The 72,089-nt window shown below is 41.6% G+C and overlaps 3 protein-coding genes across 6 annotated transcripts in view; 2 read left to right on the top strand and 1 right to left on the bottom strand.

The window, feature by feature from the left end:
* The first annotated feature begins 18,774 nt into the window (after window positions 1-18,774).
* LOC117417155 (bcl-2-related ovarian killer protein homolog A-like) lies at window positions 18,775-44,423 on the top strand. The gene is made up of 5 exons (XM_034029048.3): window positions 18,775-19,391; window positions 27,125-27,561; window positions 29,718-29,846; window positions 40,116-40,279; window positions 42,604-44,423. The coding sequence occupies exons 2-5, from the start codon at window positions 27,339-27,341 to the stop codon at window positions 42,727-42,729; spliced, it is 642 nt and encodes a 213-aa protein (XP_033884939.1). The 5' UTR covers window positions 18,775-19,391; window positions 27,125-27,338; the 3' UTR covers window positions 42,730-44,423.
* thap4 (THAP domain containing 4) lies at window positions 43,908-67,270 on the bottom strand. Of its 4 annotated transcripts, none has more exons than XM_034029049.3 (6): window positions 67,057-67,270; window positions 64,362-65,239; window positions 59,093-59,252; window positions 57,804-57,913; window positions 55,518-55,621; window positions 43,908-46,304 (listed from the first exon to the last, which is right to left on the bottom strand). In XM_034029049.3, exons 1-6 carry the CDS (start codon window positions 67,131-67,133, stop codon window positions 46,185-46,187), a joined length of 1,449 nt encoding a protein of 482 aa, XP_033884940.2. In that variant the 5' UTR covers window positions 67,134-67,270; the 3' UTR covers window positions 43,908-46,184. The 4 variants fall into 4 exon arrangements, with proteins under 4 accessions (XP_033884940.2, XP_033884941.2, XP_033884942.1 ...); XM_034029050.3 differs by having other exon boundaries at window positions 59,093-59,249; XM_034029051.3 differs by lacking the exons at window positions 64,362-65,239; window positions 67,057-67,270 and adding an exon at window positions 60,192-60,350.
* An 829-nt stretch (window positions 67,271-68,099) lies between these two features.
* LOC117417157 (cysteine protease ATG4B-like) overlaps window positions 68,100-72,089 on the top strand; it is a 16,617-nt gene continuing 12,627 nt past the window's right edge. Inside the window, exons 1-2 of the mRNA XM_034029053.3 lie at window positions 68,100-68,255; window positions 69,304-69,405. Coding sequence (XP_033884944.1) covers window positions 68,246-68,255; window positions 69,304-69,405 — 112 coding nt within the window. The 5' untranslated portion in view covers window positions 68,100-68,245. The remainder of the gene's footprint in view (window positions 68,256-69,303; window positions 69,406-72,089) is intronic.

The following is a 72,089-nucleotide window of genomic DNA, read 5'->3' as shown; positions in this document are numbered from 1 at the left end:
TGAAGAGCTGGTCAGACTGACGCAACGCTCTCGTTCTATCCACATAACATCTCAATGCCCAAACTGGGCAGAGTGAATTTTATCTCTGTGGCAAAGTGGTGAGTGGATACAGGTGAGTGCAGTGCAGGTACAAATCAAATGGACAATTACTAACAGGTGCAAGGGTGTTTATTGATAAATTACTACAATGTCCAGAGCCTTATGGCAAACACCTGTAAATAATAATGCTGGGAGTGATTACAGCAGAGTGTGGAAAGTGAAGTGCTGGTGTCCGGGTTTAATGCTGGCCTGCGGCTGCAGCTCCGGATCGTGTTAGTAATCTTTTAGACAAACGAAACAAACAAACAACGTTTACATTCACAAAAGGAACAGATCACGTACGCTATGTCCCCTATTTATATCCTCGCTCATGACCCCTAGGTTAACGAGTGCATCCGCTCCTCCAGTTCTCGGATGCCACGCCGTTTACCGAGTGCAGTGCAGGTACAAATCACATGGACAATTACTAACAGGTGCAAGGGTGTTTATTGATAAATTACTACAATGTCCAGAGCCTTATGGCAAACACCTATAAATAATAATGCTGGAAGTGATTACAGTGGTGTGTATCACTTCGGTTTCATAAAATCCTACAGGTTTGACCCGCAACCAAAAAGTCCAGTTTTATCACCCACACAAAACACAAAGACACTGACACAGTTCCTACGGTGCGTGATTTAAGTGCTTGTGGTGAAGACAGTTCTCAGTGGAAAGTGAAGTGCTGGTGTCCGGGTTTAATGCTGGCCTGTGGCTACAGCTCCGGATCGTGTTAGTAATCTTTTAGACAAACGAAACAAACAAACAACGTTTACATTCACAAAAGGAACAGATCACGTACGCTATGTCCCCTATTTATATCCTCACTCATGACCCCTAGGTTAACGAGTGCATCCGCTCCTCCAGTCCTCGGATGCCACGCCGTTTACCGTCGGGGTCATTGAATTCGGATACCGTAGCTCCGCCCCTTTCCTAAATGACTGACTTCCACCTACCTTACGGAATAAACTGTCGTGCCATTTAGGAAGGGTACTCTGTTCCTCTTACACAGTGCCCTCACAGGTCGAGAGGGAATCATTCGATCTCTGTCACAATCTCCTATCTGTCTCCTCCACAAAGGGAGGTGGATGGAAAGCCTCTAGGAAGGAGGCAGCAGCCTCGTAGATCCACCTGTCAGTCATGGCAGTGACACAGAGAGGTGAGGAAGAGGGTGTGTCTGAGTCTAAACTTCTGGCAAAGTGGCAAGGAATTTATGAGGTTACATGCCGGGTTGGGAGGGTGGATTATGAGATCTGCCAGCCGGAGCAAAGGAGAGAAAAGCACATTTATCATGTAAACCTTCAAGACCCTGGTTGCAACAGGAGGCTTTGTTAGTGGCACAAACAGATGACATCACAGACCTGGGACCTGATCTTTCCGTGTTGATGAAAAAGGGGTCGGTACAGATTGGAGATAATCTGACACCAACACAGAAATGTCAGGCTCGGGCGCTCGTGGCGGAGTTTTCTGATGTGTTTTCTCCCGTCCCGGGGTAGACTCGAGTAGCCCACCATCACATTGAAGTTAAGCCGGGGGCACCAGTTCGCCAGAGGCCGTACCGCATACCTGAGCGCAAAAGGCAGGTAATAAAGGCGGAGATTGACGAGATGCTTAGACTGGGTGTAATAGAGGAGTCCCAAAGTGACTGGAACAGTCCGATTGTTTTAGTGGATAAGCCGGATGGGTCAACTCGATTTTGCATTGACTTCAGGTGAGTTAATAAAAAATCAAAGTTTGACACTTATCCCATGCCCCGGGTAGATGAGTTGCTGGAGTGTCTAGGCACGGTTCATTTTATGACGACACTGGTTTTAACAAAGGGGTACTGGCAGATACCTCTGACCCTGGAATCCAGAGAGAGGACGGCGTTTTTGACTCCCTTTGGGTTGTACCAATTCAGGACCATGCCTTTTGGGTTGCATGGAGCTCCAGCTACTTTCCAACAGATGATGGATCGCATTTTGCAGCCCCATCAGCAGTAAGCGGCTGCTTACATAGATGACGTGGTTATCCACAGTGAGGACTGGCCGAGTCATCTGTGTAAGATAGCGGCGGTGCTGCAATCCTTGCGGGAGGCTGGGCTAACTGCTAACCCAAAGAAATGTGCCATTGGGAAGAGTGAGTATTTGGGGTATTGAGTAGGGAGCTGCCAGATCAGACCCTGATTGCTAAGGTGAAAGCCTTGGCTGACTGGCCGGTCCCTACGACCAAAACCCATGTGCGCTCTTTCTTGGGACTAGCGGGCTATTACAGGAAGTTCATCCCGAGCTTTGCCGCGCTTGCTACTCCCTTGACAGACCTCACCCGGAAGGCTGCCCCAAATACGGTTCAGTGGACGGAGCTGTGCTGTCCAGTGGTTAAAGAAATGGGCTTGTAACCAAGCGGTCCCCGGTTCAAATCCCACCTCAGCCACTGACTCATTGTGTGACCCTGAGCAAGTCACTTAACCTCCTTGTGCTCCGTCTTTCGGGTGAGACGTAGTTGTAAGTCTCTGTAAGTCGCATTGTATAAAGGCGTCTGCTAAATAAACAAATAACATTAATATTAATTTAGTGTGGTGGTAGTAAAACAGTAAAGGGAAGCAAATGAATATGCAAAGAGAGGCCCCCAAAACGATAACAACCCCGGGCCCCCATTAAACTAGACAAGAGCTCTGCGTCACGGGACATGGACCCCACCTGGTAGGATAGCCACACACTCTACTAGAGGGTTGGCTACATCTTGGGCCCTCTTGATGTCCGATATTTGTACTGCTCTTGTACACATTCCGGCGCCTCCTTAAGACTCACCTCTTCAGACAGCACCTGTATAACTCCTCTGTTTTTCCCCTGGGACACTTATCACCCTTCTTTGTGCTTTATTTGCTCTTATCTGCCCCCTATTTTACTGCATTTAATCCTGTACTTCAGAGTACTGTAATCTGCCAAGTGTTTAATCTGTAGTATTTTGTATTTAATCATATCCTGATGTAACTATCACTGACACTGTTATCTGTTGTATTATTGAATTGTATTTTGTCACACTTGTACTTGCTTGAACCAAAGTCATTGTATTTATCTTGCTCTTAATTGTATTATTACTTGTACTGTGATACTTGAAATGTATTTGCTTATGATTGTAAGTCACCCTGGATAAGGGCGTCTGCTAAGAAATAAATAATAATAATAAGAAGAAGAAGAATACTGCGGCTAGCTGGGCTACGCATCATACTTCATTAGGCACAAGGGTCCTTGAGGGTGTAAGCTCACACCGCTAATCCTGGGGTTATACAGTTCTGAAGCATCCCTCATATGCTGCCGTTCCTTCTCCCTCACGACGGCTCTGGTATACATTATCCCATACATAATGTCGTTGGTGGTCGTCTTCAAATTGAAAGGGAACGTTAGGTTACCAACCGCGATGTCGCATCGGTCGCCCTACGCCTCCAACGCACAAGCACGTCCAGTATATATAACCTTGGTGCCGCTGCGACGGGAGCCCATAAAGTACGACAATGTAAATAAATGTGCAACTTAAAGTATTGTAGTGAGAGCTGAGAATGGAGTGTTTTCATTACTAAAGTCAGACAGAGCTGAGAATGGAGTGTTTTCATTACTAAAGTCAGGCTGAGAGCTGAGAATGGAGTGTTTTCAGTCAGGCTGAGAGCTGAGAATGGAGTGTTTTCATTACTAAAGTCAGGCTGAGAGCTGAGAATGGAGTGTTTTCAGTCAGGCTGAGAGCTGAGAATGGAGTGTTTTCATTAATAAAGTTTTCATTGGGGGTTCAGTGTTCTTCATTCGGGCTGCAGGACGAGAGCAGCACAATAAAAAAACAGAAAAATGCAGCAAAAATGCCTAATTGCTTCCTTCGTTTAACCTCTTTCACAATACAAAAGCCTCTCCTAAAACTAAACAGTTGATTGCTGTAGCATACTGTCTCCCCAGTTGGCAGTTTCCCTAACAACTCTCTGTTTACAGTCTCTTATGAAAGCTCAAATTGATGAACTGCATGTGAGCGAGGCTTAAAAAATGCTATTACCCGCTGGTATGTTTTTCCTTGTCCTTTTAAAGAACACAGTGGCAGTTTATATTCTCAGAGTGCCTGTGGTCATTTGCGCCTCAGATTAATGTGCTGCAGTTTTATGGGTGAGATGTGCTTTACTGCCCCTTACAATCCAGCCCTGGTCGGTGCCAGCACTAGGGTTTACTGGGCCCTGTGAAGTAGACCACCCTTTTGAAAAATAAATACATCAGCAGCAAAATATAAGCTAACGTTATTTTAAGATGACTGTGAACAAGACAGTAATCAATCAAGTAACAGTATATAGAAACATTTTACTAAATTAATTATGTAATCAATTTGATTAATTATACCTGTAGAGGTTCTGCTGCCACCACCTTTTTATACCGGAGGGTCCGGTTGGAGAATGTGAACAAACTTGACAAGACAACCCTGTATCACAAAAGAGTATTTTTTTTTTATTTTAAACAATTATCTAAAACCATCCAGCAGGCTATTCTAATAGTTCAGCTCACAGGGCAGGAATCTGAGGATACATCTCAATGATCACATGCACATACACACAACTATCCTACCAAAGTATTTGTCCAGAAAATTCACACAACACACACTGCAAATTCATAATTCGAATAAAATATCACACAAGGAATAATTAAATACAGCAATACAATATGTGCAAATTACACGCCAAACAATAAATATATAGAGATCGATTTTAGTGCAAAGCAAGAGTATCGTGAACCCCCCACCCCGGATCCGATACAGTTCATGATTATAAAACAGCGTGGTAGGAAAGCAAGAAATGTTTAGAAACTACAAGATTTCTTAAGCAAACCCCCCGCCACACCACGACAGTTATTCGAAGGGGGAAAAGTAAACAATAGTCCGAGACTCCACTTAACTTATGTACAGACTGCAGTCCTGTAGTAAAGTTTGTGTGCTTTCTTTCTTCTCATGCGTTGTCTCATGTTCTCCAGTCAACACCAGTCGTCAAAAAACTCCCGATCCCGATCCCGATCCCGATCTCTTTCTCTGTATGTCTCGCTCCCCTCCGCAATCAGTCTCTCTCCTTTTTTATCGGTATCTCATTATAATGTCCCGCACCTGAGGTTATTCACCCCCTGTCCAATGGACACTACAGACACTACAGTATTGGTGGGGTTCCTACAATAGTACAGCATTTCATGTTGGATTTCGAAATGTCATATTTTTAAATTGTTGTCAGTTTTTCATTAAGTATGGAAAACTACAAAGCAGTATGTAATTGAATATATTAACGTAGCATTATTCAGCAGGCTTCATTCGACTCTATGAAGCAAAACTATTTAATTATATAGGGAGATGCTGTATTCTATAGGTAAATTACAATTGTACATGCAATTACTGGCAAAATACAATAAAAGTAGCTTAGATTTACGATGGTCTGTACTGTATAACGATATATATATATATATATATATATATATATATATATATATATATATATAACAATTACATGTGTTTTGGAATATTACTTTGTTAAGTGTGTTAATAGAATTATGTTTGTGTTTATGAGTTGTAACAAATGCATTTGTACTGTGGCCTAAGTTTTAAGATGCAGACGTGGTTTTTTATAGAAACGTTTTCACACAAACTTTTGTTCTTGATAATATTAATTAAAAAATCCAAATGATGCCTATGATTAATCAAATTGATTACATAATTAATTTAGTAAAATGTTTCTATATACTGTTACTTGATTGATTACTGTCTTGTTCACAGTCATCTTAAAATAACGTTAGCTTATGTTTTGCTGCTGATGTATTTTTTTTTCAAAAGGGTGGTCTACTTCACAGGGCCCAGTAAACCCTAGTGCTGGCACTGACCAGGGCTGGATTGTAAGGGGCAGTAAAGCACATCTCACCCATAAAACTGCAGCACATTAATCTGAGGCGCTAATGACCACAGGCACTCTGAGAATATAAACTGCCACTGTGTTCTTTAAAAGGACAAGGAAAAACATACCAGCGGGTAATAGCATTTTTTAAGCCTCGCTCACATGCAGTTCATCAATTTGAGCTTTCATAAGAGACTGTAAACAGAGAGTTGTTAGGGAAACTGCCAACTGGGGAGACAGTACGCTACAGCAATCAACTGTTTAGTTTTAGGAGAGGCTTTTGTATTGTGCAAGAGGTTAAACGAAGGAAGCAATTAGGCATTTTTGCTGCATTTTTCTGTTTCTCTGGAACAGTCTCGCCTTATCTGACGTGAGTATTGTGCTGCTCTCGTCCTGCAGCCCGAATGAAGAACACTGAACCCCCAATGAAAACTTTAGTAATGAAAACACTCCATTCTCAGCTCTCAGCCTGACTGAAAACACTCCATTCTCAGCTCTCAGCCTGACTGAAAACACTCCATTCTCAGCTCTCAGCCTGACTTTAGTAATGAAAACACTCCATTCTCAGCTCTCAGTCTGACTTTAGTAATGAAAAAACTAAATTCTCAGCTCTCAGCCTGACTTTAGTAATGAAAACACTCCATTCTCAGCTCTCAGCCTGACTTTAGGTGATGAAAACACTCCATTCTCAGCTCTCAGCCTGACTTTAGTGATGAAAACACTCCATTCTCAGCTCTCAGCCTGACTGAAAACACTTCATTCTCAGCTCTCAGCCTGACTTTAGTAATGAAAACACTCCATTCTCAGCTATCAGCCTGACTTTAGGTGATGAAATCACTCCATTCTCAGCTCTCAGCCTGACTTCAGTGATGAAAACACTCCATTCTCAGCTCTCAGCCTGACTTTAGTAATGAAAACACTCCATTCTCAGCTCTCAACCTGAAGTTTACCAAAGTACTTTGGCAGTTTGCCCATGCTTTTCTTATGGTTGTACTTAAAATTTACCATAGTTTACCATTATTTACCATGTGTTTTAAAATGCCTTAGTATGCCATTCTGTGCTTTTCAATGCTTGCCCATGTTTTAGCATGCTTTCACTATGCAGTATTACACTTTGCTGTACTCTGACTATGGAAAACTTTTATAAGGGCAACTATAGGCTCTGTTTTCAGCTCAGGCACTTTTTCTGAGGGAAAAAAACTTATTGTAACGACATCAAGAAATAACAGTAACCGCTCTTTATTGCAACTGTGAGTTTCTTGCTTGTTAAAATGATTATCCTTTGCAGTAGAATGTGCCTTTGCCTTTTTCATTTCTTGTTTTGCAGTCTGTTATTGTAGGAGGAGTGATGCAAGCTGTTCTGATAATGTTTAGTTCTAATATAACTTTTTGAGTAGTTACAGTCTGTTTTGGGAAGTAACACATTTTTTAGTAACTTGTAATTTATAAGGGTTCCTTTTTCAGACTGAAATGAGGTCACGGATTACATTTCATGTGAGAAAATGAGGTAGTTGCTTTTTGTTTCATTTAATAAAAGGACCACAAGTAATGCATAACACGGAAACCCTAAACCGCTTCAGCAGTGCAAGTCAAACTTACTGTGCTTCATGAACATGCTTTTGATATAATTTTGCCAGAAAATGGAGTCAGTGGAGGGAAGAGGGTTCGATAATATTTCGAGCTGCAGCCTGACCAAACCGAAAAAAAAAAAAAACTCTATGTAAAATGTAAATTGTGGCTAAGTAGTAACATTTTATAACTGCAACTGTGTCTAGTTACATTTTTTCAAAGTAATAAGTTACTGTAACTTCTAAATGTAACAGATAACTTTTTAAAAGTAACTTCTCCAACACTGATTACAATTCAAACCCACCAGAGCAACAGCTGTACATTGTTCACCATTTACAGCAAGTCAGAATGCAGGATTTCTCCCCACTGAGATTGAATATGCTGTCTGTACCAGCAAGGTTAGTCAAAGAGATAGAGGAGGCAGGGATGTAGCAAAGCGTGGGAGGAAAGCTGAACACCATGCATTCCTTCAGCAAGCCCAGGCAAAGCGCTCTCCCCAGGCAAAGACATCTGTCTCAGTGGTGAGAGTTCCAAGGAAGCTGGGTGGACATGGAGGATCTGCTACACTAAAATAACAATGAGAGTGGCTCCAGGCAGCAAAACTGTAGCCTCTCCCAAGACAAGCCTGCACATAGCACTGCTGAGACAAAAACAACCAAGCCTGACTGCACTGATAAAACTTTGAAGTCATATTAAAGTGAAAACTCAGGAAAAGCAAAATAATAACAAGTATGTTAGCAACATCCCCCGCCATGACAGTAAGTTCAAACTTAGAGCTATCGATATGATGAAAAAGTTGTGACATTTTACAGTGTAAAATTAAGTCTATAATAGAGGAATTGCATAAAAGCAATGACTGTGTTGGGGTGATGCTACCACAAAGGAAGGACTGGGGACTGATAGATTGAAGTGCTGCCAGGGTGATGTGAAACATCAAGAATATAAAAGAGGAAAGCTGAAGTACAGGTTTCAGAAGATTGTATTTTGCATTTTGGAACTTGTTTTGTAAATTTTGTAAATTATTTTACACTGCGGCCTATGTAAGCTTAAGAGCAATGCAAATTACTCAACACACACAAATAATGAGCCGTAATCCTGAAAATGAGGGTATATATGAGCGCCGCCTGTGCATCGGCTATTTAGTGTCCGCCCTTACAGCCCACAGGTGAACTGAGTTAGGAGTACAGAGAGCAGTAGGCGTCGTATGAGATTTGTGGAGCACGAAAATCAAACCCCAAAAAATAAAATATGTCAGAGGAAGGGCAGCAAAGTCCTCTTGGCACAAAAGAAAAGTTTTCTGAGGAGGAGCTGAGTGTCCTTACGGCTGAGGTGACTCAGCATGAAATTTAGTTATTTGGAAAAGCCTCAGCCAACATCAGTTATGCTACCAAAGAGGCCATATGGTCCTCTATAGTGGAGAAAGTCTATGCTGTCGGTGTTACCAGGAGGACAGTCAACCAGGTGATGAAAAGGTGGCAGGACCTGTGGCGGCAAAACAAAAAGCGAAATTCGCAGCGCAGCACAGGCATGCAGCAGGAACAGCAGGAGGGCCGTCATCCGCATCACAGCTGACACTGCTGGAGAGGCAAGCGGAGAGGACAATCCATCCCAAACAAAGTGACCCTGGGTTTGAATATGTGGGGTCTTCTCCGTCTCGCCCTCCTCCAAAGGTTTTCCTGCCTGTCCTCAACAAAAGCCAAGTGTCACCACAGCAGCCATCCTGATGCCAATGACAGGTCTCTGAAGGTCTGTGGTTTTATACAGCTCTTACTTACTCACTTCTATAAGGGTTTGCACCTTGTCAGAGGAGGTGTAAAGTTTTTGGAGGGTCAGCAATTGCCCAAGTGCAAGGCAAAATCCTTACATCTCATTATAATGTTTGCGCCTGATTAGTATTCCAGATCCCTGCCCAATTCCATGCTCTTTTCTTCATTTGAATACATTTCAATATCATTTAAATGGATTAATGATGGCAAAGTGCAAATTTGATAGTGGGTCCAGAACGGCAGGTGAAAACCATTCTTTACATATCCCACTTTACGGCAACTAAATATATATTTTTGGCAGCAATATGGGTGTTTTGCAGCTGCAAATCACTTTGCATGTATCCTTACATCGGCCCCTCTGTGTCTGGATTCACTCAGTGTCTAAACAAACTCACAACAATGTGCTATTTAGCTACAGCACAGGAAGTGATTTCGTACCAGGAAGTAGCAGCAACTTGGACTTCTATACCATTACAGTGTCTTTGAAAAATATGCATAGTCCAAACTGAATTATAAAAACAAGAACCATAAACGAATGAGTGAGCAGTGATGCCGCTTATGCTAATAAGAGGTAATCATTCCTTGAATTTATTTAAATCTGGAGAACTAACAAGTTTACCCCGTGTGTTAAAGTACAGTGGTATGGCAATACTTAAGCAAACAAGGTAAATCTTAGCCCAAGCTAAAGCATGTTATACCCATGGGAAAGCAGGAAAATTACTGTGCAAAGGATGAATTGCATTAAGCTATGGAGGTTGGCTCCAAAAAGAATCTCTAGAAATGCATGCTAACTAAAAGTGAATGTGTCATTCACATGGCACCAAGTTTTCAACAATTTTTAAGCAGTGGATTAACAATACAACAATGTACCTTTGGTACCCTCAGGTACCCATTTTATATCAGCCTAGTTCAGTCCATTTACATTTCTGTATGAATAAAATAGTGTGAGCAGACAAGCAAATGGTTTCAGTAACATGCAATGAAACTTTGAATAAATGCATGTTTGTATGGATTAGCTCTCAATTATATTTAAGCACCACTGTAAGGAAAAATGTAATGTGCTGTTGGCCTTCACCACATTTTGCAATGATGTGAATTTAAGCTTCGCTCATGAAGAAACCAAACGCTCTGCTTTGTTGTCGACAGCAAGTCAACATTCATACAATGCTTATAGGAATGTTAAAAACAGAGTTGCTCATGCTCGCTATCTCAATGCTTGTTGCATCAACACCATGCACACTGAAATTGGAGTCATATGAGTCAAATCAGTGTAGGCATTGTCATTTCTTACAGAGCTTAATGCCTGTGCTCCTTTACTGTGGTGACATTCTATGGGGGTTAAATAACAACATAAGGCTGGTTTAGTCTGTATACATGTTTCAAACGGGACGCTTTCTTTGCTGCCCCACAGCAAGAAGAAACATGGAACTGGAAGCTTACAAATGCAGCCGGTGTGGTTTCATTGCAGCTACAGGCTGTGTGAATTCTGTACAATCCACAGCGTTTTAAGGATAAAAGCATTTAATGTTTACTTACAGATCAACTTTGCACAACTGACATTGTAAGTCATTACATTTTCATTGTACAGTACATGACAACATACAAAATGAACAAGAGGAGGCCATTTGGCTCAATCTTCTGCCTTTCCAATACAGTAAAATCTCTATAGAGATGCGACGGGGTACACCCCGCTCCTGTATTATTATTATTATTATTATTATTATTATTATTATTGTATTTGTATGCAGGCGGACGAAGCCGTCCGTCCTAATCATTATTGTGTTTATGTGCGGGCGGTCAAGCTGTTTTGCTGTTTGAGACCGGCCAGAGAGCCGGTCTTGTAATGTGTAGTAGGTGGGTATGGGGTTAAAAACCCTTTCCTAGAACTCTCGTGGGAATGTGGCTGGAGCCTTAATAAGGTCATTTATTAATAAGTAATTAAGGCTCCAGCCACGAAGATAAAAGACCCACTCTCGGCTCAGAGGAGTTTTGGATGTTCAGAGGAGGAACAAGAGCGAGAGCGAGAGCGAGAGGAGCGAGAGAGAAAATTAAAAAAACAAAACAAAACATATACAGGATCAGTGAAGGCATTTGCCCAGCCTGACCTGTATTGGCTGTTCATTTTGTGTTTGTGATTTGTTTTATTTAAAATATTTATTTTGCTCTGTGAGCAGTGTTTTTTGTTTGAACTTTTTATTTTATTTTTTGTATTTAATTAAACGGCGCACAGCGTCTTTTTGCCCTGCAGTACTGCCCGTGTTTTCTTTCCTGTTTCTGGCCTGACGTCACCACACACCAGCCTGTCACAAGAGACCACCTCAGAATTAAGGCCACTTTTTTACAGTCCATTAATGCTCCTATTGACTGCAATGTAAAGTTACTGTCAATATTAGGACCACCCATGTATTCAGTATTAAAGCCAATTCAGAAAATAATCCCATAAGCATACCTGCTGTGCTCTTCCATTCATTATATGGGTCTCAAATGTGCAGCTTTGAAAGAAACACATGTTACAATAAACATTTTTATTGAAAAGAAAATATGGCACTACACTTAAACAAATCAGTTAGTGCTTCACTTGCTTTGTCACCTGAATGGTGAACTTATCCACCCATCCAATGGTTTCTTTCCTGTCAGTAACCAATCAGCTGCTTCCCCAATTGACTGTCATGTTTTCAGCCAGTAACATGCTTTGACCCAGCATGACCCAGTAATTAAAGCACTATCATACCTTCTTAAAGGTAAGGAAAGCTAAGTGAGAACTTAGTGTAGCACCAGAAATCTGTTTTAAAATTAAAATAAGTTTGTTACAACTTTCTTTAAAAACTGTGTTTTATAAAATAATTGTAACTTTTATTAGCTGCAATTAATTGAAAAAAACACTTATAGAAATGATGGCACTCCTATTCACTAAATAGATGTCGGTTCTGAAAGAAACATGATATCACAAACATATTTATATATATACAGTGCTCCCTCACTATAACACTATAACTGTTCTCGGGGGACACACAATATTGTGTTATAACCGAAGAGTGTTATAAACGGGGGAGGGGGTGGGGGGGTACCGCAAGACACATAAGACACATCTGACTAAAATACAAAATAAAATAACTCCCTCTCTATAATGCCCATATAGTGAAGCAAAAATGTAACTTTCTGTGAATTAACCATGCATAAAGCACCATGTAATCAACGCTATATTTTTTCCAAAAGAAGAATCAATTAACAGTTTTTAAACTATAAATAGCCTGTTTAAACGACGGTTGGGAGTTCAGTTCAAAGCAACAGACAAGCAAATCAAGTGTAAAAAGGAGAGTGGCTTGGGTGACGGGAAGACGGAATGTGCTCGCCCCTGGTTCGGCTGCCGGAGTGGGGCTGAAGCAAAGCTGAAGCGTCTCGTCTCCTGGAGAAAGCTGCAGCTCCTCTCACAGCAAAAAATAAATACATTAGGAAAGATAACCACGTAATAGGCCTAATATTTATTTAGTTATAAAACAACTGCTGAATAAAATGTCTGTGTTATAAAGTGTCAGTGCTTTTCTTCAGTTCAGATACTGTATCAAAAGGTAGAGACAGAAACGGAAGGTAGACTGAGAAATTGTTTACAGTTTGAACAGCACCGGTACTGTATTTACTGTAGAAGTATTGTATGAATCACTGGTATAGGGAACTGGGGGACATGCTGTAGGAACACCGACTCTATCACAGTATATACAGACGTGCTCAAATTTGTTGGTACCCTTACAGCTCATTGAAATAATGCTTCATTCCTCCTGAAAAGTGATGAAATTAAAAGCTATTTTATCATGTATACTTGCATGCCTTTGGTGTGTCATAGAATAAAGCAAAGAAGCTGTGAAAAGAGATGAATTATTGCTTATTCTACAAAGATATTCTAAAATGGCCTGGACACATTTGTTGGTACCCCTTAGAAAAGATAATAAATAATTGGATTATAGTGATATTTCAAACTAATTAGTTTCTTTAATTAGTATCACACATGTCTCCAATCTTGTAATCAGTCATTCAGCCTATTTAAATGGAGAAAAGTAGTCACTGTGCTGTTTGGTATCATTGTGTGCACCACACTGAACATGGACCAGAGAAAGCAAAGGAGAGAGTTGTCTGAGGAGATCAGAAAGAAAATAATAGACAAACATGGGACAACAGTTGCAAATATTATTAAGAAGTTTTAGGTCCATGGAACTGTAGCCAACCTCCCTGGGCGCGGCCGCAAGAGGAAAATCCACCCCAGATTGAACAGAAGGATAGTGCGAATGGTAGAAAAAGAACCAAGGATAACTGCCAAAGATATACAAGCTGAACTCCAAGGTGAAGGTACGTCAGTTTCTGATCGCACCATCTGTCGCTTTTTGAGCAAAAGTGGGCTTCATGGAAGAAGACCCAGGAGGACTCCACTTTTGAAAAAAAAAACATAAAAAAGCCAGACTGGAATTTGCTAAAATGCATATTGACAAGCCACAATCCTTCTGGGAGAATGTCCTTTGGACAGATGAGTCAAAACTGGAGCTTTTTGGCAAGTCACATCAGCTCTATGTTCACAGACGAAAAAATGAAGCTTTTCAAAGAAAAGAACACCATACCTACAGTGAAACATGGAGGAGGCTCGGTTATGTTTTTGGGCTGCTTTGCTGCGCCTGGCACAGGGTGCCTTGAATCTGTGCAGGGCACAATGAAATCTCAAGACTATCAAGGCATTCTGGAGCGAAACGTACTGCCCAGTGTCAGAAAGCTCTGTCTCAGTCGCAGGTCATGGGTCCTCCAACAGGATAATGACCCAAAACACACAGCTAAAAGCACCCAAGAATGGATAAGAACAAAACATTGGACTATTCTGAAATGGCCTTCTATGAGTCCTGATCTGAATCCTATCGAACATCTAGGAAAGAGCTGAAACTTGCAGTCTGGAGAAGGCACCCATCAAACCTGAGACAGCTGGAGCAGTTTGCTCATGAAGAGTGGGCCAAACTACCTGTTAACAGGTGCAGAAGTCTCATTGAGAGCTACAGAAAATGTTTGATTGCAGTGATCGCCTCTAAAGGTTGTGCAACAAAATATTAGGTTAACGGTCCCATCATTTTTGTCCATGCCATTTTCATTTGTTTTATTATTTACAATATTATGTTGAATAAAAAATCAAAAGCAAAGTCTGATTTCTACTAAATATGGAATAAACAATGGTGGATGCCAATTACTTTTGTCAGTTTCAAGTTATTTCAGAGAAAATTGTACATTCTTCGTTTTTTGTGGAGGGGTACCAACAAATTTGAGCACGTCTGTATATATATAGAGTAGGTGTTCCCAACCTTAAATTGGAGGCTTTAGGACCCTGGGGGTTTAAGGAACATTTACTCCGTCTTGGTGAGGGTGGCTGCAAGAGGCAGTCATCTCAATAATATTTATGCAAATGGTTTAATTTAATTGTATGATGTGTTAATTGTTTTGGCAGCTGGCATGATAATTAGTCAGCTGCCCACACTTGTTACTGTGGGGCATATAAGCCTCACAGTTTGTTAATTCAGGGCTGCCGAGTTGGAGGAAGCTCTGTGTGCTCTGCTTCCAAGCAGTCCTGTAAAGTAAGTACTGTGTGTACTGTGTTTCCATGTAACAACTGTGTGTTGCAGTTTTGTATCGGTAAGATGCCCGATGGTCAGTCAGGAACTGTACTCTGTTTAGTTAGTACACCTTTGAGGAGTTAGGCTTTTGTTTGTTTTTTTATGAATAAATATACAGGCCCTGTCCTGTTTAATTTCATCTGTGGTTCAGTAAATGTTTCTTTTACACACAAGAAGACAGTGAAAAGGTCCTGAACTGTGGCGAGGCACCCCCACTTTGTCACTATATATATATACATACAATGCCGTGAAAAAGTATTTGCCCCCTGTCTGATTTTCTGCATTTTTTCATATTTTTGACACTGAATGTTATCAGATCTTCAACCAAAACCTAGTATTAGATAAAAGGGACCCTGAGTGAACAAATAACACAAAAATGTGATACATATTTCATTTATTTATTAAAGAAAGTTATGCAACACCCAATGCCCCCCTATGAAAAGGTAATCGCCCCCTTAGACTCAATAACTGGTTACGTCACCTTTAGCAGCAATAACTGCAACCAAACGCTTCCTGTGGTTCTTGATTAGTCTCTCACAGCGCCGTGGAGGAATTTTGGCCCACTCCTCCATGCAGAACTGCTTCAACTCAGTGACATTTGTGGGTTTTCGAGCATGAACTGCTCGTTTCAGGTCCTGCCACAACATCTCAATGGGGTTTAGGTCTGGACTTTGACTAGGCCATTCCAAAACTTTAAATTTCTTGTTCTTCAGCCATTCTGATATAGACTTGCTTGTGTGTTTTGGATCATTGTCTTGCTGCATAACCCAGCTGCGCTTCAGCTTCAGCTCACGGATGGATGGCCTGACATTCTCCTGTAGAATTCTCTGATACAGAGCAGAATTCATGGTTCCTTCAATGATGGCAAGGCGTCCAGGTCCTGATGCAGCAAAGCATCCCCAAACCATGACACTACCACCACCATGCTTGACCGTTGGTATGAGGTTCTTACTGTGGAATGCAGTGTTTGGTTTTTGCCAGACATAACGGGGCCCATGTCGGCCAAAAAGTTCCACTTTTGACTCATCTGTCCATAGACCATTGTTCCAGAACTCTTGAGGATCATCCAGCTGCTTTTTGTCAAACTTGAGTCATGAACACGAACCTTAGCCGAGGCGAGAGAGGCCTGCAGATCCCTGGATGTTGTTCTAGGGTTCTTTGTGACTTCCTGGACGATTTTACACCTTGCTCTTGGGGAGATTTTGGCAGAACGGCCACTCCTGGGAAGATTCACTACTGTCCCAAACTTTCTCCATTTGAACAATATGGCTCTGACTGTGGTTCGGTGGAGCCCCAGAGCCTTAAAAATGGCTTTGTAACCGTTTCCAGACTGATAGGCATCAACAACTTTTTTCACTCTGATGGTAAGGGCCAAAGTTAGTCAGATTTATATTTGGCAGGGCTGGCCCAAATCAGGCTTGGTTGTTAACCAAAGTACTCAAACAGCTGACCCTAATTATCCCTTTAATTGGGTTGAGTTAACTAGGGGGGGGGGGGCAATAACTTTTTCACACCTGAAGATTGCATGTTTGATTACCTTGCACACCAAACAAATGAAAGACGCACCAAACTTTGGTGTCATTTTTTCTCCCAGACTCCCTCTATATACTACTACAACCCACAAAAAAATCTGACCAAATACAGTGTGAAAAATGTGCAAAAATGCAGAAAATCAGACATGGGGCAAATACTTTTTCACGGCACTGTATATGTATTGTAAGACAGCAGGGAGGGGGGTTAAAATCCTCCCTGTGTAGGATATGTGCGCAGGCACCTTTTTTGTTAGTTTGCTTTATTGTTTGATTGTTTTGCTTTATTGTTACTTTGATTTGTTAATTGTTTTATTATTAATTATCCCCTGCACCTGGTGCTTATTATTAAATTAGAGCCAGGTGCAGGGTATAAAAGAAAGGCAGTCAGTTTGCTCGGGGCTGCTGAGGAGAAGGAGGCAGAAAGGGGTGCTCTGCTTCCAAGCAGTCGTGTAAGTTTGAAGAAGAGTGTGTTTTTACGTTTGGCAGGTAAACGGCTTAGCCGTCCTGCCCGATAGTGAGGTTCCCGTGTGTTTAGTTAGTGCTCGTATAGAGCTAGGAGTTTATTTTGTTTTTGTGTTTATTAAAAAAAATAGTGCATCAGCGCTGTAAAAACCAGTTTCTGGAGTCCTGGGTCTATTTTTAAAGGGGCAAGAACCGTGTGTGGTGCCGGCCAGTTCACAACACACATACCCACACTGTTATGTAGTAACAGTTAAAGAGACCTGTCCGCTGTTACACTAAGGTTGCAAGGGCATCCAACACTACCATGTGGGTGTGGAGGCTTAAAGATCTGCTATTTCAGAACAGAAAGCCAAGTGGGCTAAATGTAAATGAGGGGCATGTAAGTGTGATGGAAACTACCTTCAGTTTTCTACCCAGGAAACTACGTGCCTTATCTGATGTACTCAATTTAACAACAAGACCAATGCATTTTCCATTGCTACAACTCTAGCAGATATAGAGGCAGAGAGAGGAGCGTTTCTAACCACAGAATGAGGTAGGAGTGCACTGCAGGTGCAGTGAGACTGCTTTCTTGTGTCCTTTTGCTTTATGTAGTGTTTTTGTCACTCTCTGGATACTAGTATAAAATACAGGACCAAAGATCTTCAACAGTGAAAACAGAGCATTTATAATGCTGGTAATGATAATAAGAGGTAGGAATGGATTTGAAATCCGTGGTTATCATTTCTTTAGTATTATTGTTTTTATTTACGATGTGGTTAAGGAAAGTGTTTGGGTCAGGGTGGTTTTGTTAGAGATATTTGACAAAGCTGACACCCCAGTGTGTTTACATTTCCAACCGTAGTGTTAGTTGTGCGTGCTTGAGCCCCTCTTGGAACCTGTTTTCTACTGCGTCACACTTTTAGTCAAATAGGCCTGTATGCACTTCTGCTTGCACCAGTTCAGTTCAGAAAACAAACCAGAATTTTGAAAAGGGAATTGCCATTTAGTTTGTTATTATGATGTAACAGGAAATACCTGCAGAACTAATAATTCAATATGAGTTTATAAAGTAGCAACCCTTTCAAATATTGTGTGGGAGTGGAGAGTTAGGGAGTGAGGTAGGGGTTAAGAGGTTCAAGGAGTGTTGGTACGAGACTGACCCCTGTGGTGTAAATGAGGCAGTGCATTAGAAAGCAGTCTTTAACTGCTCATTTTAGCAAGCCTGGCTTGTTTGTGCATTAGCCCCTCGTCCTGTTGATCCCCATGTGTGCATTAAGAACACTGGTCCCTGCCGGAACACCATATGCATGTTTAAAACTCACAACACCTGTAAAATCACCCTATGGCGTGTTAACATACGAATGTAATAATGTATAATGCTCCAATGGCACAGAACTAGTTGATGCATTTTTTATGTATAAGTATTAGTTTTGCTGTATTAACCCTTAGAAAGGTTTCCCACAGTAAAAGCATTGCAACATGTAATGAAGCACAGTGAAATCATGGTAAAGCATAGGTAAGCATTGTAAAGCCCAGAGAAGTATGATAAAGCATACTAAAAGTATGGCAAACCATGGCATAGTACCTCATAACAAAAAACATTGAAAAACTAGTGCCTGTCAAGACACTTGCATGAAAAGGTTAAGCCCTTCTGGCACCCTTGTAGATGCTCCAGGCAACACCACAAAAATCGTTAACGTGATTCCCACAGCTGAATACGTCACTTGCATACGTCAAAACACGATCCTTATGTAAAAACGCCCTCTGTGCAGTAGTGAATTTACTGCTAAACTAACTGACAACTTTACAGTTTGAAATAAAATGCAATTATGGTCAAGAAATTGTCAAAGAACGAATTCAGGGGTGGGGGTGCAACAAAAGCAATGTCTGATAATTTGAGACAGAAGCGCTGGTGGGTTTGGGATAGTTGTGTTGATAACGGAGGCGGAGTTAGAAAACATGTGTGCTTTCCTTGCCCCTCCCGCCCCGCTGTCGATGTGAATCATTTTTCTTAGAAGGCAACTTTTCAATTTTAAACAAGTTTACTCATCGAGGATTTGTGGATTGAAGAGATTTGAGGTCAACTGGTGGGTGGCCTCACTTACATGAAACTACAGTAATAATAAACAAGTCGAGGAGCGAGACAGGAGTGAGGTGCTAGCGGAGTTTGTGAAGACTCACAAGAGAGCGGGGCATTAGGGTTATGCAATTTGATTTGCTCCTAAACAGACTACAATTAAAAAAACATCTGCGTGCTTTATTTATTTATTTATTTTCAACGGAGTTGCACAGTGGTGTGTTTTTCATTACGAGCAGTAAAAAAAGCAAGCTGTGGTGCCAAACAGAAAGAGAGGACTAGCATCCTGATTTTCAAAGTTCTAAGGAAAAAAAAGGCGCTGTATTTCTGCACTAACAAGCTCCGGCTGTAAAGTAAGCGCTGGTGATTGCCTGGTGTCGTTGAAATATTCTTGGATTGGACTGTATAACACAGGTAAAAACAAAAACTTTTTTTTCCAAATAAAAAGAAAAAAGTAGTACACTCTGTGGACTAATTTTCCGTACAGACAAAGAAAGTACGGAACAATTAAAAAAAAGTGTATATATATATATATATATATATATATGTGTGTGTATATATATATGTGTGTATATATATGTATATATATGTGTATATATATATATATATATATATATATATATATATATATACACATATATATACATATATATACACACACATATATATATATAATGTATATATATATATATATATATATATATATATATATATATATATATATATATATGTGTGTGTGTGTGTGTTACTTACCAAGACTAAAAGTTGAAACACTAATAATAATAATAATAATAATAATAATAATACGTTTTTTTTTAACGTATTTGTTTTGTTACCAATACTGTGATTTGTTACCAATACAATATCAAGAAAACTGCACCGCCACATATGTACCGTATTACATTGTTGTGGTTTATACATATACAGTAGTATCACTCCAACCCCGTTAATGATCAAAATACAGGGTCCTGTATTCTGTTTTTAGGTTGCAGGTTGTGATCCCGTTGGATGCAGACAGTGGCGCAGTTTATGGTGATGCAGTCGTACTTGATCTTGCTTTGGGGTTGCGATTTTACACTGGGTTATAGTTTTGATAATGTGTTATAATCACAAGCCTGGTATACATATCATACTATTAATTATAATCAATGTATTGGTAGCAAAATTATATTATTTGGAGTACCACATGTGGGGGATAGAGTGAGGCGCCCGTTCATTTATCACACAGTATTCAATCATGATGAAACTTGGACAGGGTCATTTTTAGCACAAGTAACTGAAGGAAGTGTCTGGTGGATATGTATTGCGCACTTACAGCTTTACATTACTGGATGGTAGGGGATTTTACTGCATGTGCCTGGCATCAGCGGTCCGGTTGATGCTTTTTTTTTTATATATTAGCGGTTAGGTTATTGTAATGTGTCTAATTAATGCTAATATGTGTTTTTATTCAAATCGATATTATTTTTAATATTTCATTTCTACATTTTATTTTAGTCTGTTAAAGTTCAAACTGTAAACTAAAAGAAAAAGCCTCAATCACAATATTGTAATGACCCATGCTCTCAATGATAAATTAGAAGACGGAGAGCGTTGCCAGGTACAATTAATAAGCAATTTATTAATTGAAATAACATGGTCCCTGTTTGGGCCAAGACCACACCACAAATGTAATCAAAAGACCCTAACTCCTTCCTTCACCAACTGATCCCTGCTTTCACTTCTAGAGCTCTCGCTCTCCCTCAGGCTCTCTGCTCCATGTCACTCCCTCACTCACTCTCTCACTGTCTCACAGGCTCAATTTCTCTTTCACTGGAATTCTGATGGCTTGGTTCATTGACGCTCAGCACTCAAACCTTTCACCCCCCCCCCCCCCCGCTGCTCCCGCCCACTCCATCTGGACTGACCAACCGGATCCATCCCTCGCTCCTCTCCCCATTCTAAATGGCGTGGTGGCACCATAATACATGTAACACATACACAGGACAAGACAGACAAGACAAACAACGGGACAACATACAGACGTGCTCAGATTTGTTGGTACCCTTACAGCTCATTGAAATAATGCTTCATTCCTCCTGAAAAGTGATGAAATTAAAAGCTATTTTATCATGTATACTTGCATGCCTTTGGTATGTCATAGAATAAAGCAAAGAAGCTGTGAAAAGAGATGAATTATTGCTTATTCTACAAAGATATTCTAAAATGGCCTGGACACATTTGTTGGTACCCCTTAGAAAAGATAATAAATAATTGGATTATAGTGATATTTCAAACTAATTAGTTTCTTTAATTAGTATCACACATGTCTCCAATCTTGTAATCAGTCATTCAGCCTATTTAAATGGAGAAAAGTAGTCACTGTGCTGTTTGGTATCATTGTGTGCACCACACTGAACATGGACCAGAGAAAGCAAAGGAGAGAGTTGTCTGAGGAGATCAGAAAGAAAATAATAGACAAGCATGGTAAAGGTAAAGGCTACAAGACCATCTCCAAGCAGCTTGATGTTCCTGTGACAACAGTTGCAAATATTATTACGAAGTTTAAGGTCCATGGAACTGTAGCCAACCTCCCTGGGCGCGGCCGCAAGAAGAAAATCGACCCCAGAGTGAACAGAAGGATAGTGCGAATGGTAGAAAAAGAACCAAGGATAACTGCCAAAGAGATACAAGCTGAACTCCAAGGTGAAGGTACATCAGTTTCTGATCACACCATCTGTTGCTTTTTGAGCGAAAGTGGGCTCCATGGAAGAAGACCCAGGAGGACTCCACTTTTGAAAGAAAAACATAAAAAAGCCAGACTGGAATTTGCTAAAATGCATATTGACAAGCCACAATCCTTCTGGGAGAATGTCCTTTGGACAGATGAGTTAAAACTGGAGCTTTTTGGCAAGTCACATCAGCTCTATGTTCACAGACGAAAAAATGAAGCTTTCAAAGAAAAGAACACCATACCTACAGTGAAACATGGAGGAGGCTCGGTTATGTTTTGGGGCTGCTTTGCTGCACCTGGCACAGGGTGCCTTGAATCTGTGCAGGGCACAATGAAATCTCAAAACTATCAAGGCATTCTGGAGCGAAACGTACTGCCCAGTGTCAGAAAGCTCTGTCTCAGTCACAGGTCATGGGTCCTCCAACAGGATAATGACCCAAAACACACAGCTAAAAGCACCCAAGAATGGATAAGAACAAAACATTGGACTATTCTGAAGTGGCCTTCTATGAGTCCTGATCTGAATCCTATTGAACATCTATGGAAAGAGCTGAAACTTGCAGTCTGGAGAAGGCACCCATCAAACCTGAGACATCTGGAGCAGTTTGCTCAGGAAGAGTGGGCCAAACTACCTGTTAACAGGTGCAGAAGTCTCATTGAGAGCTACAGAAAACGTTTGCTTGCAGTGATTGCCTCTAAAGGTTGTGCAACAAAATATTAGGTTAGCGGTCCCATCATTTTTGTCCATGCCATTTTCATTTGTTTTCTTATTTACAATATTATGTTGAATAAAAAATCAAAAGCAAAGTCTGATTTCTATTAAATATGGAATAAACAATGGTGGATGCCAATTACTTTTGTCAGTTTCAAGTTATTTCAGAGAAAATTGTGCATTCTTCATTTTTTGTGGAGGGGTACCAACAAATTTGAGCACGTCTGTACAAGTCCAGCAGACACAGAACAGTGGCCGGCTCACCACACAAACCCCCACCCTCCCCCTTAGTCCCTCGTCTCAGAAGAAAGGACAAAGTTATGAAAGCAACTCGAGAGGCGATGCTGTCTCCTCGGGTGTGAGCCCTGTGTGGAAGAAGGGCCCCTGTCAGTCTCAGGGAACAGGGAAATCCAGATGGTCAGGGGAAGAGCCCTCAGCCCTGGGGCTCCCGGGAATGGACATGCACTGACCCCAGTAGAAGGACTGACAGAGTCTTCGTCACTCTGAAATGACTGTCACCTAGGGTCCCATGATGGGCGTCCAGCACCTCCTGGTGCATCGCCCCGGGAACGACCACCTGCCACCTCACCTTCCTGTTGCAGATTTCTTCCACTACCGCTGGAGGACCCCGTCACGCAGAGTCAGAATGGTCCACTGGGCCCACAGCCCCCAGGTGACAGTGGACAGGCCACCTCCTCCCAGAGAGGCCTTCGCTGCTCCTCCAGCCATTGCAGCACGGGACGGAGGTCCGGGTCCCGGTCTTGATGCACCCTGCATTCCACCCTCTCGGACGATACTCCCACCCAGCATTGTTCTTCACCCCAGCCGGCCAGCTCTGCTTCCCTCTCTTCCCTCCAGTTGCAGTGGCCGCATACCACTTGAGCACAGGGTCAACAGGACAGGGCCTCTGCATTGGCATGTTTCTCTCCCGCTCTGTGTTGGTTCAGTACTGGAATGCCTGAAGCTGCTCGATCCAGCGGGCGACCTGTCCCTCCGGCTCCCGGAACATCATGAGCCACTGCAGGGCGCTGTGGTCTGTCCAGATTGTGAAGGGGAGCTTGCAGAGGTAGTGGCGGAAGTGGCGGACCCCCTCAACCACCACAATCAGCTCCAGTCGGGTGACGCCGTACCGGTGCTCCACCTTGCTGAGCGACCGGCTGGGGTACGCCACCACCTGCTCCCCTTCTGGACTTGGCTGGGACAAGACCACCTCGATCCCCTCATTGCTCGTGTCAGTGTCCAGCAGGAAAGGGGAATGGACCATCACCGGGGACTGGCACAGCACACTCTGTAGGACTTCGAATGCCTCCTGGCACTCCGTGGTCCACGAAAAGGTATTGTACTTCCTCAGGAGGCTGTGCAGGGGGGCAGCGATGGTGGCAAAGCTCAGCACGAACCTCCGGTAGTAGGACGCGAGCCCTTAGAAGCCTCTGACCTGCCGGGGGTTGACAGTGACAGACCAGTCCCATGCTGTGGTCATCTTGTCCTCCTCCGTCCGGATCCCCTCTGCTCCTACTCGGTGCCTTCCAGACGCATCAGCTGGCACTTTTCGGGGTGCAGTTTCAGCCCCTCTCCCCTCACTCACCGGAGCCCCTCGCGTAGGTAGGCCAGAGTGGCCTGGAAGGTCCCTCCGTGGACCAGCAGGTCATCCAGATAGACCAGGCACTCCGAGGGGGGTGCTCCGACCAGAAATTTCTCCATCAGCCATTCAAACGTTTCGGGGGCTTTGCAAAGTCTGAACGGCATCACGGTAAACTGCCACAGGCCCTGTCCGATGGAAAAGGCAGTCTTCAGGAGTGCAGAAGGGTCCAGTGTGACCTGCCAGTAGCTGCTTCGGAAGTCCAACGAGGAGAGCCACCAGGTCCAGGGACTTGTCAATGCGGGGATAGAGGTAGGAGTCCTTCTCCGTCACATCATTTTCCCGCCAGTAATTGACGCAGAAGCGCCACTTGCCATCCTTCTTCTGCACCATGACTACCGGAGATGTCCAGGGGCTGTCGGAAGGTTTGATTTATTCCCACTGCCTTCATCTCTTCCAGCACCTGCTCTGTGGCTTCCTGACATGCGAGTGGTTGGCGGCGAGGGTGCTGCTTGATGGGCAGATGTCTCCCATCTCAATCTGGTGCTGCACCAGGTGTGTCTGCCCCATGTCCTCCAAGGCGGTGGCGAAACTGTGGCGATACTCATACACCAGCTCGCACAGCTGCGCCGCTGCTCCGGGCAAAGCCCCCCACAGCTCTAGAGCCAGACTGTGTGTATTGTGGTGCGAGTCGGGTCTTCGGTCAGGACCAGCGGCTGAGGGGAGACTGATGAGGGCGCGAGGTCACTCCTGGTGGTAGGGCGTGGCATGGTTGCATCTTCCAGGAGCAGTGGAGCAGCAGTTGGAAGCCCTGGGCAGGGTTACAAGGCGGCCTGGGGGAGGACTGAGTTCCCCTGGGCCGAGCTGGGGCTGCAGGAGGGCTGTTGGCCTTGGCGGTGTTGAATGTGGCGGGCAGCTGCATTTCCTAGCAGTGATGGGACGGTGGTTGGAAGCGCCTGGCAAGGTTGCACGACGTCCCGGGGGCAGGCCGAGGACCCCCGGCTCAGTGGAGGGTGCAATCGGGGTGACTGTGGGGTCCTGGCCTGGTGACTCAGCCAGCCAGGAGGGGAGCCAAGTCCCCCTGATTAGGACAGTGCCAGAGTCGGGCCCCCTCGCAGCTGCAATGTCCCGGTCCTGAGATCCAGTTGTCCCCCTGTATAGTGGAGGAATTCCAGGCCCAATATGCACGGGTCCTGGACAGCCGCTACCCACGCAGGGCGGGGTACTGTCCGTCCTGCAACTTCGATGGACAGCTTACCCTTCCCCTGCATCGGTGCCATCTCTCCAGTGACGGTACGCAAGCTGACTGTGGTGGGCTCCAGCCTGACTCCCGCTGGCAGCACGTCTGGTCGAAACACCGTCACTGTGGACCCGGTGTCCACCAGAGCGCTGCATGTGACCCCCTCGCTGCAATTGGCACGTGGCAGTAGCCCCCCGCAGTGGTCATGCCCACTGCAATAGCTGGTCCGGTTGGGCAGCGGTCAGCTACTTCTGGAGAGAGAGGGGCACCACTCTCCCGGCTGTACGATTGGGCCCCGGTTAGGCTTCGTTTCCTCTGTTTGAGCTTCTCCAGCGGTCCGACTACACTCGCTTTCCTCAAGCAATGCCTCCACCCGTTCAGCTTGGGCCAGGGCGAGCTTCAGGGAGGTTGGAGCAGCGATTCGAACCTGTTGGCGCAGTGCAGTAGGAGTCAGGCCTCGGGTGAAGGCCTCCATGGCCAGGTCCTCTTGGGTTGCTGACAGGAAGTCGGGATACCCCCTCCACGCCAGGTACCTCACGTCGGCCACCAGCATGCTCAGTTTCTCCCCTGGCTTGCGGTAGCGGATAGCCAAGCATTGGCGCAGGCCGACAGCAGGCTCCACTCCCCCGAGCCGGCATTTCAGCGCGGTGGCTAAATCATCATTGCTGGATAGCTCTTCAGTACTCCGATCCAGCAGGACCTGCAGCGCTTCCCCTTCTAGAGCTGCTGCTAGCTGCCCAGTTTTCTCTATGGGCCCCCATCCATTAGCGAGCGCTGTCTAGGTAGGCCTCCCATGGGAACTGGCCATAGCAGGCCGCTTTGACGGTGCTCCGCCCTGGCCTGGATATCATCCCCGTAACACACTCTTCAACCCCGTCCACGATCGGCGCTGTGTCTATCTCGAGGCTCATCTACACACATTTCCTCAAATCATGCATCCAGTTCAGTTAACATTGTCCCGTAAATCAGTGACTTGTAATACAGTGGTTTGCAGCTTACACAGAGCATCTTCCTGCAAGCAGGCTATCAGATTAATTGCTTTCTCTTTATCTGTCCAGCCCTCTATGCTTGCTATCATTTCAGATTGCATTTTAAACAATTGCCAATTGGCCTTACCAGTGTATTGCAAGGTAAGAAGTGTGTAGGCTGCTTTGTTATTGTTCCGCTGTCCTGTCGCATCTTGGAGTGATGTCGCTTCTTTCTGTTTGCGCGCTGGCTCTCTCGCTGGCATGGTGCGCAGTGACATCACCACCTTCATGAAGATGTTTCTCAACCCTTCTTCGTTCCGCATGGCATCCGCCATGTTGCTGCAATGACCCTCTTCTACCTCCCGCTTCTCCTTACTGTATGTGGACCCAGCCGCAACCCCCTGCAGCTCCTCCGGGTCTATTCGCTCTCTCCGCTTCACCTTCCACGGCATGGATTCCATGATCGCAAACATTGTAAACGGACTGTTTCATTAGAATCTTGCAGTAATTTATTGTATATTAATAACACCACTGTAATTGAATCCTGCATGTGAAAAACAATATAACATGTTAAATTGAACTGGTAATTTGCTTAATTAGACCTTTTTAATTTTTTTCAGCTCTTAAACAATTGCAGATTTCAAATTAGCTATAACATTTTAGAAGTAACTTGAACTCTGCAACTGTTTAAAAGCTGAAAACAAGTATAAAGGTCTAATTAAGCAAATTATTAGTTAAATTAAGGGTATAGTTAAGTAATTGAGAGCTTGGTTGGAATGAAAACCAGCAAACACAGGGTATCAACTTGAGAACCCCTGCTCTAAAGGAAGTTGTTTCACTGAACATGTGTATGACAGTGTAAAGGTTTTTAAAACCTTGTAAACATATATTTTAACAGCTTTACTTTATTTCAACTGTACTTTTTGAAATTACAGGCAGAAAAGGGTCTCCACATGCACTTCCTTTTTTAAAATAAACAAGTCTCCAAAACATTAACCAACAACCACAGAAAAGCAGCTTGGTTGAGATACTCTTCACAGAAGTGACGTCTGGATGACTGGGGCAGTGGAGACACTGCAAGCAAGTTTAACCATCATCAGCTCAGGAGAATACGAGGCTCTCTTTTGGAGACACTGAAGCTGGCCAAGGATGGAGGTGTTACGAAGGTCTTCTATTTTCGCTGCAGAGGTCATGGAGGCATTTGACCGCTCCCCCACAGATAAGGAGCTGGTGGCCCAGGCCAAGGCTCTGTGCCGAGACTTCATCCATTCCAGGCTGAACAGAGCAGGGATCGGCTGGTCCAAACCAGAGCATGGGCTCCTTGCCTCAGGAGGGACCCTAGGAGAGGTGTCTACTGTGCTGCTGATACTGGGTAAGTGAGCAGGTATCTGGAGAGGACAATAACGGGTGCTACACTCTTAGAACTGAAGGATTCCTTTTAAAGGATCTTTGACTTGTAAATGATTATGCTTGATAATGATTATTTTGGAAGGAACACTGTCTTAGGGGGTAAGAGAAGTTAATGTCATGACATGTATCATGATATGCAGACCGTGATACAATGTGTATCGCGATACATGTGATGATCCTGATGGGCTACTTGTAGGATGCATAATAAGATCAAATGATCATTTAAAGACAAAATTGAAATGATTGGGAGAGTATGTATTCATACCGACTATAAAGAATGATTTGCTCAACTACAATGAGCTATATTGGTCTAGTATTGCCATACAAACGATGCATACCTCTCTTACGATACGATATATCATGTAAATAAAGTATCACGATTCATCGACACACAAGCAGTCCAGGTTGAGATTATGTTTTAATAACGCTATCCTTATAGCAGGCCCACTTTTATTACATTCCACATATTATTATTATTATTATTATTATTTATTTCTTAGCAGACGCCCTTATCCAGGGCTTACAATTGTTACAAGATATCACATTATTTCACATTATACAGATACCACATTATACATTATACAGATATCACATTATTTTTACATACAATTACCCATTTATACAGTTGGGTTTTTACTGGAGCAATCTAGGTAAAGTACCTTGCTCAAGGGTACAACAGCAGTGTTCCCCACTGGGGATTGAACCCACAACCCTCCGGTCAAGAGTCCAGAGCCCTAACCACTACTCCACACTGCTGCCCATAACAGAAAATAGGATCACAACATAAAACTAAACAAAATGTTGAGCACTATACATAGCGTGCGCCTTGCAAGTTGGGCCAGCATTGGAAAGCAATGGGGGTCTCACTTGGTTACACCTTTGCTTTTAATACTTTGTAAATGTTCTTCTTTGGTTTTGTTTTCTCTGTTCCTTATTTCATTTTTCCTTCTTGTACCCTGCAAGGAAGTTCAGCGTTATGTGAAAGAACCAAATCAAGAAGTAAAGAAAATTCCCTTGCAAAAATCAATCTGCATGATTTGAAACACCTTGAAAACTTAAGTCCTCTGTGCTAATATTGGAAAGCACACGAAACAATTACTTTTAAACAAAGTGTGTATGTTGGTTTTTGTGTTTAGTTAACCTAGATAAGGAACAGTACATAGCCTATCAGTTAGGATATATACTGTATTTACACCCATAATTACTTATGTGGTTGTAAATAAAGTATAGATTTGTCAGCTTTTGAGAAAGCCCAGCCGCGTGCAGGCCAAGCATTCAGCAGTAATAATATGTCAGTGACTTCTTACTTCTCTAAACAGACGTCAGCTCACTCACACCACTGATGTGAGCTGTTTTGTTCCAGATATGAGCTTGTATTTACTGAACCACAGTACTGTATATTTTATGTTCTCCTTTTTTCCAAAAACAAAAAGCTATTGCAAGTTACAAATTACAAAATCTAAAATACAGGGAGTAAATTAGGTAAAATGGAAAGAATTTGAGCTAAGCCTTTCAAAACACATATATGGGCAAGAAACTACTACACTTCAAAGTCTGAAGCAGAGTTAGGGTGATTCAAGTTCTTTTTTGTAGCATACTTCTGGAAATGAGATTTACTACTGCAACAAGAGACCTTCACTGTGAGCTCACACTTCTACTAGGCATGCTTATGTCTTTTTATACAGTGTATTGCTCAAGGACTTTTATTGCACTAATGCAACACACATAGCTGTATTAAACTTTACTACAGCATTCAGTGCCATCTACGTATGCAGATTTTTAAATACTCAGGGTTTTGTTTAGTTTTGTAAATGACCCTCAATTGAGGAACAATTCAATTGATTAAAGTGTGGTCCTTTAAAGGTATTCCTGAATAAATTCTAAAACAGTTGTTCATTTCTGTACTTTAGATAATCATCAATAAAACATTTTTCAAATGTTTGTGTTGTGGGAGTTGCAGCAACATTCGAAATGGGCATTTCAAGTTGGTTAGAATAACAGGAGTAATTTAAACAACGTATTGAAAAAAATGAAGCCGTAATAAACCCATTCATTTGTCAGTGTGCTGATGACTGCTGCTCCCAGAGTTCTTCACTTTCCTCTGTCTCCATGGCACAGGGGATGAGCTGGAGTACCTTCGACCGAACGTGTACCGCAACGTAGCGCGGCAGCTCAACATCTCGGTGAACTCGGAGAACATGGTTTCAGACGCATTCCTAGCTGTGGCTGCAGAGATGTTCTCCACAGGTAAAACAAATCTGTCAATCTATCTGTAGTGAAAAAGTCTGAGCTCTGAGAGGCCAGGGGTTTTAGAGTGTGGAAAAGGTTAGCTGTTTATAGGGAAATCCTGTAATTGCACTGGACTGTTTAACTAGATGTGCTGGGTGGGGCAAAGCCTACTGTCGTCAACATAATCTGCAAGGCTAGGCTGTATAATGGCACTTGGCTTTGCCAAACAGTGTGCAGGTATTGGACCATATTTGCACATCCTGTTTTGTGTTATTGCTTTCTTGCCAAATGCCTCTTAAAAATCATGTCTGTAAGGAGGTTATTCCCACTGAAGAGGATGCACTGCAAAGGTAATAAAACAGCGACCTTGAATAACCCTAATGAACCAACGCTTGTCATAAAAGGGAGTAGTTGGCCCTGGGTATGTGCTCTGGAGTCTGCTGGAATGTCGAGAGAGTGGTCAGAGAATTGGCAGCAGGGGAATCTGTGCCAAGGAGCAAATATCAAAACCCCTCCTTTTAAACTATCATCAGCTTATCTGTGGGCTCTTCGGGGTCAAGAGAATGGAACTGCACACAACATGGAACCCATTCCATACCCTCACCACTTTGTGTGAAGAAGTGTTTCCTGCCCTATTACCAACTATGTGCTGTGGTCCTGGTTTCTGTGCTGGTTTGGGTTAAGTTTGTCAAGTCGCTTTAAGATTTTAAAGACTTCAGTCATGTCCCCCCAGTTCTTCTTTGTTCCAGTTATTCAGTTATTGCATCTTATTAGCTCATTCGTTCAAGCCCTGGGATATGTGTAGTTGTTCTTTGGACTCTCTCCAGTGGTTTTGTTTCAACAAGTTATTTACATTTTCAAAACATTTTAGGTAAGTGAAGAATTTATTTTTTTTGGTGCAAACTCTGTAATAGTCATTTGCAACAACATTGAAAGATTGCTTTTGCAATGTCCTGTGAACTGTAGACATTAATCCAATAACGTAAGTGTTAGGGTTAATACTTTACATTTAATGGTTTTGCTATAAGTTTTTGTGCCCTGTGCCAAAAATAAATAATTCGATAAAGATGGCGGGTTTGTATGGGGTACTTCAGGGTATTGTGTCCAGTGTTATATAAAAAGCATTCTGTTTGCCTTTTTGGTAAGCCTCCAGTGGGTATTCCCGTGTCATGGTTCGGGGAGAGGCTGTTATCTGCAGTATTTGAGTCTTAATGTTTTTCTCCAGGGAGAAGTAATTTGCCTGTTATCAGGAAAGGGGGATATGCCGGCTTTTCCAGTATTAACTAAAATTCTTTAGGTCTCCAGCGAAGGCAGTCCAGACGGAAGGTACTGACCGCTATCAAACTTCCTCGCTCCCAATGCACTCACAAGCTGGCTGGCTGCCTGCTTTTGTCACACAAAGATTAAACATTAAGAACTTTTTGTGGAACTTTACCTGTTGACTTATGATTTCAAAAGCAGTTCCTCTGAGTTGATTTTATTGGACTGTTAGGGTTGGGCTTTTGACAAACAAATCTTTTGTTTCAAATGTATTACCCAGTAAGCTACCTTGAGCTGGCAGCCAAGAACACAATGGTTAGTTTAGTTACAGCATTTGGGATCCCAGCTCAGCTACTGGCTTAATTGACTGCACAGCGTCATCCAATGTTTATGCATGATAACGTTTATGTTTTGAATTGATTGGTTTAGATTGAACGTTATCTTGTATTTTAATAGTGTTATATTAAATATGATGTTGATATGCAACAGTATAAACATTAACACCATGTATATACACTAACAGGCTTTGCCTTTTTAAAAATAAATGTATTAATAATCCATTATGTTATATATACAATATGTTAATTAATATTTTTCCATCTAAATATAGTTGAAACTGTCAGGAAAATCCCAACTACAGTACTAGAGACTACCAACATTAATATAAAACAGTTAGTGAATGTAATCAGTAATATGTTGTTTGATTGTTTCAGTCTTGCATATTACAGCTATTGGTTTAAATGACTCTATCTGTGTAATGAGCATTTGTAATAGTTCCATTTATCGTTGACTGGTAGAGTGTTCAGTTATGTTTTACCCTCAGACTAGGGTGTCTGAATAGGACTGCATTTAGATGTGTAACAATGGAGAAGACAAGATACATGCCATGCACCACAGTATGATGTGTTGTATGAAAAATACGTATAAGGGTGTAGCTTTTGCACTACAAAATGGTTTGATCTGGAACTTGCCCAAAATATTTATAAATTGATTTATTTGCTAATGTCTTGTTATGCTTATTTATATTATTTCTAGCTTCCCACACACACAAATATTTGTGCATATTTTCACAGTGTTTAATTAGCTCCAGTTTTTTCACTAGTAATATCATTCTCAGCTCTCGATTTATGCGAATTCTTGTGAAACTTTAATGGTATTGTCAATCTGGCGCTGCTGTTTCAACTGCTACTATGAAGACTGGAGTAAACAAAATTCAGCCCATAAACTCAGCGAAAGACATATACAGTGCCTTGCAAAAGTATTCAGACCCCTGACCAATTCTCTCATATTACTGAATTACAAATGGTACATTGAAATTTCATTCTGTTTGATATTTTATTTTAAAACACTGAAACTCAAAATCAATTATTGTAAGGTGATATTGGTTTTATGTTGGGAAATATTTTCAAGAAAAATAAAAAAATAAAATATCTTGCTTGTATTCAAACCCTGTGCTATGGAAGCTCCCAGTTTACACTGATGAAAGAAATTGCCCTAACAAGGACACAATTACCTTACCATTGGCCTCCACCTGTGAACCATTAAAGTTGCTGTCACATTTTCTGGATAAAAACCCCACTGTTGAAGGATCGTTGGTCAGGCTGTGAATCTGAAGGAAAATGAAGACCAAAGAGCATTCTACAGAAGTTAGAGATAAAGTAATACAAATGCATAGATTAGGGAAAGGGTACAAAAGGGTAAAAAATAATACCCAAGTGTTTGGATATCCCAGTGAGCACAGTTGGATCAATAATCAGGAAGTGGAAGCTGCATCACACCTCCCAGGCACTGCCAAGAAAAGGACGTCCCTCAAAACTCAGCGCTCAAACAAGAAAGAGACTTGTGAGAGAAGCCACAGATTGGCCAACAATCACTTTGAAGGAGCTACATAGTTCAGTGGCTGAGACTGGAGTAATGGTGCACCAGTCAACCATATCAAGAGCTCTGCATAACACTGGCCTGTATGGGAGGGTGGCAAGAAAGAAGCCGTTACTCAAAAAGTACCATCTGAAAGCGCGTCTGGAGTTTGCCAGAAAGCATGAGAGTGACCCAGCTGTGATGTTGGAAAAGGTTTTGTGGTCAGATGAGACCAAGATAGAGCTTTTTGGCCAAAACTCAAAGCGCTATGTGTGGCGCAAAGCTAACACTGCCCATGTCTCAAGACACACCATCCCTACAATGAAGTATGGTGGTGGCAGCATCATGCTGTGGGGATGCTTCTCATCAGCAGGGACTGGGCATCTTGTTAAAATTGAAGGAAGAATGGATGGAGCAAAATACAGGGAAATACTGCAAGAGAACCTGCTTCAGTCCGCTTAAAAACTGAAGCTTGGGAGGAAATTCACCTTTCAGCAGGACAATGATCCCAAACACAAGGCCAAAGCAACATTGGAGTGGCTCAAGAACAAAAAGGTGAATGTCCTACAGTGGCCCAGTCAAAGTCCTGATCTCAATCCCATTGAGAATCTGTGGCACTATTTAAAAATTGCGGTCCACAAGTGTCGTCCAACCAACCTGAACAACCTAGAGCAAATCTGCCAAGAAGAATGGGCCAAAATCACTCCGACACTGTGTGCAAAGCTGGTACATACTTGCCCCAAAAGACTTAAAGCGGTTATTGCAGCGAAAGGTGGCTCTACCAAATATTAATGTGTGGGGGTTGAATACTTATGCAAGCAAGATATTTCAGTTTTTTTATTTTTCTTAAAAATATTTCCCAACATAAAACCAATGTCACCTTACAATAATTGATTTTGAGTTTCAGTGTTTTAAAATGAAATATCAAACAGACCGAAATTTCAATGTACCATTTGTAATTCAGTAATATAAGAGAATTGGTCAGGGGTCTGAATACTTTTGCAAGGCACTGTATGTATATGTATGTGTATATATACAGTACTGTGCAAAAGTTTTAGGCAGGTGTGAAAAAATGCTGTAAAGTAAGAATGCTTTTAAAAATAGACATGTTAATAGATTTTATTTATCAATTAACTAAATGCAAAGTGAGTGAACAGAAGAAAAATCTAAATCAAATCCATATTTGGTGTGACCACCCTTTGCCTTCAAAACAGCATCAATTCTTCTAGGTACACTTGCACAAAGTCAGGGATTTTGTAGGCATATAGTCAGGTGTATGATTAAACAATTATACCAAACAGGTGCTAATGATCATCAATTCAATATGTAGGTTGAAACACAATCATTACCTGAAACAGAAACAGCTGTGTAGGAGGAATAAAACTGGGTGAGGAACAGCCAAACTCAGCTAACAAGGTGAGGTTGCTGAAGACAGTTTACTGTCAAAAGTCATACACCATGGCAAGACTGAGCACAGCAACAAGACACAAGGTAGTTATACTGCATCAGCAAGGTCTCTCCCAGGCAGAAATTTCAAGGCAGACAGGGGTTTCCAGATGTGCTGTCCAAGCTCTTTTGAAGAAGCACAAAGAAACGGGCAACGTTGAGGACCGTAGACGCAGTGGTCGGCCAAGGAAACTTACTGCAGCAGATGAGACACATCATGCTTACTTCCCTTCGCAATCGGAAGATGTCCAGCAGTGCCATCAGCTCAGAATTGGCAGAAAACAATGGGACCCTGGTACACCCATCTACTGTCCAGAGAAGTCTGGTCAGAAGTGGCCTTCATGGAAGACTTGCGGCCAAAAAGCCATACCTCCGACGTGGAAACAAGGCCAAGCGACTCAACTATGCATGAAAACACAGGAACTGGCGTGCAGAAAAATGGCAGCAGGTGCTCTGGACTGATGAGTCAAAATTTGAAATATTTGGCTGTAGCAGAAGGCTGTTCGCCGAAGGGCTGGACAGCGGTACACTGTCTGCAGGCAACAGTGAAGCATGATGGAAGTTCCTTGCAAGTTTGGGGCTGCATTTCTGCAAATGGAGTTGGGGATTTGGTCAGAATTAATGGTCTCCTCAATGCTGAGAAGTACAGGCAGATACTTATCCATCATGCAATACCATCAGGGAGGCATCTGATTGGCCCCAAATTTATTCTGCAGCATGACAACGACCCCAAACATACAGCGAAAGTCATTAAGAACTATCTTCAGCGTAAAGAAGAACAAGGAGTCCTGGAAGTGATGGTATGGCCCCCACAGAGCCCTGATCTCAACATCATCGAGTCTGTCTGTGATTACATGAAGAGAGAGAAGCAACTGAGGCTGCCTAAATCCACAGAAGAACTGTGGTTAGTTCTCCAAGATGTTTGGGCCAACCTACCTGCCGAGTTCCTTCAAAAACTGTGTGCAAGTGTACGTAGAAGAATTGATGCTGTTTTGAAGGCAAAGGATGGTCACACCAAATATTGATTTGATGTAGATTTTTCTTCTGTTCACTCACTTTGCATTTTGTTAATTGATAAATATAAACTATTAACATGTCTTTTTGAAAGCATTCTTACTTTACAGCATTTTTTCACACCTGCCTAAAACTTTTGCAGAGTACTGTGTGTATATATATATATATATATATATATATATATATATATATATATATATATATATATATATATATATATATATACATACTACCGGTCAAAAGTTTTAAAACACCCCAATTTTTCCAGTATTTATTGAAATTTAAGCAGTTCAAGTCCAGTGAATAACCTGAAATGGTACAAAGGTAAGCGGTAAACTGCTAGAGGTTAAAAAAAAAGTTTCGGTTACCAAAAACTGAAAAATAATGTACATTTCAGAGTTATACAAAAAGGCCTTTTTCAGGGAACAAGTAATGGGTTAACAACTTACAGCTGTTCTGCAGCAATGGAAGTAAATTAAGCCTTGAAAGTTGATGCTAACAAGTCCTACAGGTGTCCCAACTTTTGTTGATTACTTACAAACCCTCTGTCTGTATAAAAGCAGCGTTGGAACAGACTGTGTTACTACACCCTCTTAAGCATTATTTGGACAGTATTGTACTGCAGGATGTAGTATATTGCTCTCATAATGGCGAGAAAAAGGCAATTAACAAAGGAAGACAGACAGACCATTATAACCCTTAAACGTGTAGGTCTTTCCTTTAGAGAAATTGCAAAGAAAGCCAAGGTGTCAGTGAGTACAGTTTCCTACACCATCAAAAGGCACTTGGAAACTGGAGGAAACTCTGACAGGAAGAAGTCTGGCAGACCCAAAGCCACAACAGAATCAGAAGACAAGTTTCTGAGAGTCAACAGCTTGCGTGATAGGCGGCTCACAGGACAACAGCCTAAAGCACAGCTTAACACTGGTCGAAGTAAGCAAGTCTCAATTTCAACTGTGAAGAGAAGACTTTGAGCTGCAGGTTTGACAGGTCGAGTGGCAGTAAGAAAGCCATTGCTAAGATGGCAAAATAAGAAAAAGAGGCTTGCCTGGGCCATGAAGCACCGCCAGTGGACTACTGAAGACTGGAAGAAGGTCTTATGGACCGATGAATCAAAATTTGAAATCTTCGGTTCATCACGCAGGGTTTTTGTATGCCGTCGAGTAGGCGAAAGGATGGTTCCTCGGTGTGTGACACCAACTGTCAAACATGGAGGAGGAAGCATGATGGTCTGGGGCTCTTTTGCTGGATCCAGAGTCGGCGACTTGCACAGAGTGAGTGGCACCCTGAACCAAAACTGCTACCACAGCATTTTGCAGCGCCATGCAATACCCTCTGGTATACGCCTAGTTGGTCAGGGGTTCATCCTACAGCAAGATAATGACTCAAAACATACCTCCAGGCTATGTCAGAACTACCTTAGAAGAAAAGAACAAGACGGTAGGCTTCAAATCATGGAATGGCCAGCACAGTCTCCAGACTTAAACTCCATCGAGCTGGTTTGGGATGAACTGGACAGAAGGGTAAAAGCAAAGCAACCTACAAGTGCAACACATTTGTGGGAACTTCTGCAACAGTGTTGGGAAGAACTTTCCGAACAATATTTGATTTCCATTGTAGAAAGAATGCCACGAGTGTGTTCGGCTGTTATATCTGCAAAAGGTGGCTACTTTGATGAGTCAAAAATTTAGATTAAATTTTGTTAAACAAAACGATTCCATGATTTCTTTTTTATCTCCAATTGTTTATTTGTTCTATGCTTTAATTACAGAGTACATTGAGACATTAAACTGCGTAAATTTCAATAAAAACTGGGAAAATGGAGGTGTTCTAAAAACTTTTGACCGGTAGTGTGTGTGTGTGTGTGTGTGTGTGTGTGTGTATATATATATAAATTATTGGCACCCTTGATAAAGATGAGCAGAAAAGGCTGTATAAAATAAACAACACAGGTAATGAGCTATATTTTATGCTGAAATATATGGGAAAACCATATTCTTTTATACTAATACAATTGCTCAGAGAAAAAGTTTTTTATTAACAAGTAATACACATTTTTCTCAAAAAGATACGTGTCAGAATTATTGGCACCCTGTGACAGTCTGGCTCGCAGTGGTGAGGTGGATGACGTCACGGACCAGGATGTAACTGACACCCAAAACAGTGGATGGGCGGGTGAAGCTGAGTGCAGTAGCACTCAGCGTATTTATTAACAAACAAAATATTTAAACAAAACACAAAACACAAAACAAAAGGGCACGAGGGCCAAACGAATCAACAAACAAACAAGTAAGTGTCGTGCTGGAGAATTGTTGCTAGCAATTGTTCTTTTCAAATGTGACTCGCTCTCTCCGCTCCCCGTACTCTCCTCTGTACACCCAAAAACAAGTGCAGAGAGCTGCAGGTTTATATACTCTGGCCGAGGGATTGACTAGTTGGTAATTATCTTATTATCCCTCGGCCAGAGTCTGCACGCGTTTGGTAAGGATGCATGACTGTCAGCTAGTTAAATAATCAGTAGCTGATCAGCCATGCATCCTCACAGTGTTTTTAAATATAACAATAAAAGACGCGGCGCTTTTACCCGCGCCGCAAACAAAAATACAAATAATAATAAATAGGGGCGGGACACTCCGCCACACACCCCTAAAGATTCTTCGAAATAAAATCAAACAAAATTAAATCTGCATTAACATTGGATTTCTTTAAGTTCATCTCAGTCTTAAGGAACTGTATTGTGGCCTTCCATGGCTTCCTGGTATAAAAATGAGGTAACATGCATATGAAATCCATTTGTCATCCATCACCATGGGGAAAGGCAAAGAACTCACAAATGAAAAGAGACAAATGGTTGTTGACCTTCATAAATCAAGCAATGGGTACAAAACAATAGCTAAAAAAACTAAATATACCACTTACCACTATTAGAACAATAATTAAGAAGTTCAAAACCACTGGAACAGTGGTAAATTTGCCTGGTGTATCTTGCCCCCACACACAGTGAGGCAGATGGTTCGGGAGGCAAAGGGAAATCCAAGGGCCACAGTTGGAGAATTACAGAACTTGGTTGGTTGGAGAATTACAGAACTTGGTTGCATCTTGGGGTCACCAAGTCTCCAAATCTACAATTAGATGCCATCTCCATGCCAATAGGCTATTTGGAAGGGTTGCCAGAAAAAAAGCCTTTATTGAGAGTAACCAACAAACGTAAGCGCCTGGAGTTTGCTAAACGGCATTGGCACTTCGATTGGAACCAGGTGCTATGGTCAGATGAGACGAAAATAGAGCTCTTTGGCCACGCACACCAGCGGTGGATTTGGCGTCGAAAGAAGGATGTGTGTGCAGAAAAAAAAACTCATACCTACTGTAAAATATGGTGGTGGATATTTGATGTTATGGGGCTATTTTGCTTCCACTGGTCCTGGGACCCTTGTTAAGGTCAACGGCATCATGAACTCTACCCAGTACCAGGACATTTTAGCCGAAAACCTGGTTGCCTTTGCCAGGAGGCTGAAACTTGGCCGCAAGTGGATCTTCCAGCAAGACAATGACCCCAAGCACACATCACAATCCACAAAGAAATGGTTAATTGACCACAACATCAACATTTTGCAATGGCCATCTCAGTCTCCGGACTTGAACCCCATTGAAAACCTGTGGTTTCAATTGAAGAGGGCAGTCCATAAGCGCAAACCGAAGGATATCAAGGATCTGGAAAGAGTCTGTATGGAGGAATGGTCTAAGATCCCTCCCAATGTGTTCTCCAATCTCATTAAACATTATAGAAAAAGACTCCGCGCCGGTAATCCTTGCAAGGGGAGGGTGCACAAAGTACTGAAAACAAGGGTGGCAATAATTGTGACACTTCATTTAATGTGTACTTTTGGTTGTTTCCATTGAACCATTAATAAAGTCAAATATATTCCACATGTTGGAAAATTACAATATAGCTCAGTACTGTCATTATTTATTTTATACAGTCTTTTTTGCTCATCTTTATCAAGGGTGCCAATCATTTTTCAAATAGACAGAGTCCAAGAAGATAACCCAGACTGATCCCAGGGCTTTAAGGAATGAGCTGTGAAGTTATGGACTGAATCTATTAGACTAGATCAAAGAAGAATTAGGGGGACTTGATTGAAGTCTTCACATTTTTTAAAGGAGTTCACAAAGTTAACCCTCACCCATACTTTGACACAACAAAGAAACCAGGACTGGTGGAGATAGACATGACAGTGTAGGAGACACTTCTTTTTTGATGAAGGTATGGAATGGACTGACTAAGCATGTTTTTGAGGTGGGATCCTTTTGGACCCAGCTTGACAAAGTTCTGAGATCAGTCAGCTACTCGGTTTAGATGGACCATGAAGCTTCTTCTCGTTCATACGTTCTCTTATGTTCTGTTGTTCTTATCATGAATACAGCCTCACACCGTGGTTCCCAAACAGGGGGCTGCAAGATGGATTCAGGGGGCCTCCACACATACCAAACAATTATCTGACAAAGCAGTGTTGCCCATTTACTGTTACTGTAGGTCTTTTGAAATCGACTCTTGTACATTGGTAATCACACTATCCAATAACTGCACAATCAGTACCATTATACAAGAGAAGGGGTGATGAGAAGGACATTTCACATTACCAAATGTCAGGGGAGGTTTGAGCCACGCAAGTTTGTGAATCCTTGTCTGTACCTATGATTCCCCTGCAGGTATTACATGGGGGAAGGTGGTCTCTCTGTACACCGTGGCCGGGGGGCTGGCGGTGGACTCTGTGCGCCAGGGACAGCCGGCAATGGTGCACACCATCGTGGACTGTCTGGGGGAGTTCGTCCGCAAGAGCCTGGTGACCTGGATCAAGAGACGGGGCGGATGGGTAAGAGCACTTCCATTTCATGTGCTGCTGGACTTGGTAGATCTCACACTTTCCTACATGAAAGGCACACATTACGTTAAATGTGTATGTGATTTTTAATGGTATTTATTGTCAGAGCATTTATAAATAATAACATTGACAAACTTCTCTTGCACTCTTTTCCATGCCACACTTCCTGTTGAAGGAATGCGTCCGACACACATGACTTTCTTCTGGGAGTTTAAGTCCTTGTAGGAAAAACAATTCTGAACATTTTAGACATTGGCTCTTTCTACGTGTATTTAAAAAAAAAAAACCGACATAGTAAATGTTTGCAGTTTAATCCAAAATAAAGGTACTCCCGGAAGCCAGATGCATTGGCTTGCCTTTGTGCTCTAAATACTGCTTTTCCTGTGACTGATGTGTTTTCAATATCAAATGAATTATTTTATGTGACTTTACAAAGTTCACTGGAAGTACAGCATTAAAGTATCTGCAAGGAGCATTCGATAAATATTCTTCTCCAACAGCTTCAAATAAATTCCCAGTGAAAAATATAATTCACCTTTACTGTGTGTGCTTTTTTCATATAGGAAAAATTGAAGCAATATATATTGGGGAAGATTTACTGGGATTATTTCATTAGCACCATGTACAGTACTTTAAGGTTACTGTAATTATTTTTTATCACCTGTCCAAGCCCACGCACATACTATAGGCGTGAAACATTAGACTTTAACCTTCTCCTACGGAAATAGTACAAGCCCAATTGTGAAACAGCAAAAAGAGGTGGAGAAGGCATTAACCTTTTCAGTGCTTGTGTTTTCTATGTCAGTAACAAGAGACCTCAACAAAGTTTGAAAAGGTCGTAAAAGTGCTTAAAAAAAGAAGGAAAAAAAACATGGGCACTTATATAAACACAGGAGATTGTAAAACGTGGATGATTTATAGAATTATTTTGTTAGCTACAATTGTTTTGAGGTGTAGTGCAGCAGAGCTGGTTTTTAGGTGCTCATTGAGGTTGAATGAAGAGTTTTAAGCCATGTAAGTTCAGTAACAGCCGTGGGAATGTTTACTGGAATAGGGTTCTGGGTGCATTTTTAGTATGCAGGAAGCTACATGGTCTTGTGGGGCTTTGCCGAGTCCGTATCAGGCAGAGCGCTCGGGGGAATTGCTTGCTTTGGCTTTCAGCCTGTGCGAGAAATTTGGTTCTCTGTCAAAATGAAATTCAACATTTATATTCTTCTGATACATATCCAGATTGTCTTGTTCTTGGAGCTCAGTCCCTACTGCTGTTTATTCAGTGCTGTGTGGGCTGAAGCACCAGAATTTGCTGGTTAATAAAGAAGAAACCTCTTATTGGTTTTACTGAGGGTTTGTTTTGTAGGTACCACACTGTGGGTGGTAATCCAAAAGTTCGCATCTCATAATTTTATTGAAGGACTACAAATGGGGTGTAGCCCTCGTTGGTGTTGTGTGAAATGATCTTCAATTTTACTTCCTTGCAAAACCTTCCATAACTTTGCCCAGTTTCACTGCTATAATCTTTGCACTGGAGCTTCAGTGTTTCCTTCATTTTTACTGATAGTTTAAAGTATTTTACAGGTGTGCAGTTTTCAAATTAAATAGATTAATATGAAAGTACCTAGTAAAAGATACTTTACATAGTAAATGCATAGTAAAGTCTAATTAAGCATAGTGAAAGTATGGTGAATGTATATTAAAAAACATGGCAACCCATGGTAAACTAATGCGTAGTATAACCATGGTGTCCTGTAGCCTTTTAGTGTTATATGAAAAAGGCAATCAATTCTGTTCACGTTCTTGAAAGAAAAGTACAAATGGACATTGGTAGTCTTGCCCAACACACTCCCCTTGACCATAGTTAATCTATTGCATCACCGTCATGCCTGCAGGAGTCACATTCCTGCTCCGCAGAATCAAGACTATACCATTCATGTGTTTGTAGGACTCTTGGGGTCAATACACAGGCATAATATATGTGCAGCATCCATCTGGCCCTGGAATGGCCCCGGCAATGCCAGCCAGAGAACAGTACTGCTTGTGTCTGTGCAATAGGCATAGAGTAAACCTTGAGTCCAGTATTTTTGACTTTTTGAAAGCATCAGGCTTATACAAATTTATGGATGTGATCACAAGACCCTAATTTACCAATATGAACCCAGTCTCTACAACAGTTTTGTTTTATATACTTTCTGTGGCATAAATATTTTAGGTATATTTTGTCTCCAGGCACCTTGCACTGAACAGGAAGAATAAATAAACACAAGCTTGGTCATAATTGTAATCTTTTATTTCTTTTCTCCTTCTCTGTACCTCTCCAGGCTAATATAAGCACGTGTGTAGAGAACAACGACTCCAGTTTCCAGAAGAACTGGTTCATCAGAGCTGTCTGCACCAGTGGCTACTTCCTAAAAGCTGTTTTCTTCTACCTGCTGCGGGAGCACTGAGATCCTTGGTTTGAGTGCCAGTCTGGGAGCCCACCCAGAAACTGCATATGAATTGCAGCCCAGAGGACAGACACAATGACAGAGAGGACAGACAACCCAGACTCAAGCCACACCCTGCTTGTGAGATCTGATCTCACCAGCGGAGAACACTTCTACAACACCTGCAGCCTCAACCATATGTCCTGGTCTGTCTTACACCCCCGCATGGAAAGCTTTAAACAACAACTAAACAACAAAGTACAAGCACAGACTATTCAGCATATTTTTAAATGTTTAGGCACTGTTTTATTGGACTCTACAGATCAACGGTGTTAATTGTTTTCAATTGTAATGTTTTACATATTACCACCACAAAATGTATTTTATTACTTGTGGCACCCGTGGCATGATTTATAGTTTTCCAACTGCAATATGACTGCAAGGTGAATGAATACTGTAATGTACTTAAGCATCTTTGCTGATCAAGTCCATCCAGCAGAGCTGCAATTATACCTTGATGCCGATGGCTACTTTCCAGATGATAATGCACCCATCCACCATGCCAGAATTGTGCTGGAATGGTTTGAGGAACATGACAGAGACCTCTGCCATAATCCCTCGTATGAACGTGACCTTTGGATTTGTCATCAGGATCCTTTCTCTACCTATGCACTATTTATGCAAAATATTAACGACTGAATGGATTAACATATTTTGAGATATCTTGTGGAGTCTTTGCCATGTTGTGTCAAGGCTGTGATGAGGGCAAACGGTGGCACAGTCTGGTATTAGATACATGTCTTTATAATGTGTGCAGGCAGTGTATCTCTCACCTGCAGTGCTCGCTGTTAACTGTGATCCAGTTTTCAAATCTATCTGAAAGTGGACTGGTCTGCACACCAGCTCTGTAAAAGAAAGTAAACAGGGCATACTGATCTTTATAAGGGAAGGGAGTTTTATTTTCCTCATTCTGGTTTTCATAAGAGTTAAGGGTTCTGTTTTAATATGTCTCTATTGAAGAGGGTGTTTGCCAAGTCTGTGAACTGGCATTACTCAGCCATCAGAATCAATCGGTAGTCTGTAAACAGGGCAAGGTGTGGAGACAAGAAAGGGGTTCTTTAAAGTGTGGTGACAGTACTGGAGAGCCGAGACTGGATCGCTGAAGTACAAAGACAAAATAATTTCAACGCATTGTACCATTTCACAATTATAATGTTTTCCTTTATAACAGATGCACAATAAGTTGTATACATGTATTTTTTTCAAAACTAAATTAACTGCTCACACCTTTCAGATATTTCAAAGCTACACTTCCACTTGCAAATGACACCATGTAGGATGGATCTGTTGCTCATTTTGCTGCTTGTAGTGTACCACTGCCACCCTGAGGTGAAGTTTAAAATGACACCCTATAATAATTGAACAGCAGGCATCACACACACAGTATAAATGTGGTCCTCACAGCTGTGTCGGCCACGTTGTACCTGCAGGAATGTTGTGTCCATGATGTGTAATGCTGTAGTAAGTTGTTCACTATATAGGCCTAGATAAAGGACAGCACTTCTGTACATGCCCACAATTCTGCATTGAAGTGTAAAGTACGCTACGCTTCTTTCTGAGCTCAAGAATTACAGTACAAGTGTTGAAACGCTGACTATGCAATTACAGGGCTTTTGGTTTGTAAGAAATGTTATTAAAACATGTTTTGAATACTATGCCGTTTTTTAAAGCGACTTTCTGTGAGGAAAACAAGCAATTGACTATTGTTGACTGAGGAGTCCCCTTTGATAAATCCAGTTTTCTGATGAATCTACGGTTCTCTGTGTTCTCGGTCACAAATCCACTTATCAGTTAAATTAATCAATTTAAAGATTAACGTCATTGACACACTTCAACTGGATGTGCTGAGAGGACATGAATGACACCAAGAAACCTTGCTTGTCCTGTACACGTTATTATAGTATTATGTACAAATGTAGTGCTTTAGATATAGTGCAGTATTCCATAGCCTTGCATGTATCAAACAAAACAAAATGAAAAGCAGTAACTCAATGCAACAAGCTACACATGCGAAGCTGACAGGCAGTCTCTACTCATGGCCCTCACCTGTGTCTTATTTATCTCCACATCTCATTTACTACAGTACATGGCAACAATGTGTTCATACACATTGAAATAAAATAGGCTAGCATTTATATCTAATAATTACAATTATAATATTATAACTAGTATTGGGACGTTTCTTGGAGGAATGTATGCCTGTCATCGGCATCAATTTTAACATTTGATACCCTGATATAAATATAGTGAAGTTATTACATCACTATAACTACATGTAAACACAACTATGAATAATAAGCAACACATTTAATTCAGCCAGAGGTAGGAGACAAGCAGCCACTTTTGTACAGCTCAGCATTTAGTAGGTAAAATATGCCTTATAGATAAGATTCATAGAAGACAATTCAAATTAATTTTGGACTGCCTAAAGTGATCTTAGGCAGTCCAAGCTTAGTGCTAATTGCGGTCTGTCAAAGTGCACAAAGGACTGATATGTGGTGCAAAGGGGTTCCAGAAAATGAAAACACAACTTTGACTAGAATTCTGCAGCAGAAACCTAGAGACAGTCTGCTAGGTTCAGATTTATGTGAACAATTACTTCAAAGCAGTTTCCTACAGTTCGACAAACTAGGATTTTTAACAATTAGTATGGGGTGGAAGATATGCAGGATATTTAAACTGGTTATAACCAACAAAATACTTTCTTAAATCCTATATGTTATGCACTTCACTATAGATGTGTCAAATGTGCAGTTTAGAGATCAGCATGATATCGCACACATGTTTTATCATTTTGAAACGTGATATCCAGTACTACACTAGGTTGTCAGTTTGCCTTGCATTACAGGAAATAGATACACATGCACTTCCTAGGACTTCTCACCTATCTTCAGGTTCAAGCATCTTACTGGCTGCAAAGCACATCAGTCAGTATGGCAAGCAAATGGCTGGTTACTGACAGGAAAGAAGGACCTAAAAGGGTGTTGACAATTTCCAGTTGAAATGACCATGCAAGTGCAAGACTATCAGCCTGCAATCAAATATTTCTACAGCCTAGTATAGTTCCAGATATCATAATTTAAAATGAAAACGCATACTTGCTAAAACAGATTTCTTTCAAAACTATATCTGAGACATGTATAGTGAGTGAATAGATGTGCGTGGCATGGAAAGCTACAATTGCTTTACATTTTCTAACTTGGTATCTGAAAACAGATTTCTATACATTTTGTATGTTATTATTAACATTTTCCTTAATTTTGTTGCTGTAAATTTTACACAGTGGTAAATATAGGCTAGTCCAGAGTACATTCTCTTGCATTCTGCTGTAAAATTCAACGGCAGAGCTGCAGGAGCCATGTTAACGATCATGTGGTTTGTGTTGGGTACTCCCTTAGCAAGCCTCTCCCTTCCCTTCAGGGTGCTCTCTTCCTGTAGGTGATGTGCAGGTGCTTTGAGAGAGGCTGGCCTTCAGTCGCCATGCACACTGTCTGCTCCAGCCTGCCATCTTCCTTGAGTCGGAAAGTCCTGGAGATCTAAGGACATTAATATGCACATTATTATTTATTATTTGTTTATTTAGCAGACGCCTTTATCCAAGGCGACTTACAGAGACTAGGGTGTGTGAACTATGCATCAGCTGCAGAGTCACTTACAACTACGTCTCCCCCGAAAGATGGAGCACAAGGAGGTTAAGTGACTTGCTCAGGGTCACACAATGAGTCAGTGGCTGAGGTGGGATTTGAACCGGGGACCTCCTAGTTACAAGCCCTTTTCTTTAACCACTGGACCACACAGCCTTCTACGTGTTATTACATGCACTGCAATACAACACACAACAAGAGGTGTACATGTACTTAATAACTTTTAGATAGCTGAAAATATGTATAATGAGCATCAAAAGAAACTTACCACTTATATTTGAGCATCAAAAGAAACGTATCATTTATATTTGAGCATCAAAAGAAACGTATCATTTATATTTGAGCATCGAAAGAAACGTATCACTCATATTTGGATAAAATTCACTAGATGTGATCGAAAAATGACAAACTCTGTTTTAGAGCAGGTGCAGTGACTTTTTATTGTGCTGATTAACAACTGACATCACAAAGATGCTACAAAATGATATGTCGATCTTGGGCTGGTGTTGTCATGGCCTGTCATTGACAGAGTGTGTCTGGTTATACCGTCTCACCAGGTTTAAAATTGCTGGCTGTGAGCACCCAAGACGGCAAGCCACAGTACGCTGCCCTAGTCCAGCCTCCAACATGCCGATTACACGAAGGTGCTGCTCTCTTGACAGACGTGGCCTATTGTTTTTTATTCTGTGATTTTCTTATTGCTTTTATTCAAGCTTGCAATTGAAAAGCTAAAATCAAACCATATCCAGTGTCCAGTCAACTGTCTCACTAATTAGGTGATTAAGTGCATATGCTTCAGTCATAGTCACTCAAGCGTGTCATTGTCAAGGATGACTGATCGACTGATTAAAAAGAAACCAAAAACATTTCGCCAATGTCCATCATTTAAATACTTTTTTTTTTTTCAAAACTAAATGTGTGTCATAAGGCTGGCTGGTAGTGACACGTCAGACCCGGAAGAAACACACAGACAGACGGTGGTGATGAGTGAAACTGAGTGCGATGGCTGCACTCAGCGTTTAATAACAAATAAATAAAAAGGTTAAACCAACAGAAAACAGGACACGGCACTTGCGGCAAAAATAAACAGGTAAACAAAACGAACAGACACTGACACACAGGGACGAACACTAAAACAAACACGTACGCCGTAGCAATTGCTTTTTAACTAATTCTCTCCTCACTCTCTCCTGTTCCTTCGCCCTGAACACACAACACGCAACATACAACACAGAAACTTTAATCTTTCCAAAAAACAAAGAACAGCTTTTTGATGTGCAAGTCAGATTCCCTATAGTACTTATTTCAGACAAACTGTTTTTGTTACTTATCTTGTAACAAACAGCTTTAGCATGCTTTTGAAACCTTTTAGTGCAAACTGCACTTTAGTGTTAAGATCGATCCCACACTTCCTTAAAGTATACATTAAAACATGTTTTACTGACCAACACAGCTTAAAATCGCAACAAAATTCATTCTACCCATTACAAAATTAATTCTACCTATTAAGAAATGGCCTCCCTGACCTGTAAATAGGCTTGCTACATTTCGATTTTAATCGGTAAAGCTTGTTAAACATCGAATTCCCAAAATATGAGTTTGACTGAAATAAATGTACATAGGATAAACGTTGGTAAAACCACTCACTATTTTTTATTTTCTTACCAAAAATAATCATTTAGAAATCATCTCTAGTTTGTGTAGTTTTTATACTTGCTGTCTGTCCCGTCTCCGTTCCGCTCGGAATGGCTAGGGGTCGCTGTCAGTCACCTCAGTGGTCCCTCAATAGGCTACTGTAGTTTCACTGTCAATCATTTCATCCTGTTCTGACAGATCTTGTTGACTGAAGCAGCGCTAGAATGCTCTCATTTGTTTAAATGACTGTCAATCATCAAGACCTGCACAGACTGCACTTTCATTTGCCAGCTACAGTGCCCGTCATTCAAAGCGCCTACTAGTTTGATTTGAAAATGGGGCACGAGCGGGAAACACTTAATGAGTATTGTGCAGAATACCCTGACCGACGACTGAAGACTCCACGGCAGGGCAAAGCGGGCCCATCTGCCTTGCCTTCCTGTGAGTCCAGCTGCGCGGAAGCAGGAGAGGGGTGGAGCTCAGACCCTGAATAATAAGTCCAAGTTAGTTCTGTTCAACTATCTAATGTGTTCTGTGCATATTATTTTTACTCGTAAATGTATGATATAAAAGTCTGTGTAATACACTTTTATATGCAGTGTTTTCTACAGTTTACTTGAGACCATTTTTATATTTGTGTAGTATCTTTATCTTTAAAAAGTATAGCCCTGCTGTGACCAAACATTACTTCAATTAGAATGTTGGTAACCATGGTTTTGTTGTTGCATGTTGAATATGATAAAGGGGTTTCACTAAAATGAGACGTTTCTCAATGGCATAAAAAGTAAAAATAAAGATAGAAAAAAAAACAGTGAATTCTTTCTAAAATAAACGTCAATATTAATCGCCGATTTCGCAAAAAAATAAAAATCGAATAGTTGCAAGCTTACCTATAACACATACAATTCAAGGTTTTAGCAAAAGGACTAAAACAATGTTCATGTTTTATTTGGTTTATATGGTTTGACTTCCTATTGCACTGTGTTGGAGAGTGCAGCCAGCGGCTGGTGTTGATTCGCAGGGAAGCACGCAGAGCACAGAGAAGTTTGGTGTAAAACCAATTATTTTTATTTAAGAACAATAATTAAACAAAAAGCTAATTGAACCAAATATCAAACAACTTGAAGAAAGAAAAAGTGGAAACCAAAAATAACTATTTATAGTCACCTAGTCACAGGTACTGACTTCAATAAATGAGTCCAACCATAGAGCTGCAAAACTGCTCTCTGATCTACACAAAAGGAAGATCCTGACTGAACCAAGTGACAGCCTTTATACCTTTCCAGGCCTACCCCTCCCCCCAGAATAAACCATTATGCAGGTGGTTATATAAGAACAAAACAGCAAACAATTATCAAGAATAAATAAAGTATTCAAAAATAAACAAATCAATGAATATGTATATATACTAAACATTAATCTAACACATACATTAATACTATGCTTTAAAACAAACAGAGGGAAACTTAACTAAAATCAGCTATCCCCCCCCTTTCAATATATTCTACAGGTACTGCCTTGCTACAGGAAGTCAGTACCCAGGGAAATCAATAAAAGCTTCCCTCACCAACATGGCTGGTTCCCCACTTCCTGTCAAGATGGAGGACCATACCACCACACCCAACTCAGGTTACCTAAACCATTGCATATCAAAAAACATGCATATTAAAATAACTGTTGTTCATTTTAGCTTAACAATAGTACTGCAATACATTGTTCTGGAAGTGTGCACCCTTCCAAACCAACTGTCTAAACGGTACTCTTGATTAACCCTCTCTTTTGTTTTTCAGGACACTCCCAACCACAGGCCTCCAGTCCTGATACCCCAGGTAAGTGAATTTTGTTTTTATTATTTTCCTTACTAGACCCAAGGTTCAGCAACACAATACACAAACAGTTAAAAAACAATTTGCAGAAAATGTCCAGATACATACTGAGACAAATGTGAGGGTCTCCTCCCTCACATATCCCCCTCCTTAAGCTTTCCCGTGTTCTACAGGGACACGAGAAAGAAAGTCTGCAATCTGATTCAAGGCTCCTGCCCTGTACTTTACTGTATATTGAAATGGTTGCATTGCCAGGTACCAACGAGTGATACGCGCATTGGAGTCCCTCATCTTCCCAAGCCACTGCAACGCTCGATGATCTGTCTCCAAAGTAAACTCACGGCCGATCAGATAGTACCGTAGTGAATCAAGGGCCCATTTGATTGCCAGGCACTCCTTCTCAACTGTGGAATAACGAGTTTCTCTTGGAAACAATTTCCGGCTAATGTACAGTACTGGTCTCAAGTTCTCTGACTCCCCTTGCAGCAATACAGCTCCAAGTCCTGCATTGGAAGCGTCAGTTTGCACAACAAAGGGCTTAGAAAAGTCCGGGCTCTGCAACACAGGTTCCCTACACAAAGCTTCCTTAAGATCTTGGAATGCTTTGTCACAGGCCACAGTCCAATTAACCTTATTAGGTTCACTCTTCCGAGTAAGATCAGTGAGGATAGCTGCTCTGGTGGAGAAATCAGGGATGAACCTACGGTACCATCCTATTAAGCCAAGGAATGATCTCACTTCCTTCTTGGTCTTGGGTGGACCACAGTTCTGAACTGCCTCCACCTTTGCCACTTGTGGTTTGATGACCCCATTACCCAGGCGGTATCCAAGATACTTGACCTCTCTTTGGGCAATGTCACACTTTGCAGGATTGATGGTAAGTCCAGCTTCTTTGATGCTTTTAAACACAACTTTTAAATGTGTCAGATGATCTTCCCAGGAAGTACTATAAACAACCACATCATCCAGATAGGCTGCTGCAAAGTCTTGCATACCTTGTAGAACTCGATCCATGAGCCTTTGAAAAGTCGCAGGGGCCCCATGGAGCCCAAACGGCATAACCGTAAACTGATAGTGCCCAAAAGGAGTACGGAAGGCTGTATATTCTCTGGAATCCTCTGCTAAGGGAACCTGCCAATATCCCTTACACAAGTCCAAGGTGGTGATAAACTGGGCTTTCCCAACCTTCTCTATCATCTCGTCAATTCGAGGCATAGGATAGGGGTCGAATTTAGACATTGCATTGACTTTCCGAAAATCGATGCAAAATCGGAGGCTGCCATCCTTCTTTGGGACAAGTACGACGGGGCTGCTCCACTCACTGCTGGTAGCTTCTATGACTCCCAAGGACTTCATACTTTCCAACTCATCACGCAACCGTGGAATCAGTTTTTCTGGCACCCTGTAGAACTGCTGTCTGATGGGGTCGACATCCTTCAACGGGATCCGATGCTCCACTAGTCTAGTGTATCCTGGTCTTTCTTGGAACAAGCCAGGAATTAAACAACTAGAGATCTCTCTCTGGTGATCTGCCGATAGATGGCTCAAGTTTGGGCAATGTGACCTTTCATCTGTAGGAAAGTATTGCTCAGTCCGATCTTCCTCCTCCTCTACAGCTCTAATCAAGAGATGCTGCTGAGGCTGCTCAGGACGACTATACCATGGTTTTAATAGGTTAACATGGTAAACCTGCCTAGTCTTGCGGCGGTCTGGCATGGCAATCTCATAAGTCAGCGGGCCCATCTTCTGCAAGACTCTATATGGACCTTGCCATTTAGCCAGCAGCTTGTTTTCTTGAGATGGCAATAGCAACAACACATCTTGACCACGCTGGAACTCTCTGGTACGTGCTGATTTGTCATACCAGGCCTTCTGGTTTTGTTGTGCTTGCTCCATGTTTTCCTGTGCCAATGTCGTCATCTTTTGCAGCTGGTCGCGCATTTGCAGCACGTAGCTAACAACCGTTTGGTCTTCCGCATGGCTCGACTCCCAGGTCTCTCTTAGGATATCCAGCGGCCCTCGCACCTGCCTGCCATACAAGAGTTCAAAAGGTGAAAACCCAGTTGATGCCTGAGGGACTTCTCTATAGGCAAAGAGAAGGTATGGTATCCATTGATCCCAATCTCCTCCTGTCGTGGACACAAATTTTCCCAGCATCGCCTTCAGGGTTCGATTAAAACGCTCCACCAGGCCATCTGTCTGAGGGTGGTAAGGTGTGGTCCTAATACTTTTAATTCCCATCAGCCTGTAAACCTGGTGTAATAGTTTCGATCTAAAATTTGTACCCTGATCCGTAAGAATTTCTCTTGGGATACCTACCCTTGAAAACAATTGTATCAATACATTAGCTATTGGCCTAGCCTTGACATTCCTCAAGGGAAATGCCTCAGGATAGCGAGTTGCATAATCACATATGACCAGTATATATTTATGGCCTGATCTACTCCTCTCCAATGGACCAACCACATCCATGGCTATGCGTTCAAAAGGTGTACTGATTATAGGAAGAGGTGAGAGGTGGGCCTTAGTCCCCTTCCCCCCTGCACATGAAAACTGACACTCAGGACAAGACTTAACAAAATCCCCAACTTCTGTGTATAGGCCTGGCCAAAAAAAACGACTTGCAATACGGGCAAGAGTTTTCTGCTTCCCCAAATGACCCGCCCAGGGGATTGTATGTCCCAACGTCAAAATCTTCCTTCTTAAGGCTTCGGGAATGACCAGTTGCTCTCCTTCCTTACTCTGACGGTACAGTAGGCCTTTAATTAACACAAACCAAGCATCGTTTAAATGATGGCTTCCCTGCTCCCCCTCAATACTAGACAATCTCGTGTACAGAGACTTCAATGTCCCATCAGCTCTCTGTAACTGTTCTAGGTTGTCAGGAACTTCCCACTCCACAGACACAGGAGGTTGGTTCTGACTCAACTTGTCACTCTGCGTTAACCGAGTGGTTCCTCTCAACTTTTCTTGGCGCCTCTGAATCCTTGACTTCTTAGGCCTTATTTCTGATGTTTCAATCTCTGCATCAAAAAATGGCAAGTGATTCAGAGACTCAAGTTGCTTTCTACTCTGTGCTCTAGTAGTCACTACATTACAGGGTCTAGCTACTCCCAGCAACTCCCCTAGTATAGGTATATCTCTACCCAAAATTACACTGTATGGCAACTCATCAACCACACCCACAGTCACTAAAAATGTCTGATCCTGAATAACCAGATAAACATCTGCTGTCGGATACATTTTCTCTTCACCATGCACACAGAGGATCCTAATGCTAGCTCCCTCATTCAAACTCCCTCTAGAGATTAAACTACTCACGACCAGAGTCTGAAAACTCCCAGTGTCTAGAAGAGCTTGACCCCATTTACCATTAACAGAGACTTGCACTAAATTCTCATACACACACTTTTCCTCCACTGGTTTAGTAGGTCTAGGCACATAACACAAGTTTGATGGTTTAGGTTTCCTCAATGGGCATTCTGGTCTATAGTGACCTGCCTGACCACAGTGATGGCATATTACTTGTTCCCTAGCAGATTTACCAGGCTGATTGGGTAGAAACTGATTTTTAACAAATGGACCACAACCCTTCCTCCACCCTGCAGACTTACCCGGTGTTGGTGTTATGGACCCCCTGGTGTAACGGTAGGCCTTCATTCCTCTCCGAGCCGAGACATAGACATCAGCTAGATGGGCGGCCTCCATAGCAGTTGATGGGTCGTGTTCTTTAATCCAGGTGCCAACCTCTGGATTCATCATCTTCAGGAACTGCTCCAGGATGATAGTTTCACCGATCTGTTGCACTGTGTGATTGTCTGGTTTTATCCATTTCTCATACATTTCTTTGAGACGCACATAGAGTTCTTTTGGGGTCTCCCCTTCCTGGACCTCCAACGCTCTGAATCGTTGACGGTAAGTCTCTGTATTTATTTCATATTTTCTTAGTATAGCAGCTTTCACTTTCTCATAGTCAAATGTCTCGTCAGGGTGCATAGCCACAAAGGCGCTTCTGGCTTTCCCTGTTAAAAGTGGAACCAGCCTCACAGCCCAGTTAGTTTTCTCCCATGCGCAAGCCACCGCCATGCGCTCAAATGTGGTTAGAAAGTGCTCGATGTCATCTGAGTCTTCTAGTTTCTGCAGCTTTGGCTCTCTCCAGCCCCTGGACCAACCTTGCCTAATATCAGCAGAAGTGTCCTCTACTTTTCTGCCCTCACTGCTGCTCTCAAGGACTCCTCCTTGAAGGCTGTGATGCACTTCTCCTTGAAGCTGGGTGAACTGATGATGTAAACGTCTATATCTTTCATCCTGTCTGACACTCTCTTGTTCTATTCGCTCCTCTCTGGCTCTCTGCACCTCAAGATAGCTTTTGAACATCAATGCTAGTTCATTCACCACTTGATCACCGCCAGATACTGGTTGCACCGCAGCTTGGGAAGTTGCAACTCCACTTGCCATGGCTCCTTCTTCAGAATCCTCTAGTCTCTCTCTTCTCCGCTTTGCAGGCATGTTGCAACCTTTCTGCTGCTTTCCACCTCTCTTCTGTGCTGATGTAATTTTAGAGTGCCTCCTGCTGGCCACTGATGCATCCCACCGCTGCCACCAAATGTTGGAGAGTGCAGCCAGCGGCTGGTGTTGATTCGCAGGGAAGCACGCAGAGCACAGAGAAGTTTGGTGTAAAACCAATTATTTTTATTTAAGAACAATAATTAAACAAAAAGCTAATTGAACCAAATATCAAACAACTTGAAGAAAGAAAAAGTGGAAACCAAAAATAACTATTTATAGTCACCTAGTCACAGGTACTGACTTCAATAAATGAGTCCAACCATAGAGCTGCAAAACTGCTCTCTGATCTACACAAAAGGAAGATCCTGACTGAACCAAGTGACAGCCTTTATACCTTTCCAGGCCTACCCCTCCCCCCAGAATAAACCATTATGCAGGTGGTTATATAAGAACAAAACAGCAAACAATTATCAAGAATAAATAAAGTATTCAAAAATAAACAAATCAATGAATATGTATATATACTAAACATTAATCTAACACATACATTAATACTATGCTTTAAAACAAACAGAGGGAAACTTAACTAAAATCAGCTATCCCCCCCCTTTCAATATATTCTACAGGTACTGCCCTGCTACAGGAAGTCAGTACCCAGGGAAATCAATAAAAGCTTCCCTCACCAACATGGCTGGTTCCCCACTTCCTGTCAAGATGGAGGACCATACCACCACACCCAACTCAGGTTACCTAAACCATTGCATATCAAAAAACATGCATATTAAAATAACTGTTGTTCATTTTAGCTTAACAATAGTACTGCAATACATTGTTCTGGAAGTGTGCACCCTTCCAAACCAACTGTCTAAACGGTACTCTTGATTAACCCTCTCTTTTGTTTTTCAGGACACTCCCAACCACAGGCCTCCAGTCCTGATACCCCAGGTAAGTGAATTTTGTTTTTATTATTTTCCTTACTAGACCCAAGGTTCAGCAACACAATACACAAACAGTTAAAAAACAATTTGCAGAAAATGTCCAGATACATACTGAGACAAATGTGAGGGTCTCCTCCCTCACACACTGGATTATTAGCTTGACCAGCGAGTCTGTATTGTTTAACTGATCTCTATACCTGCTGGACGTGTGGCTCTTTAGCAAAGGAGATGCGGGACACAGACTGGGACTGCAGGGTCAACTCCTGACCGCTCAGCTTCCCCTCCTCAATCTCAACCAGGCCTGGACGTGCAGAAAAACAGACAGACACAGCGTTACCACTTGCAGAGAGCTCTATTGAGGCCACACAATTTACACTGTGATATTTCATTCACATCCAGAGCTTGAAACGCATTAGCTCTGGACCAAGTCGTGGGTTTCAGAATTTCCCTTTTGTAGGTATATACAGTGCCTATAGTAAGTATTCACCCCCCCCCCTTGGATGTTTTTACAGTTTGTTGTGTTACAACCTGAAATTTTGATGCATTTAAATGGGATTTTTTTCCCTTTGATTTACACAACCTACTAAACAATTTCAATGTGTGAAGAATTCACACAAAGTTAAATGGAGTCCATCTGTGTGCAGCAAAAGTGGTTCACAGATTTCAGATTAAATACATCTGTCTCTGTAAGGTCCCACAGTTGGGTAGTGCATTCAAAGCTAAGATACTACCATGAAGACCAAGGAGCTTTCAAAACATCTCTGGGATAAAGTTGTGGAAAGGCACAGATCAGGGGAGGGGTATAAAAAGATTTCAAAGGCATTGAATATCCCTTGGAGCACAGTCAAGTCGATCATTAAGAAGTGGAAGGTATACAGCACCACCCAGAACCTGCTTAGAGCAGACTGTCCTCCCAAACTGAGCAGACGGGTAAGAAGGGCATTGGTCAGAGAAGCCAGCAAGAGACCAATGACAACTCTGAAAGACCTACAGCATTCCATGGCTGAGATGGAAGAAACTGTCCATGTGTCAACAATAGCTCAGGTACTCCACAAATCTGGCCTGTATGGAAGAGTGGCAAGAAGGAAGCCATTTCTGAAAAAAGCCCATGTAAAATCCTGTTTGGAATTTGCAAAAAGGCATGTGGGAGACTTTGAAAAGATGTGGCAAAAGATTCTGTGGTCCGATGAAACAAAAATTGAACTATTTGGCCTAAATGCAAAGTGTTATGTCTGGTGCAAACCCAACACAGCACATCACCCAGGTAACACCATCCCTACTGTGAAGCATGGTGGTGGTAGCATCATGCTATGGGGATGCTTTTCATCGGCAGGGACTGGGAAGCTTGTCTGGGTAGAGGGCAAAATGGATGGAGCTACATACAGGCAAATCCTTGAGGAAAACCTGCTTCAGTCTGCAAAAGACCCAATACTGGGACGGAGATTCACCTTTCAGCAGGACAATGACCCCAAGCACACAACCAAAGCGACACTGGAGTGACTTAAAAACAAGAAAGTGAATGTTCTAGAGTGGCCCAGTCAAAGCCCGGACTTGAATCCGATTGAGAATCTGTGGCAAGACTCTTGAATTGCTGTCCACCAATAATCCCCATCCAACTTGACAGAGCTTGAACAATTTTGCCAAGAAGAATGGGCAAATATTGCATGATCCAGATGTGCAAACCTGGTAGAGACTTGCCCCAAAAGACTCACAGCTGTAATTGCTGCCAAAGGTGGTTCTACCAAGTATTGACACAGGGGGGTGAATACTTATCTAACCAAGACATTTTAGTTTTTTTAAAAAAATTTTCATTAACTGTTGTTTCACAATAAAAAATTTCTTGCCTCTTCAATGTGTTGAGTAGGTTGTGTAAATCAAAGGAAAAAAATCCCATAAATGCATCAAGATTTCAGGTTGTAACACAACAAACTGTGAAAACGTCCAAGGGGGGTGAATACTTACTATAGGCACTGTAATTGAAATAACCAGATCCTAGGAGTCTAAACTATCAGGTCTCTGGTAAATCTTCTCTGAACTAATTGATTGTCCTTCTCATCACAATGTGAAGTCACACTGGAGTCTGCATATTTATGGGAGTTGATCATGCAGCTATAGGCGAGGAACAGTTTATTTAAAACTCCTAGCTCCTGATCATTTGAATAACATACTTAATAGAAGGTAGTTCTGAAACTCAGGACTAGGGGTAGCGCAAGTTTCAAGCCACACAGACCCATACTAAGGTGCACTATGTTAGAAACATGTTTGAGTGGGTGACCACTGGCTTTTCACCCTGCACACCAGAGTTTAAATCCAGTTTAGATTACAAGTTATGAATGTGTGTGCTTAGGAAAGTGCACGGTGGATAGCTGGAAATCATCTGCCTTGGACATGCCTGACTACATGAAAACCTAATTCACGTACAAAACAACATAGAAGAGGTGAGTTTATAGAGCAGGAATGATGCCCTGCCCCTACTTGGGTACCTGTGTTCTGGGCAATTATAAAAGCCACGTTGTCTTTGCCAGGTTCCACACGGATGAAGCCACATTCTCTGTGCAGCGGTTTCTTCGTCTCAGAGTGGAAGGCATTGAACCTGTAGGACACACAGTAGTGATTTAAACATTGAGTGGAATTCTTTTTGAGTCCATTGTCATTCTACTGCCATGAGACCCTAGAGCCAGCCTTATCCCTGTTCTGGTTCAGCTCTATGGGGATGGGGAATTTCATACAAACAATTACAGTTGTCATGGGAACTGGGCCAAAACATGTAGAACTCAGGAGTGTAATAGTGTTGCGTTAGTCCCCTCAGCTACTACATCCAGCCTAAATCATACCTCATCACTCAAGACTGAAAAGGGGAGTCTTCTTAAATCCGTCATGTTTCAATCTCAATAGATCGGGTGAGTTGTTGTTGTGGTGCTTGTGCCTAATCTGTGCCTGACTTCAGACAGAAACTGTTGAGGGCTAATCAAGAACCCATCTTAGCACAGCAACACTGGGTAGGGGAAACAGCTGCACTTCTTGTGTGTGAAAGCTGTATCATACTTTGCTTCATAAAGTTGGTCTAATTTTCTTAAACAGCAAGTAGATTAAAATCTCATTTTATTATTATTATTTTTTTACATTCTCATTAATATCTTATGGAGTTTTCAATCATTTCGAGTGTTTGTTTCTGGGTTGTTATTTCAACATTGAGTTCAAATCAGAGTTGAAAGATCTAATTGTCTTGTGACTTGAATGGAATGAGGAATGCTGATTTATTTATTCATTTTTTATTTAGAGTACCCAATTATTTTACTCCAAATTTACAATGTCCAACTATGTTCCCTCATGGCAGAAATTCCCCACACAGCTCAGGAGACCTGAAGGTTCAGTGGGCCAGCTTCCTCTTTTTACACCCAGGAAAGTGAAAGCCGGTGTCAGCACTCTGGAGGACAAAAGCCAGCCCTGCAGGTATCCGACTGAGCTCACCAGGCACCTGGCCAGTAGGGTCTGCTGTAGCGCGATGGGGTGAAACAGTCCCTGCCAGTTTTGCCTCCCTAACCCAAGTGTGTGCCACAGCCAATGCGACAATCCTTCTGGAATCCCCAGCAAAGACCAAAGACTTCACAGGACGCAAATCTGCGCTCCCCTGACTGGTTCACCCTGCACACCACCACCCTGCTTTTACCAGATGAGCCAGCAAAAGCAGATTTAGGGAAAAAAAGATAACTCAATACTGCAATAACTGAACTCAGAACCACTCGGAATGATTGGGTTCTTGGTTACTCACATGAAGTTAAGCATGGGCTGTCCCACATGGAAGATGTGGAGCGTCTCGGTGTATCGGAAGGGCTGGATAGTGGGAAAGGTCCCCTCTCCTGGCTCGTCACACTCCCAGGTCCCCAGCATCCACTCCAGGGGCTTTATTACCGGGTTCAACGGGGCATCTGCTAAGAAGAAAGAACAGCAGCAGCAGGTTCAGAGAGTAGCAGCCAAGTGGATAATACCACAAACAAGGATAAAATGGTACAAAATTAAAACGCTAACAACTTTAAGACATATACGTATGGTGTGATTCTGGTTTTGTAATATTAATAGGTGTTGCTGTTTTTAAGTTAATTAAAGGCCAGAATGAAGTGTTTAGTAAGATCTGTGTTGTTACTTTCTATACTTTATCTATAGTTATCCAAGTTGGAGAAAAAAAAAAATACTAAAAGTTTCAAATAAAAAGGCTTGTTGATTACTTTTAAGGATACAACTAATGAGTTTACTACAGCATTATCAGATCTATTAAAGAACACTTATTTGTCAGTGAAAACATTTTGATACCATATCAAATTTCCAGATGTCCTTATAAGAGATGGCTGATGTGCTGCTAGACGTCGTTGATCATTGCAATTTAATGGTACAAGTCTACACTTCAGTGAATGAGAAGGGAGTCTGCAGCACTGCTATCCCTAACAACTAAAATATAGATCCATGGTGAAAAAGTAATCGAGACGTTACAGGAACAGGGATAAGCTAGTAGTACCAGTCAGATTTCACGTTTCTGCACGGACAGCGACAGGAATTAATATTGATTTTGTAAGTACCATATTTTTATTAACTGAAAGAAAGCGACTGTTACGTTCTTGCCCCACAATCATTTTAAAAACAGTAAATTAAATATACTAATGAACATTAATATTTTTTTGCAATGTTATTACAAGTGCACACACATTTACAGTTTAAATAAACAGAAAATACTAAACATTTATTTAGTTTTTTTGTTTACCATCATAATAAAATACAAGTTTGAACTGTTTCATAATTGTTTGTTTAAACGAAATTGTTCGTTCACAATGATTTGGGGTAATAGATTTGCTGTAGATACATGAAAAAACGTTCACCTGTTTGAAGAACGGGACACGACATCTTGTTGGTTTGGAATACGAAAACACAACAATTTAACAGCCTGCTTCCATGAACAACAATGCGGCAAATCTTGTTCTAAACAACATATTTCAAGGTTCTTTACAGAGATCCGCCTACAGGAAATAACGTCACCAAAGCTTTAAGCACAGGTCCTTTTGGGAGTTGTAGTGTTTTTCAAATATCTTCAAAAGCGCCAGAAAAGCGGATAAATAACGAGCCCATTTCTTGCATTAAGTTGTTTTGGTACATTACTATTTTTATTTTTTTTTAATTAGGAAAGTATTTTTTTATACGTTACTGTTAAACATAATGTTTTGTTTAGTAAGTCATCCCGTATATAAAATGTTACCATGGTAAAATGTTTACAGTAATTTTGCAGTTTTCTCATGCTTCTTCCAAGGTTATACTATGCATTCGTTTACAATAGGTTTCCGTGTGTTTTAATATGCTTTACCATACCTCCCTGGCATACAATGCTTACCTACTGTATTTGACCATGCTTTAATTATGCTTTATCACACTGCTGTGCTTTTACTACGGGAAACTGCGCATGCATCCAGATATGTTCACTCTTCAGAAGGAGACTGAAGATATTAAGACCACTAGACCAGTGTCTTAATGCCCTAAGTTCCATTATTATATGAATGAGATGTGTACATGCATATGCATATAAGAAGTTCTAGAATTGCTGTTCAGTATTGGAATGTGCAGTTTTCTTCTTTTTGAAAAAGACAATTATTGAGTATCTGACTGGGGTGGAGAATCTGTTTGTCAGTCTGTATGTCAAACACTTTTTTACATGTGCATATGACAGATAGACAGGTACTGTAGGTAGCTAATAGTAGATCACATTATTGTATTGGTAAAAATGAGTAAAATGTAACAGTTTAGATTGTATTATACCCAAAAAGCATCCGAAAGGTCTTTAGAAGGCAGAAGTGAAGGCACAAGTACATCTTACAAGAATAAAATGTCTGTATTAATTGAGTGTTTGATTTAAAGAGTGAGTAACGGGGTTCCGAAAAATACAGCGTTATACATCCCCACGTGTTGCTACAACAGTTTAAATAACGTACCTGTAATTTCTCTTTTCATTGTTAAAATCCTGATAACTTCTTAAACTTATAAGTCTGTTTCAAAGCTTTTTTCAAAATGTCTGCTCTAGTGGTTTGAGATCTGTCCTCTAAATCACTGCAGGAAGAGCGATTTACACCCCCTACACCCCCACTCCACCTCTCCGCTCCGCCTGCACTAGAAGACTAGCTCTACCTCCGCTACGCTCCCCTGCCTCCAGAGCCTGCTCCTTCTCCACCCTTGCTCCGCAGTGGTGGAATGACCTTCCTACAGATGTCAGGACTGCCCAGTCCCTGACCACATTCCGGTGCCTCCTTAAGACTCACCTCTTCAAACGGCACCTGTAGAACTCCTCTGTTTGTATCCTGGGACACTATCACCCTTCATGTAAATGTGCTTTATTTTGCTCTTATCTGCCCCCTATTTTACTTCATTTAATCCTGTACTTCAGAATACTGTAATCTGCCAAGTGTTTAACCTGTAGTACTTTGTATTTAATCATATCCTGATGTAACTATCACTATTTAATCATATCCTGATGTAACTATCACTATTATCTGCTGTATTATTGAATTGTGGTTTGTCACACTTGTACTTTGCTTGAACAAAAGTTATTGTATTTCTTGCTCTTATTGTATTACTTGTATTGTAACACTTGAAATGTATTTGCTTATAAGGATAAGGGTGTCTGCTAAGAAATAAATAATAATAAAAACAAAACAAAAAAACCCAAAACAAAACAAAAAAACATCATGGATCATTATTGCTGTCTTACCTGTTTGACAATGTGGGCAATAATCCTTACACTGTCTGTGCACTAGAGCAGCCATTTTGAAAAGGGTTTTGAAACACACTTTAACACTACCGAAGCAGCCATTTTGAAAAGGGCTTTGAAACACACTTTAACACTACCGGAGCAGTCTTTTTGACCGATCGCAGTTTTTAAATGCATTAAATGCATTTTTTTCTCCACTGATTTGGCAGCTTTTCCGAAATTTATGTATTAAACATCTGAAAGCATTGGTAGACAGAGGCTTGCAGAAACTTCTGGAGATATAATACGTTACACCTAGCAACTACCGCAGCTGTCATTTTGACCATCATAGAAAAAACAGTGGGTTTAGCTTTGTGCACGTGAGATCGATCTGCTTAACTTGAAAGCTTTGTATTTATTTTGTATAGCTACAACAGAAGACTTTTTCAGATAAGTGATTTATTTATTATTATTATTATTATTTATTTCTTAGCAGACGCCCTTATCCAGGGCGACTTACAATTGTTACAAGATATCACATTATACATTATTTCACATACAATTACCCATTTATACAGTTGGGTTTTTACTGGAGCAATCTAGGTAAAGTACCTTGCTCAAGGGTACAACAGCAGTGACCCCTCCGGTCAAGAGTCCAGAGCCCTAACCACTACTCCACACTGCTGCCCAACAATTTATCAACAACTGTAAAAATACTTATTATCTAGTGAAAATGAATAGACCGACAAAACGTAGGACTGCACAGGAAGTCTTGCAGTACTTTCAGGAGTTATCAGAACACAAATCTGGATACAAAAATGAGATAGACCAAGACAGTGATGAAACTTACTCTAATCACTGTGAGGTTAGTGACAGTGAAAGTGATAACAAAGTTTCCGAAATTCTGGGACAAACACTATGGCGAGTTCACTGCACATGTACAGAAGTGGGATGTCTTTGTTTATTGCACAGACTAGACTCCACAAGGTTTTTTTTTTTTACATTCCACATTGAAGAGTCATGTGTTTCCATCTTTTGAACATTTGAACAATCCACCCTTTGAACTTTTGTAAGTTCCATCATTTGAGCTTTTGAACATGTTAATAAACCATTTTTTTAAATGTAGTCCTGTTGTGCATGATTATATTGAAAAACACAAATAAAAGTTACAGAATAATAGTGTAGCAAACCAGCTAATGCAAGACTCGAGATGGAAATTACAGTATAACTCAGGCACGAAATAAAAGACGGGTAAACAGAAAACACAATTCAAACAAGTCAGACCAACAAATCTCGACCACTGTAATTCTCTACTGTTCCACAGTATCGTAAGCTCCCGCTGTATCCCAAAAGTCATCTCTGAGTCTGAGCTGCTAATACCACTCCATTTTATAGCCCAGCATTTGTATACATTTGCAACATTTTAAACAATGCAACAAATCATAACTCCTTCCAACACCACCCCCAAGTCTCGTGCTGTAACAGGTGTCCCGCACGTGTACCAACCCTAGTCAAAAAATCCTATTGGAAAGCAGGCTGCAAAAACAGTGTGACAAACATATTCCTGAACGAAAATAAACAATAACACAGTTATTTTACAACAGTTTTCGGATCCCCGACATTTACTCGTTAACCCTTTGATTATTTTCACTGATTGATACCATTCTGTAACTTTGTGAACTGCATACTGGTAACTGAATCACCTCTTTATTCACCCAGCTATTCTGTAGTCAATAAATTGTGTTACTTTACCAGAGTAGTTATATATTGTTATTGATACACCTTTGTCATATATTTGAACTTTTGAAGTATTGGGGTTGGGTTAACTAAGAGACATAGTTAATAGTAATTATTTATATGTGTCCTACCTGTTGGACAAGGGGTGTTTTAACATTATATCATCTGGGCTACAGTATATTGCTGAGTATCCCAGGTAATTTAAGCTAAAAGCTTAGGGGACGATGGTCTTAAATAATGTAACGCTCTGAATCTTTATGGCAGATGTCTGTAGTCTGGTCTTTTTACACATGTGCTTTGGTTATGAGACTGGATGAGTGTTCATGTACTATGTTGATTATTCTACTGCTCTGTGTGATTGCCTTGGTCAGGTCCCCACTGTAAATGAGAATTGTTCACTGTAAATGAGAATTGTTCACATAATTAAATAAAGTAATCAAGAAAGATGGGCAGAGAGTAAATAGTGGAAAGATGGTGGACAAAGAGACATTGATAGCTGGTAGATAGACAGAAAAATTAACCTTCCACTTCAGCCAACTATAGAAGGACTGTATAAGAAGATCCTCCACCTTCCACTGACCTCTGTGTGGAGCCAGCATGTTGGAGACCCACTGGGTCCTCTTCCTTTCCATCAGCTCCTTCCCCTTCCTGAGCTGCAGCTGTACCTGAAGACGCCGGGCTCTCCTCCGGAGCAGCTGCCTTCTCACCAGCCTTCCATGCCTGCCCTGCCCCTTGCTGGCCAGCCAGTCTGTGAAGCAGTACGAGTGCAGAGAGTCGATCAGCACGTGACGACAGGAGCTGCCACTTGAGTGCTTCACAGGGCCCACAACAGGGTGGGGATCGGGGACGAGGATGGTAACGTTTTTGATCAGGTCATGTTCCGAGGCAGTGGGGGCGGCAGCATTTTTTGACTCTGACTCTGCCTTCTTCCTCATCTTCTTGTGCTTGCTCCTGGCAGTCTGGTCCCGCTCCTGTCTGGAAGTGTAGCTGTAGGAGTGTAAGGTGCCTATGAAGCTGCAGGAAGAAGGGGTGAAAACCTCTGCTTCTCCACTGCCGCCCATTGCCCACTCCCCCACGGCATGCTGGGGACCCTCTTCTACTGCTATGGGGCTAATGTCTCTTTCTTTCTTGGTCACATCTTCCTGGGAAGCAGCCTTCCTCTTTTTGGCGACTCTCGCCACTCCCTGTTCCTCTGAGACGGCATCTTGTTCCAAAGAGTCTTTGCAAAGCACTTTCCTGCGCACCATCGAGTTGGAGTTTCTGGTCTTGTCGGTGAAGTCAAAGATGGAGGGCACAGCGTTGCCTTTGAGCTGCCTGTGCTGGTCCTCATACCTTTCCTGAAAGCTGTCTGGGGTGAAGTGTTTGCTGCACAGGAACGAGTACTTGTTGGGTGTCCATCTCTCTCTTCGAACTGCCTGCTTCCATAGCTCCAGCCGCCTAGCATTTTTGATAGGGAACCTGGAGGTGAAATCAATATTTGAGTGATTTACAGTATTTATTTATTAGTTAAAGATTATATGGAATTTCTTATCCTATTGTCCTGCGATAATAAGTACTATTTTGCACATCTCCAGTGTGCAGTTTAATATGTAGCAAAACGTATAATAAACTAAGTGAAGTAGACAAACTCATCTGTAAAATAATATATAGCCACTGATATTAATACTTTTAGAATTCAGAGATCACATGGCATTCTGGAAAGAGGGAATCAAATAAGTGGGCATTTACAATTCTACATCAGCACTGAATTAGAGGAAAAAACGTGGGAAAACGTATCTATACTAGTGGTCTATTTGAATGATCCATACCCCCAGTGTTTGTCTTAGGGATTAATTAACCCCCTTATTAGCTATACTAAACGCAATGAAATATGGTGGAGCAATATGGGACAGCTTGTTGGTGTTTGCCCGGCAAGGTTTACAGAACTTAATCAAATTAATCTCTTAGTCTGTTAACTGACAAAGGGTTACATCTTCAATCTTAAATACTTATGGGGCTGTTGATTTAAGAGACAACAAACAGGCGGTAACATATTTTTAGAAACATACTAAAGCGATGGACATGCCCTGTGTTTCTTCCAGTTGCTAACGTTTTCCTAACTGTAACACATGCTGCTGTGAAATGCTAACTTCCTAATTGTTCTGATTTTCAAAGCTCTTTATCAAACACAAATTACTTTTTTTTTTTCAAAAGGTAAAATAACAAAATGAGAAACAAATGTAGTTACGCTGCCTTTGATTAAATACCTGCTGTGTTTGTCTATTTTATTTTTTTCCTTTTAAAGTGTTTTAGTAATTAGCTATTTGGAGCAAAAGGTTTTAAATTGGGCTGTGTCTTTGATTTCCTCAGTCTTGAAGGTTATGTGACTACATGCTCTGTAGAGTTGAATGGCCATAACCTCACATGACATTCTGAAATCAGACAGGTAGGACTCCACATGATGTGAAATGCAATACAAATGTGTATTTTGTACAGGCTGAATGATTATAGAATTCTGTTTCTAAATGCATCCATATGTACACCATCTTCTGTTATATACTTTGGTCATGTTCATTTTTGTATCACGTCTTTATTTTGTTGGACACATTTTAGAAGCAAGTTCTTTGCAGGGCTGGTATTTTATCCAAACTAGGCGCTATCTGTAAGTTTTTATAGGTATTCGTCAGAATGTATTACCCCCACCCTTTTTAACGTTTAAGGTTGGAGTCATACTAATACAGTTAAATAACTGTGTTTTTCAACAAACCATGTAGCATGTGCCGTGAAAATAAATGATATAGAGTTAGTTTCCCTTTTGTGTAACGTGTTATCGTTAAACGTCATAGGCTTGAAACCCGTAGTAGGCTTGCAAAGATTTCTCATGTAGAAACTATTTAGAATGTATTTAAAATGCCATTTAAATGTTGTTTCGGAAATGCTTAATACTAGCCCACTGTTGGTTTGTTTTGTGCTGTGTAGAACGCGATTGTGGCAGATTTCAACTTAACAAAGCGAGCACTTCTATTCACTTAAGTTTTACTACTCTATATACGTAGTACAAGTTACTGTACCACGATTGTAGTAACTTACTGTACATTTGGTTTCACAGCAGCGCGATTATTTATCAGTACAGTACTATATGCACTTGCATGTTGGCTAAACATCGCCTTCACAACACGTGTGTTTTCGCTTTTCTTGTACAAAAGGTTATACGTTAATATCACATGCTGGTATATTTTGTATAATTTCCTCTTGCACAGTTAGCAGACTGATGCGTCTCTGTAGTGCAGTCTTACCTGTGAAACGAAATAATAGATTTATCCACTTTCCCTTGTCTGTTTGTGCAGTTCACAGCAGCGCACGATATCACCATCTTTACAATTAACTGAACACGTATTTCAGTGCTCTTAAAGTAATTACAGTGTTTTACTATATAACAAACTATAATAACTCTGTGGCCGTACACCAAAATGGCGGAACTCAGTCTTACGTGGATTTCTGTGTCGCCGTTCCAAAGCGTAGTGACGTACAACATAATGGCTGTCGCTCAGCCCGAAAAAAAGCGTTTTATGTGCAAACAGTTTGCTTGTAAAAAGTAGAATGTTATTATGTGACTGTACTTTCCAAGACATTGAAAACTATACAGGTATCCGAACGAGATCAAAACTGCAGTATTTGGACTCGGTAAATTCGCAGCTGGCTGTCAGAGTGTGCTTATTGCAGTCGGTATATGTATGTTATCATATCATACATCATCATTAAACCGTTCGTCGAAGATACTTCATATACTTTACTTTAACAATGCCAAGTACACTGTGTGTACTATTATTATTATTATTATTATTATTATTATTATTATTGAGGAAATTTGTTAAAAACAAACAAAAAAACACTTAGTTTGAATGCTGCCGCCAATAACTCAAACGTACTGTTTTATTTAACAATATTTGTATCTATTAATCTATCTTTAGCCAAGGTGGGAAAAAAAAAAAACAGAATTCCAAAAACAAACTAGTGAAGAAAGTATGAATGTACCTCGTGACAAAAAACACAAGAAAAACATTTCACCTTTGACCTGACTTGGTACCAAAGCTCTGTGCAATCGCCAATATTGAGAACTAACCACGTGTTCGTGTCTCTTAATTGTCTACTATTGCTACTGCATATTAATATGACTTTTATTAGACAAACATTTTTTCATCTCCGTTTTCTCCTCTTTCTCTGCCTGTGTGGGACACATTTCCTTGTTGCTATCTTTTTATGATTGGCTGTGTTGTTCCAAACGCCACCCTGATCCACGATTCTGATTGGACCATTAAATACAGGAAGATGTCGGAGTTCTATAAAAACTAAGTCTATGATTGTTGAAAATAATCTTAGCCCCTCCTCGTGTAAACTGTGATGTCAGGTCACCACAAAGCTCGAATTTCCATTGGCCGACGGCGTCCGTCATCAGCCAACAAGTTTGGGTGAGAAGCTAACGGGATGGATGCAGGTAAGAGAGACATAAAATAATATATATATATATATATATATATATAAGAAAACAAGTCTATTAATATCAAAAACTGAAGCTGTAGCTAATGTAATCAACCCTAGGATCGTTTTCAAAGCTGGTGTATGCTTCAGCTGTAACACGTCGCTACAACGCAGATGTACATATATACAGTACAGCCTGTGGGGACTTGCTTACATTTTATAACATGCTATATATATATATATATATATATATATATATATATATATATATATATATATATATATATATATATTATACACATACATACACACATACATACACACCGGAGGCTGTGCAGGTGACTGCAGCTGCCCTTGACACTCACAGGTGTGTCTGTCGATTTATCCTCCAATCACAGTATCATCGTTGCCTGGAGTGTCTTGGATTTGGCTTTTTTTTTTTTTTTTTTTTTTTTAGTCTCTTTGCCTTTGTAACCATTTTTAACCTATGATGTCACGTTATCTAGTTCCATTTACACGGGACAGGTTTGTTTATACATAATAATGAATACAAAGTGATGCAGTTTCACCATGAGCAGCTGACTTCCACGGTTTGGTTTGCCCAAGAACAAGTGGCACTTACTGCAAAAACCTAAAATGTCCTCAGTTACTGTTCACTGGGAGCTTATGGTCTAATTGCCACCCTTGCTTTGTCAGAAGATAATATACGTTTCCACAGCCTTATTGATCTCATTGGTGTTCATCCCTATTGTCATGGATATCAACATTTAAATAAATAGCTCCCATCTCCATAATACACACTTGCTTTGAATTCCGTACAATTGTTTTGTATAATCACATCTTCAATCCCCAGCTTTTGACTCCCACCCTCTTGGGTGGTCGTGTCTTTGCTGAACGAGCAACTGAATGTGCACCCCTATATTGTGATGTTAAAAAAGAAACGGCGGAGAAGCACTGCAAACGTGCTGTCTATTCTTGTTACAGGTAATGAAATGCAGCTGCAAATATGAGTTGCCTTTTACCGTTTCTCAGTCTCACTCTCTGTGTCCTCTCTTCTCTCTCAGCTACCCTCACCTACGACACATTGAGGTTTGCAGAGTTTGAGGAGTTCCCACAGACTGAGGAACCTGTGTGGATTCTGGGACGGGAGTCCAGCGCTCTCACAGGTATGCATATCCTGCCTTTCCCCTCCAGGGTGTAGCACTGTGTGCCAGAGAGTTCAGTACAGGAGAATAGGGACTGTGAGGTAAGCTGAGGGGAGCTGTTCCAAGCTCTTTTTCTCTACACAAAGACAGTAATGCTGAGTAAGTTTTGATTGGGTGAACTGGCCTTGGTATGGAAACATTAGTAACAGCTGCAGAAGTGGTGTAGTAAAGATGGATACACTTTTAAATAGATGCTTCACTCGTTAAATAGATGCTTCACGGCAAATGGAAGTTCGAAATAGGTAATCAGGGATGGAATATTCCCATTGCATAGCAGTTAGATCCTGTGGCTGGGTGCCCCGGCCCTGTGCGTATTTTTATGTTATATGTAGTGTGTTATTGTTGTTTTATGTATGTTTTGGTGCATGGGGTAATGCTTGGGTTATGTAGCATGGTGATTTAAAATGTATTGTGGGGCTCCCGAGTGGCACATCCAGTAAATGCGCTCCGCGTCGAGTGCAGGGTGCGCTTTATAGCCTGGAGATTGCAGGTTCGAATCCAGATCATTGCCGACCGTGACCGGGGGTTCCTAGGGGGTGGCGCACAATTAGCCGAGCGCTGCCGGGGTAGGGAGGGATTAGGTCGGCAGGGGAGTCCACGGTTCACCGCGCACCAGCGCCCTCTGTGGCTGATAGTGTTCTGCGGGTCTGCAGTGGAGCCATTCAGATCTGTGTTGTCCTCCGGCACTATAGGTCTGGTGGCTTCGCTGTGGATCTGCAGTGCGAAAAATGACGGATTGGCAGGGACACGTCTCAGAGGACGCGTGTTTCAGCCACCATTTCTCAAGTCGCCGGGGGGTTGCAGCGGTGAACTGGGAGAAAAATAATAATTGGGCATTCCAAATTGGGGAGAAAAAATTATTTTTAATTTTGAAAATCCTTTGTTCGTCCCAGCACTGATTTGTATGTGGGCATGGGGAGTGCACAATTAGTTCACGTGCAGACTGTGCCAGGATTCAAGTGAATGATTAATTAGTAATTGAGTCCCGGCACAGCTGTAGATACATGCAGCACAAATATCTCACTTGTGGGTTGGGGGTTCGGTGAGGAGAGAAAAGAAAGAAAACTAAAAGTATTACAATTGCTGTTCGTGCTGACTTTAAATCAGAACGTTACTTGTTTTGGGTTTGTCTCATTGTGCTTGTTTAGTGTCTGTTTTGACCACTGTACCGTTTTGTTTTGGGATAAGTGTTTTCTGTTGAACCCTTTTATTTTGCAATAAATCTGCACACCAGCGCATTCGTTTACTCACAGTACTGTGTGTTTCTTCTGGGTCTGATGTCACCACAAAGCCATCTTGTGACAGATCCATGAAATCCCTGAATAGACAATGGCTCACTCTTGAAATAGATGCACTGATTTTAATGAGATAGCCTTCTCATATCCTATATATCATATGGTACTCCAAAGTTGTATCTATTACCTCGGAATAATGAACGACTAGGAGTTTGACATCTGTTGACAATTGTCCCACTCAAGCTCCTTGTTTACGAAATATCTTGGTATCCCTCAGTATATGATCACCTCCATTTTAAAAAATAAGCAAAAGATAGACTTTTTCAACCAATACAGAATGACTGAGTGGAATGTTTCTTATTAATTTCTTCAATGGTAACTGACAAGACCTGCACCACATTGAATGTTGTACCGTATTCCTTCAAATTTAAGACGCCCTCGAATTTAAGACCAAATTTACCACCCTCAGTTTGAGGAAAAAAAGAAAACATCAAATAAATATGCATTTACAAAGAGACAACCTCAATTATGCTGTTGTATCGTACAAAACACACGAAACAGTGTTGTTGTAGATTAAACACAGAGCTTGTTTATTGTGCTGCGCACTGTATAATACTTAAGATGGCGTCTCTGTCGTACACACACCACCACTCACTTACGGCATCACACATCCTGACAACAGCAAGCACGGCATCGGGCAACACGTATAGTGCCGTGAAAAAGTATTTGCCCCAAAATCTAATATTAGATAAAAGGGACCCTGAGTGAACAAATAACACAAAAATTGGATACATATTTCATTTATTTATTAAAGAAAGTTATGCAACACCCAATGCCCCCGTGTGAAAAAGTAATATCCCCCTGAGACTCAATAACTGGTTATGCCACCTTTAGCAGCAATAACTGCAACCAAACGCTTCCTGTAGTTCTTGATTAGTCTCTCACAGCGCCGTGGAGGAATTTTGGCCCACTCCTCCATGCAGAACTGCTTCAACTCAGTGACATTTGTGGGTTTTCGAGCATGAACTGCTCGTTTCAGGTCCTGCCACAACATCTCAATGGGGTTTAGGTCTGGACTTTGACTAGGCCATTCCAAAACTTAAAATTTCTTGTTCTTCAACCATTCTGATGTAGACTTGCTTGTGTGTTTTGGATCATTGTCTTGCTGCATAACCCAGCTGCGCTTCAGCTTCAGCTCATGGACGGATGGCCTGACATTCTCCTGTAGAATTCTCTTATACAGAACAGAATTCATGGTTCCTTCAATGATGGCAAGGCGTCCAGGTCCTGATGCAGCAAAGCATCCCTAAACCATGACACTACCACCACCATGCTTGACCGTTGGTATGAGGTTCTTACTGTGGAATGCAGTGTTTGTTTTTTGCCAGACATGACGGGGCCCATGTCGGC

This window comes from Acipenser ruthenus, chromosome 12 (genome assembly GCF_902713425.1).
Source record: "Acipenser ruthenus chromosome 12, fAciRut3.2 maternal haplotype, whole genome shotgun sequence".
Classification (NCBI taxonomy): Eukaryota; Metazoa; Chordata; class Actinopteri; order Acipenseriformes; family Acipenseridae; genus Acipenser; species Acipenser ruthenus.
This window is presented reverse-complemented; position numbering and strand designations above follow the sequence as displayed.

What these genes read in the sequence shown, in the direction of transcription:
- LOC117417155 (XM_034029048.3), top strand. Translation starts at nt 27,339, where the DNA reads ATGGAGGTGTTACGAAGGTCTTCTATTTTCGCTGCAGAGGTCATGGAG. An exon ending in TACTGTGCTGCTGATACTGG is followed by an intron (nt 27,562 to 29,717) that starts GTAAGTGAGCAG and finishes TCCATGGCACAG; the next exon opens with GGGATGAGCTGGAGTACCTT. An exon ending in TCAAGAGACGGGGCGGATGG is followed by an intron (nt 40,280 to 42,603) that starts GTAAGAGCACTT and finishes GTACCTCTCCAG; the next exon opens with GCTAATATAAGCACGTGTGT.
- thap4 (XM_034029049.3), bottom strand. Translation starts at nt 67,133, where the DNA reads ATGGTGATATCGTGCGCTGCTGTGAACTGCACAAACAGACAAGGGAAA. An exon ending in TATAATTGCCCAGAACACAG is followed by an intron (nt 55,622 to 57,803) that starts GTACCCAAGTAG and finishes CTGCACGTCCAG; the next exon opens with GCCTGGTTGAGATTGAGGAG. An exon ending in AAGAGCCACACGTCCAGCAG is followed by an intron (nt 46,305 to 55,517) that starts GTATAGAGATCA and finishes TAATGTCCTTAG; the next exon opens with ATCTCCAGGACTTTCCGACT.